At 42.0% G+C, this 72,089-nt stretch overlaps 1 protein-coding gene across 1 annotated transcript; it reads right to left on the reverse strand.

The window, feature by feature from the left end:
- Nucleotides 1-34,591: 34,591 nt before the first annotated feature.
- LOC138875701 (uncharacterized) lies at nt 34,592-35,113 on the reverse strand. The gene has a single exon (XM_070154564.1). It carries the CDS (start codon nt 35,111-35,113, stop codon nt 34,592-34,594), a length of 522 nt encoding a protein of 173 aa, XP_070010665.1.
- Nucleotides 35,114-72,089: the final 36,976 nt, after the last annotated feature.

Genomic DNA, 72,089 nt, shown 5'->3' on the forward strand with positions numbered 1-72,089 from the left:
AGTAATTATTTACATTTAAAGATAGCTTAGAATGCGCAAAAGGGAATCTAAGGTGCTAGCAAGTTAAAGGAAGGTTCTGAGTAGAATAAATAAATATGTGTAGGTCGCAAGCGAAAGTATAGTAGAGTGAAAAGATTTTGGGTAGATGTGAGTAAGGGTGAGAAAAGGTGAGTTAGAAGCTGATAAGAATAGGTAAGACCTCGGTATTAAGCCCATCAAACAAGAGAGCTGATGGTTTATATATGTTATAGAAGGCTCAATATAGTTTGAATTAACATGGAGGAGTCTAAGACTAGGAGCATTTAGAAGAGATGGAATGCTCCTCTGGTCGTAATGTAAGTATGTAATAGTGGTAAATTATAAAAGGATGATATATAGGCCTTCATTTGAGTAATGATTTAAAGAGAAGAGATTTCATGGATGGCACAGGACTAGGATACCCCCATAAGACGAATCACATTGGGATGCTATGAAATACGGTTATTGAAGTATAGTATTGTCCCTAGGTGGATTAGGAAAACAACTTCAAATGTTCCCCGATGAGACGTGAGACTTGTGGCAATGTATTACGTAAGAGGTTTCAAGTTATCAGTGGTGGATTATAGATTAACATTGAGGTAAATCAATAATAGATGGATAAAGATTCCAAAGTATGAGAGGAGATTATGATGTCATTCTTTAGATGAACAGTAATAAGGATTATACATATAGGATAAGTGGTGAGAGAGTAACTTGAAGTTGGGTGGCAGACCTCGGTAATAGTAAACCGAAGTAAGAGTTATTGTATAATATGACCTACCTAGTTGTATTAAAGCCATAAGCATAGATAACTGAGGCTATGAAACAAGATATAGCAAAAGTCGTAAGTTTAACAAAGTACCGAGTGAAGAACTTCAGTATACCCATAGATGCCCAGACGGACAACATATCAAGCTTTGTATATGTTTACAACGTGCTACCTAGAGATTGGATAAAAGCTGGAGAAAAAAAGAGTCGCATAGGCGCACATACAAGGAAAAAGTCGTACAGGCTGCATGAAAAAAAGGAGTAACAGTTACGAGATTGGAAGGGGTCCGACCACAAGTCGTGGTATGAAAAGGAGGACTAAAGGGGGAATACCACAGACTTTGGATTTATTCAAAGAATAGTTGCCTGCATGGCTAGAAGAGGATTAAAGTGTTCATAAGAGCTATGGGTTATGAAAATGATAAGTGGATCAGTCAACATTCAAGGACGAATGTTCCAAAGGGGGGAATGATGTTACACCCTATGTTTTCGTATATTAGAGTATCCGTAAGTCAATTGATGTAAGCTCAGAAATGAGATCAACTTTGAAAGTACGTAAAGTAAGTTAATCCTTTTATAATTGAGTTTACAAATCTTTATGATCATGAATAACGAGTACCAAAAGGGTTGGAAATCTTAGGCGCTAAATGAATTAAAGAAAATAAGTTCCGTCGAATGTTGACAAGTTTGGAATGTTATAACCTATACTTTTGGGGTGAGAGAAGGGTGATTAACATTATGATGAGGTTATGTTATGAGTTATTTTAGTCGTATGATAGTCGTGTGTTATGTTTTTAAGTCAAGCAAGTTGTGGAACAAAAGTTGGAAAAGGTCATCACAAGTTGCATTCAAAAATGAGTTGAAACTTACGTTAAATGTAGCTGAGCTTTTCTCCCAACATACTTTTAATCAAGGGATTATCTACATATAAAATTTAATATCTATGAGTCTAGTTTTCAACTCATTAAACCTTTTATCAATACGATCTCGGAGTATAGAGATATTCGCATTTTCGCGAAACCGCGCAGCTAGTAGGTGACAAGTAGGTGCATCACCTACTTGCCAAAAAGAGAGGCCTCAACTAAGTCGGTTAAGAGGGGACTTTTAAGGGATTATAAACTCAGTTATTTCACCTATATTTCAGACCAATAAAACCTAATTTAACCCCTGCAACTCTTCTCCAAAAATCCCACACAAACCCTAGGATATTCCGGGTGTTACGACGCGATTCTAGTGCTGAAAAGTCCGGACAGCTTGCTAGTTTCTCTTTCTCCTTCTTGTAGCCGTGTTGAGGAATTTATTTTTGATGATAAAGGACCATGTTGAGTGGGTTATACTTAGTACAAGGTAATTTTATGCTTCTCCTTCCATTAACTATGCGTTTGCGAGTTGAAACTCGATTGTAAAGAATAGACCTAGCTAGTTTCAAAAGAATGGTATGTTGTTTGTTCTTGTGTAATGGTTGGCTGGTTGTAAACTTATTTTTAAGTTGAATTAATGGATGGTTTATTGTATAATAGGTATAATGATGTACTTTTGGTTGTATTTCCCAATTTGAAAGAAAAGACAAGTCGAAGCGTGTTTAAGTAAACTGAAAAATTATTTTTGAGTTGATGAACTTGTGGGAATATTTTTGGGCTGTTTAGTGTTGGTATTGGGTTGTCTCTTTTACTACTATTTTTATGGAGTTGAGCGGAGGAAGTTTGTGGAGAAACACCACATAATGGAAAGGTTGTTTGTTGGTCGTTCGTCGTAACATTTTCGGGTTGGTTGACACTATTATGGTTGTCGTGTTGTGTATGAAGTGATAGGGGTATGTTGGGCTGTTTGTGATTGTTTTGACTAGTGTGAAGTCATATATATAGGGGAGGTTCTGTCCGTTTCATTGTAAAATAGGTTGTGGTCGATACATAATAGTTACGACGCTTAAACGATAACGAGAGTGTCATTTCTCTTATTGGAGACTAAGGAGCTGTGAAATTGCATAGCTTGAGGTTGGCAAGAATATACAAGGTATGCTAAGTCACTTAATTCTTTCTTTTGGCATGATCTAAAGTGACATGAACATAAACGGTATGCTAATTCATAACGGATCTACTCCTAGAAACTAAGGTTGTCCATGTTGTTCTTTCCTTATAAAGTTATTCTAAACAAGTGTGTATGATCCTTAAATCCCACTAAGGTTCATGTTGATGGTAGGGATGTCCATAATGTTAATCGAAGGTACAATGACCTTACATCACTCCGGAAGGGTTAGAACGTGATTCCATGAGTCGAGCATGCATTATATATATGTATCTATTTTACTCTACCGAGCCGCGCTATAGTCAGCCGGGTATGGCACCTATTGTGCAACCACTGATCAGTTGGGTTTACTGAGCTCCACATGGCCAGGTACGATTCTACCGAGCCTTATGATGGATGGGTACGTTTTTACCGAGTCCTCTTTGAGGCCGGGTACGATATGATGATGATGATTCCCACAGAGGCGAATGTTTTTAAAAAGTTCATGTATATATATGTATTATACATTTCATGTCAGTAGCCCCCAGAGGCACTCAGATGTTACAGGTTGTATCTCCTCTATCTCTATTTACATTACTGTTCTTGTTTATGCTTTCCTGCCTTACATACTCGGTACTTTATTCGTACTGACATCCCTTTTGCTTGGGGATGCTGCGTGTCATGCCCGCAGGTCCCGATTGATAGTTTGGCAGTCCTCCTAGTATGCTGCCAGCTCAGCGAAGGTGTTGGTGCACTCCACTTGCTCCGGAGTTGCCTAGTTGGTCAGTATGCTTTGGATATGTATTGATTGGTATGGCGGGGCCCTGTCCTGATCTTTATGATTTTATGTACTCTTAGAGGCTTGTAGACAAATGTCATGTGTAGGGACACTTGTATGGCCTTGTCGGCCTATGTTTTGAGTTTACAAATGGTCATGCCGGCCTTATAGGCCCGTATGTCACATATATAAGTTTGTATATCATTTTGGGTATTCATATGTTGAGTATTCCCTTATGTTTTATTCTTGTTATCTCATGACCGATTTTCTGGCTCATTTACTCATGATAGTATGATAAGAAAGATATGTTACGTTGGTACTCGGTTGAGTAAAGCACCGGGTGCCCGTCACGGCCCTCTGATTCGGGTCGTTACATTGGAAGACTGACCGGCGGATGCAATTATAGCGTTCTTGATTAACCGAATCGGCAGTGATACTTTCACCTCGGAGAATAGGAATCGACAATGCATTGAATGATATCAAATACACAAGTCCATGGGACATCCCGGTTGTCGCAAAAACTCGCGCCACAGGTTGCATCATTGGCATGACGTCACCGCAAGAAGCTCGTAGAGTCAGGTATCAGAATCATTTCCCATCTCTTCGTTCTAGGAAACGCGGAGACTATCTATGTGCGGCGAAATCAGAGGGCTTAATTTCTTGCTATAAAGACACTTCGGAAGAATATCTTGAAACTTGAGGACGTGGATTTGCGACTGAGTCCCCTCCCTCGGGGCTCATCTAGGCCCGACTCGAAGAAGACGAAGATCGAGGCTAGAACAAAAAGGGGAATTCCCAAGGCACGCAGCTAAATCTGACAAAGCCGTCCTACCCAGAGCCTGTGTCGAGGCGTCACGTCTAGCCGTCTCATCTCCATGCTTTTACAATTAATGTATGTTGTACTATAACCAGATTCCCCTTCTATATTAATGGAACCCATACTACATTGTAAGGGGCTGCTGTTGCTCCAACTATTCTACAAAAGATCAATAATATCTCTCTCTCTCTCTCTTTTTAATTATATTCTAATTGTTATCCCTTCCCCGGTTACCCCCGATAGCTCAAGCTCGAGCTGAATATCGATCCTGAGGCCCTTTATCGATCAGTCTGAAGCCCGGGAAACAAGCCCTTCGGTTTGATTACTACCCCGTTTTAGCTTGTATCTCATCGTTAAACTTCATACTCCTAGAATCACCTACTCTAACAACTAGCATAAAAATAGATCACGTATTTTTATATCCCATTTACAAATTTAATTGTTGTTACCATTTTAACGGTAAACAAAACTTCCTATAATACCCGGCCAAACCCAAAAAAAGCGAATCTCTGTTGGAGTTGTGGGTCTAGGCCAATTCTTCACTGACGCAATCTTTAGAGGATCAACCATAATTCCTTCTCTGGATACAACATGACCCAAGAACGTGACTGATTGAAGCCAAAATTCACATTTTGAAACTTTGCATACAATTGGTGCTAACGAAGGTTCTGCAGAACAATCCTGAGATGATCAGCGTGGTCCTGTTGACTTCGCGAATATATAAGAATATTTTCAATGAACACTATCACAAAGGAGTCAAGAAAGGGCTTGAAGACTCAATTCATAAGATCCATGAAAGTTGTCGGGGCATTTGTTAGCCCAAAAGATATTATTAGAAACTCAAAGTGCCCATATCAGGTCCTAAAAGTTGTTTTAGAATATCCTGCTCCCATATCTTCAATTGGTGATACCCGGACCGTAAGTCAAATTTAGGGAAGTACCTAGCACCTTGCAATTGATCAAACAAATCGTCTGTCCTTGGTAGTGGGTACTTATTTTTTATTGTGACCTTGTTGAGCTTCCGATAGTCAATACACATCCTTAGCAATCCATCTTTCTTTTTTACAAAGAGAATCGGTGTGCCCCAAGGTGACACACTCGGTCGGATAAAACCTTTCTCTAACAAATCCTTCAATTGTTCCTTTAGCTCCTTCAATTTTGCCGGTGCCATTCTGTAGGGCGGAATAGAATAGGCAGCATGCCAGACATCACATCAATCCCAAAATCAAACTCCCAGTCTAGCGGAATCCCAGGGAGCTCATCTAGAAAGACATCTAGAAATTCATTCACAACTGGCATAAACTCAAGTGTAGGTGCCTTAGCATCGGTGTCCGTGACCCTGACCAAATGATAGATACACCCCTTGTTAATCATCTTCGCAGCCTGAAGGTAAGAAATAAACCTACCTTTTGGCACCACATTATCCCTTTCCATTCATCCACCGGCTCATTTGACAATTCAAGCCTCATAGTTCTAGTTCGGCAATCGAGCATGGAAAAACATGAATAAAGCCAATCCATCCCCAATATTCATCAAAATCAACCATCCCTAATTCAATAAGATTCGCCACGGTATCCCTACCATGTACTGTGACAACACAATATCTATAAACCCGCGTGGCCATGATAGACTCTCCAACCAGTGTAGATATAAAGAACGGCTCATGAAGCTATTCTGGTTCTATTCCAAATTCCATAGCAACATAAAGGGTAACATAGGACAAGGAGGAACCGGGATCAATAGAAGCATACAAATCTTGAAATTGGACAGTCAATATACCTGTGACAACATCTGGAGAAGCCTCTACACTTTGGCGAACACCCATAGCATACAAATGGTTGGGTCCTCCCGAGCTTTGTGCACCACCCCTAGCTGCACCACGCCCTGCGGGTGCTAAAGTGCCTTGAGCTGGAGAGAGTGCTAAAGATGTAGCAGCTGCTGGATTGGATGGCTATGCTATGCCCTTACCCGTACCCTAGCAGGATACACGACACTCCCTCTAAATATGGTCTCTTATCCCACACCCATAGCATATGGGTAAGTCAATGTAGCAAGTCCCTAAGTGCATCTTCCCACACCTGGGGCTTGGGGGCCTCCACTACTGCTGGGATCTCCCTCCTGACCGACCCTACTGGTGGGGTCCCCTATTGCCCTGCCTGGGCCTGAAATGACTCCATTGCTGCTGCTAACTGGGCCCTGATGGTGGTGCACTAGCTGAAGACTAAGCAGCAGACTGGGATGGCCCTGATGATCCTCCCTTGAAAGCTGATCTTCCCCCACAAAATGGCTCCCCGAAGTTTCCCGTAGACCAGGACTTGTGTCTACCCTCTGGCTCCATCTTGTTCTTCAATTTACGGTTCTTTGTGGCTAGAGAAAATTCCACCATCTTCCCATAATTCATATTAGAATTCAACGCAGCTGTAGAAGCCTCACTAGTCAAAGAACTAAGGCCCTGAACAAACAGGCGCACCCTGGCCTCCATAGTGGGCAATATGTGAATATCATATTTGGATATACATGAAAACGCCATGTAGTACACTCACACACTCTTACACCCTTGCGTTAGATTCTCAAACTCAGCTGCACGGGCTGCCTTTGTCTCAGCAGGAAAGAAATGATCCATAAAGGCGTCAGCAAACTCACTCCACCTCAGCGGAGGGCTCTCCTCCTCACAAGAGTCTTTCCATAACTCAAACCATGAATAGGCCACCCCTTTCAAATGGTAGGAAGCCAACTCCACTCCCTTTGTCTTAGTTGCACGTATAACCTTAAGGGTCATGTGCATCTCATCAATAAAATCATGGGGTCCTCCTCGGGATTTGCATTCGTGAACAGTGGAGGAACTAGCTGAAGAAATATATTTACCCTAGAACTTGTAGAATCCCCTTGCTGGCTAGAAGAGCTCGATGCAACATTTGATCTTTGGGCCTGAGAAGACACTAACTATGTCAGCATCTTGATAGCTACCCTAAGATCCCCATCAGAAATACTGTATACAGTGAAAGTGAAGGGTCCGATTTCTCGCCATTAAGGTAATTTTAGGGAGTCATATCGAGATCTTGAAGCTGTGGGGTTGCGGCCGAGTTCTCTCCCTCGAGGCTCATTTACACTCGACCCAATGACGATCCCGATGGCGGGGAATTCCTGAGGCAAGCAGATAGCATCGGCAGAGTCTAATATCATGTCTAGCCATCCCATCTCAATATTTTTACTATTAATGCATTCTGTACTGTGTTGTATTTCCCCTCCTATATAAAGGGGATCCTCATCACTTTCTAAAGGGATGTTGGTGCTCCAACTATTCTACACAAGATCAATAAAAACTCTCTCTCTCTCTCTCTTTTCTCTCTAACTTACTTGCTCGAGGCTACCTTTTTCATTTATTGCTTTCATACTTGTTCTTCATTTATTGCATGATATGGCCATAAAGAGCCTCCTTAATTATATCCTAACTGTTAGCCCTTTCCCGATTATCCCCGATAGCTCGAGCCCGGACAATAAGCCCCTAGGTTTGATTGTAACTTTGTTTTAGTTCGTATTTCGTCGTTAAGCTTCACATATTGAGCATCAACTGGCTTAACAACTAGCACAAAATAGATCACTTATTTTTAGAGTCCCATTAACAAATTTAATTGTTATTACCATTTTCACGGTAAACAGTTTGGCGCTCACCGTAGGGCTAAAAATAATAGTGATTATTTTCTTGTTGGTTTCATTTCACAACGCAAGTTATCTTTCACACTTTTTCTTGTCAAAGATCTTCGATTTCCGGTCAAAATGTCTGGCTCAGTAAACAGAGTCGAGAACGAGAACCTCGAAAACCACGGAGAAAATGGTGTGGCTGTTGCAGTTGTTGGCGCGCCACCGCAGAACCCCGATAATGCACCTGGACCAATTCCAGCGGATGCGGATTCACAAGACGCACAACAGGTCAACGAAACCACACACACCAACAGGAGCATACGACATGGCGACCAGCAAGAACCCCAAAAAACCCCAGCTCGGGAAGAATAGGAAGTTAGTCTTCATGTTATTTTTGAAATGTTGCAGGAACAACAGTTGGCTATCGCTCAGTTGCAAAGCCTCCCAAAAACTCCCAGCGCAGTAGCATCGGAAACTACTCCCTAGGCCGAATAGATACCGGAGATATCTAGCAACTACGGATCAGTAGCCGATCCTGCCATTGTGAAAATGCTGGAGGACCTCACCAAAACCATCTATTCAGACGAGAAAATGATAGCAGCCAATGATGAGAAGGTCGAAACCTATAACTTCAGATTCGACCAAATCTCGGGCGCACCCCCGGTCCTGAAGGGTGTAGATTTGAAGAAGTTCGTACAACGGCCGTTCCCAGAGGAAGCGGCCCCGAAACCCATTCCAAAGAAGTTCAAAATGACAGAACTCCCAAAATACAACATGGCCTCAGATCCCAATGAACATGTCACTACCTATACATGTGCGGTGAAGGGAAATGACATAAAGGACAACGAGATCAAGTCTTTCTTACTGAAGAAGTTCGGAGAAACGCTCTCGAAGGGGGACATGATGTGGTATCACAACCTAGCTCCCAACTCCATAGATTCATTTGCCATGCTAGCAGATTCCTTCATAAAGGCTCACGCCGGTGCCATCAAGGTAGAAACAAGGAAGTCCGACGTATTCAAGATTAACTAGAGGGAGAACGAAATGTTGCGAGAATTCGTGTCTTGTTTCCAAACGGAACAAATGGAACTACCCCCGGTCTCTGACGACTAGGTAGTGTAGGCCTTCACTCAACGCCTGAATGAACGAAGCTCGGTGCCCTCAAGGTAGCTGAAAGAGAATTTGATCGAATATCCCACTGTAACCTGGTCGGACGTCCACAATCGGTACTAGTCAAAGATCAGGGTCGAGGATGACCAGTTGGGAGCCCCTTCGGGCTCAGTATATCCGAGCAGACTCCTAGAGAAGTAGTCAAAATCGAATAAAGAAAGGTATCAGCCATACCTCGATGATAAGAGAAATGCCCCGAGATGCAATTCGCCTTGCAACAATCGATTGGTGAATAGAGGATAGAACCCTCGGGGACCCATCAATAGAGGTGGCTTCGACGGGGACACGGGGCAAACGGGGGCACCTCGCCTATCAGAATACAACTTCAATGTAGATTTATCAGACATCGTGTTTGCCATCAGCAAAATCAGATACACTCGGATCTTTCCAAAGGAACTACAACTTTATATGTGAGTTTCACAACTCGCACGGGCACAGAACCGAGGATTGTAGGAAACTCTGGGAGGAAGTGGACCGGCTACTCGATAATGGTCACCTTCAGGAATTCCTCAGTAACCGAGCTAAAAACCAGTCCTGAGAAAGACAATCAACCAAAAAGAACAAAGCAGACGAACCCCAATACGTCATCCACACGAATTTTTAATGCACGCACTCGACCGTATTCACATGAAGGACCACATCGCATCCGCCAAACGAACGCCGGAACCCAAGAGCGCCATCACCACTAAGGTATAATCATATCTCCCTTTTTCTATCTTTTACTTCACGGTAAATCTTGCGCAGGCCAGTGAAAAAAGTAGCCGAGACACCAATCCGGCTCGAGGGCCCTAAGGTTTCAAAGCATTTGTTGCCCTCTTTTCCTTCGACCCAATTTTTATCTTGAAATGGGTTTTTGCCAGCAAGGTTTTTAACGAGGAAACGTCCATGCGCTACTAAAAAAGGACTCAACAAGCTTACGGGATGTCCCTTGCAATCAACCCTGTACCAGGAAACGACAAACGAGGTTCCAATAGGAAATGATGTACCGGGCCAAATGGTCGAACGAACTGTGTCCACATAAGCCAGGCTTACGGCAACACAACGACATGTACTTATGCCAAGCAATCAAAGAACACCTTTTGCCAAAAGCATCCCGTACTCAAAAGAAAATTTAGCAAGTTCACAGCAAGGATCCCACCATCGAGTACATCCCGAAATACTCGGAGACTAGCGCCGATAATTTGATACCCGCATGGCCTCAGGGTCGGAACTCTATGCTCATAAGTCCTCAATAAGGGAATTGTGATCTCACGAGTAACGGCCTTCGAGCCTAAGCAAACCCGATGACTTAGAGACTGCCGCCAATTGCTACTCACTAAAAAACCTGAGGCCGTAAGACTCCAAGCGGGCAAACTCGGTCTAGCAAGATCTATTTTACACAGCAATAAAAACTGTAAGAGCTCAACAATCATGACAAAACTGTAAGACCTCAACAGGCATGAAAAAACTATAAGACCTCAACAGGCATGAAAACTTTGTAAGACCTTACTACATGCATAATACTCGATCCCGATGTTTAGGCTACATGTCACATTTGTAAGACTCCTGAAAGGGCATACCCTCAATGTAGACGCCTAAACTACCCTACTGGGAATCAAAAATGGCTCCGTCCAAAGACTAATGACTACGGTCAATACGGCTGCACCAGCCAAATTAACGTGACTCGGGGATGCCCGACCGATGCTATAAAATCACAGGCCATTACTTTGAATCTACTTCGAAAAGAACCGGTTAAAATAGGCTAACCTCGAACAGGCAAATGAGCTCGACCATGTCAGCTCCAAATCACAAGGCTTTGAGCTACTCAACCTACGAGCTAAACCTTCTGAGGTGCTCGAACATCACCGCAAACAACTTGAAATCGAGGTTCTTCCCGAACCGACGACGGGTCAGGCAAAATTATTTCAAAAATTCCTTAACGAGATGAAAACAAAGCCTACATGTGCCTAAGGGCAAAAGCGTAAGAGCTATTGTCTCCAGCCAAACGAGCTTCAGGGCCACACACTAAAAGGTCGCAACGACCAAAAGCATAAGAGCCATTGTCGCCAGCTCAAAATTTGAATGCTTGAGGATCAAATGAGCTCGAGTCGTAACCCGATTCGGAGACCTGATCCAAAATAGTTAACTAATGCATGCCTAAGGGCAAAACCATATGAGCCATCGCCGCTAGCTTCATGAGCCTCAGGGCCACATAAATAAAAGGTTGCTATGATCCAAGGCGTAAGAGCTACTGTCGCCAGCCCATGCAGATATAAAACTTGAGGGTCGATTGAGCTCGAGTCGAAGCCCGACTCGGAGACTGAACCCAAAATAGTAAAAAAGTTTATGCCCAAGGGCAGAAGATAAAAGACGATGTCGCTAGCCTAATGAAGTTTAGGGCCATATTACAGGTTCGAAGATTCCTACTAATTCATAAGTCGAATCGACCCGATTAAGATCTTGGCAAACAGAAATACAAAAGGCACAAATTGCAGGGTTTCCCCTTTTTTTTACATACAGGCAGTGAAATACAAGATCCATCTACAACATATTATGAAAGCTATGTACACAAGAATGAGGCAAGAAATAAATGTTCCCCCTCGGTGACTATGGCCCGGCAGCCCCCTCCTCGCCGTCTTCAGCATCGGATAGAAGGAACTTGGCATCATACACCTCCCCTTTGGCTTGCTTGATCTCCCACGAGAGATCAAAGCCCCTAGCATGAATCTCCTCGAGGACTTCCCTCCGGGATCTTCACCCCGCATACTCTTTGCTATTGCTTGCATGATCAAGGGCTCTCTTCAGTTCATCTTTAGCAACGGCAGCACTCTTCGAATAGGCCGCCACTTTCTGTCCCGCCCTGGTATTGCTCATCACAACCTCAGCTCGGACATTCACCACCTTGGCCTTTTCCTTCGAAAGCTCAGACGAAAGCCTTGTGATCATATTCACCCGAGTAGAATCATTCGCACAAACGGTCTGGATTTGCGCCTCAAGAGCAGAAACCATGGCTAGAGTCCTCTCTTTTGGCCGCAAAATGGGCACTTACATGCACATGTAGCTTGTTTAATTCGCATTTCTCTCGGCCAACCTCACCCTAGAGCTATCCCAGCTCCTCCACCTTGTCCTCCAACTGAAATATCAAAACATCAAGATGCCGAGGTAAAAAGGGAATGCAAGCCAGCATCAAATACAGGGTACCTATTTCTCCAGGCGAATCTCACAGCTCCGGCTCCGGTCCACCTCGCGCAGTAGGGAAACCAGCTCACTTTCTTTTTCCGCACAAAGAAGCTTAAGGGATTTCTCCTTATCCAAAGCTTCCCGCAACGGTGCCTCACTATGAAGCAGCTCACATTTAAGGCTGTCAAAGTCCAATGAAATAAATTTAAATAAAAAAAAGATAGAGAAAGTCACGAGGTCAGAATAATCTTACAGCAATCAAAATTTACCATGAGGCCAAGCCACTAAGCCTCGCCGAAGGCCGAAGCAACATTTGATGGCGTACCGCCTTCAGAAGGTGGCTGATCGACCGAATTGCTTCTCCTTAACCATTGAGAAGGAGTCAGCTTACTACAAGACCTTTCGCACCCCAGAGCATCTTTTCATTTGTCATCACTCCTCGATCCCAAGGCCAGCAATCTCTCCTCCTCCCCCGGAGGACACAACCTTATTTCAAAAGAACCCCCGGCACCTGCGATAGTTGAGTTAAATAAGCCAGCAAGGAAAGTGGCATTTTCTAGGAAGCAAAGCACTGGACACATACCACGATACTTCACCTCCTATCTCCCTTTGTATAGATCTTGCCACCGGCGCCTATCATAAATCGATCAAGCTGCTAGCTGATGAGACCACTCGGCCAAATTGGGGACCTTGTTCGGCGACCAATGAGTTGCTACAAATATGGAACGGAAAGATATCATTATGGATCCTACCTCCGGTCAAAACGATGATGGTTCAGATGAGACACTTACTTGTGAAGTTCCATTTCTCAGGAAATGGCAAAAATTCTCCAGGAACAACATTGATCGTTCGAATCCGAATAAACCAATTCATCCATTCCTGGTCTTCGTCCTCCTCGCTGCCAATGATAGGAGCTCGGGTGGATCGACGCTGAAGAGCAATCAAGCCTCGGTAATGCAGTGGCCGATATAACCTCACTAGATGGCTGAGGGTAAACTCTATCCCGGCCTTATTGGCGAAATATCTCATCGCCTGCACTATTTTCCAAAGGAAAGGATGAGCATGCGCTAGTGTAACCTGATATCTATGATACAAATCAAGCACGACCCGATCGGGGGAACCCAGTGCAAAACATGCGTATATACGCTCAAATATCCCTCAACGTATGTCATGACACTCTCCTTAGGAGAAGGTACATGTAATACCGCACCTTCTCCCCATCCGTAGTCTTTTTTGATCATTTCAAGGTTTTTCTTTCCCACTGATAAGACGATCCTCGAAACATGCACCCGGTGACCGGGAACATTAGGAGGCCTCCCCGACATGACGGCTCTCCTAGAGGCAGGGCACCCCGAGGCTCGCTCACCGGGAATCGGCGGTGAGTCGTTATTACCAACTAAATGCGGAGCACAAGAGGAACTCCTCTCTCCCTGATGATGGGACGTCGATGTAGCAGTCATGGCTATAATAGAATAGAAGGAGAAAGATGTGGATCTTAGAAAAAATTTTGAATTGAAGCAACGAACGAACTAACACGAAAGCCAGACTCTGTGGAAGGGATAATATGTCCAAACAGTAGAATCGCCATTGGAAAGGGAAGTGAACAAATATATAGGGGCAAGGCAGCAATTGCCCGCCTACCCAAAAGGCCAATTAATTCTGGCCGCGTTAACATCACCCTCTCCTAGGGAAACGTGCTAGCAGAATCACCCCGGGGCCTCCCTGCACTAGATCAAACAAATGCTGCTACCCCGCGAAAGTCAAAAACTACGAGGCCTCGGGGGTTCCCCGATATCGCCAGCACTAGTCCGATAGGAGCTGCTGATTTAACCCTGGGGCATGGACTTCAGGGTCTTGGTTGCTCCATAAACAGATTTCTAAAGGTCAATGTCAAATGTCGAAAGTCAATACGTGAAAGTGAAGGAACAAAAAAGGAAAGACTGAAAAAACTGAAAGGAGGAAAGCCCCTCTTTTTTACATTGCCAAAAACGTACCCACAAAAGACATCTTTACAAAATCCATCCCACGAGGGCTGCATACAAAGGGAAAAGGAGGGGATACAAAGTAACTTGAGGACTACTCCTCACCACTACTATCTTTGCCCTTATCATGGGCAATTAAAAGCGCCAGTTCTCTCTCCAATTTGCGGTCGACACCTTTGGCTCCGATTTCCTCCAAGGTCTCTCTCCTCGCCTCCACCTTAGCAAGGTTAATAGCTCGAGGCAGCGTTTTGTTTAACCTCAGACTTAGCCGCGGCGAAAGCAGCAACCTCCTTGCGAGCATCCTTGAGATGATCCTGGGATGACACCAACTCCCCACTTGCTACTTCATTCCGTTTCCAAAGCCCGGAGATCTCTGTGTTCAGTTGGCTAATCAGCAAACCATTCTGCTCGACCTACAAAAGGAAAATGAGCTAATTTATGTTGGAATATGGAAGCAAAGGTCGGGTACAAGTACGGCGAAATACATACGCAACAAGGCCAGCCTTTTCCCGTAGCGCTCTCTCCAGGGTAGCTCGAAACTCTCCTAATTCCTTCTCTCCTCGGGCAGAATGAGCCTCTGAATCCCACAGTATCGAGGTAAGCTTCCTATACTCTTTATGATGGTAAGAAAGCTCTTTGCGGAGTAGAAAGAGGGAATGATCATACATATCCTTGCACTGCGACATAGCGAAACTGTTAGGAAAATGAAGAACGAGGCCTGAATACAAAAAATAGATAGCACCTACTGCAAGGACCCCTCCACTGCTTTGACGGCACCAGGAATGTCGAGACCGACGTTATCACTAACACTATCGAAGATATTGGCGAGTGAGCCTCCCCCCTTGAGAGGAATTCCTGCTTTGGTGGTGTTCGCATCTTGAGCATCTTCCAGCTCCCTCGATGAGACCTAGAAGCATGAGATGAAACCGCCCATGTTGTCGATTTCTCTAAAAGGCAACCCATGCTCCTGAAAAGCTCCATGATCGATGGCAGCGGTCCCCCCCAACAGAAACTACGTCGAACCCGGTTGTGCGATATAAGGCCGCATTAACACCCTTTTCAAGTCTCTCCGGTTCACAAGATCGACTGGAGTCAGCCGTTGTAGACTCAACACCCTCCGATCGAGGCACCTGTGAGGATCTCGGATAGGTACATATCCTTCATGCTAGCTGACATTCATTGTCATCCTCTTCCTCAGTGTCGGGATTCACCCCTGAAGTTGAAGCAATGGTCCCAGTAGCGGCTCGATGACCGAGTGACCTAGGTTTCTTTACCATAGGAGGGCGACAGTTGCCTTGCCTTTACTCTTTTTGCCCTTGCCGGGCTTCAAAGCCTCCACTTCGGCACCAGGGGGCGGCCTCATCTGTATATTCTCGCCAAGACCTGCACAAGCGTAGTAACCGTAAGATGTCATCACTAAGGGCGCAAGTAGAAACCCAAATACGAGGCGTAGGCGGTAAAGAAACTCTACCATGATTCTTGGACACCCATTGCTCCTTGTCCAGGTCGGTCCAAGACCGAATGAGATATGGGAATGCCTTGTCCAATCGCTCGATCCATCCCGACAAATTTGGAACCGCCTCAGGATACCAAGCAGCGGCTGCAGGAAGCACAGAGAGGTCATTATTTCAAAGGGAAAGTAGTAAAAAGTGGTTAAGGGAAAATTTCTTATGTTGCGTGTTCCATTTCTCCAGAAAGGGCATCCTCCGGACTGGGATGATATCCGGGGTCTTTACCTAGACAAATCTGCTCATCCACCCTTGATCCTTTCCCTTGTCAATGCTCGAGAAAAATGATTTCTTGGACCAGTGATGGAGCCTGATCAAACCTCGATAAAAACGAGGGCTATACATCCTGATCAAATGGTTGAGGGTAAAAGTCTCACCACCAACCCCTTCGGTGAAATAGCAGAGCATCAATACTATCCTCTAGAAAGAAGGATAGATCTGACCAAGCATCACTTGGTACTTGTCACAGAAGTCAAGGATAACTGGATCTATCTTTGGGTGAGAGGATTTGGAAGAATTATCAGTACCCAAGGTGAACGGGTAGGTATACACGTAAAGGAAGCTGACCTTATGGTCTGTTATATTCTCATTGGGACCAGGAATCTCCACCCCCACTGCCTTGCTCCATCGGTAGTCTTTCCTCACCGTTTGTATATTGTTCACGATGCTGATATATCGGGACACGTGCTCACATCGGACCGGTGTTGATGAAGTGGTATTGATGTTAAAATCCTTTAACATATCAATATTAGGCGGTGTACACTATTCTAAAGAAGGAATCGCTCTGGTTTTTTCCTTAGACGATCGAGATGATGATGCAACCTCGTTCTATCAAGGAACCGTTCTGGAAGTCCTAGCCATATCAATGGTAAAAATTTCTCAAAACCAAGAAGAAAGGGTATAAAAGACAATGGGTTCTAACTCATGAATTTGAATATGGGGTGAAAATAAGGAGTGTCAAACAGTCGATGTATTTATAGGAACCGCCTAGGCAGAGGAAAGGGCGAGCCAATAAGAAGTTCATGGTTTCCTCGATAATCGCAGTTGATGGCAACTCTTGCACGATTTTTGGAACATGGCATTTAATGATCTTATCGGTTGACGTCACGATAATGATGACCTCGGAATGACAGTTCAAAATCATTTCCTATCACTTCATTCCAGCAAGATGGAGACTATCTCTATATGGTGAAATCGAAGGGTCTGATTTCTCGCCATTAGGTTTTTTTGGGGAGTCTTATTAAGATCTCGAGGTTGTGGGGTTGCGGACGAGTTCTCTCCCTCGAGGCTCAGTTACGCTTGACCCAACGATGAGCCCGAGGGTGGGGAATTCCCGAGGCAAGCAAATAGCACCGGCAGCGTCTAATATCATGTCTAGCCGTCCCATCTCCGTATTTTTACAATTAATGCATTTTGTACTGTGTTGTATTTCCCCTCTTATATAAAGGGGATCCTCACCACTTTGTAAAGGGTTGCTGTTTCTCCAAATATTCTACACAAGATCAGTAACAACTCTCTCTTTCTCTCTTTTCTCTCTAACTTACTCGCTCGAGGCTACATTTTTCATTTATTGCTTTCATACGTGTTCTTCGCTTATTGCATGATATTGGCCATAAAGAGCCTCCTTAATTGTATCCTAACTGTTATCCCTTTCTCTATTATCCCCGATAGCTCGAGCCTGATCCCATCGACCTCAAGGCCTCTCATTAGTCAGTCTGAGGCCCGGACAGTAAGTCCCTCGGTTTGATTATAACTTTGTTTTAGTTTGTATTTTGTCATTTAGATTCACATATCTAGCATCAACTGCCTTAACAACTAGCATAAAAATAGATCATGTATTTTTAGAGTCCCATTAACAAATTTAATTGTTATTACCATTTTCATGGTAAACAAATACCAGAACCGAGAGCTGGGGTTGGAGGTGGAACATGAATATTGGTGGGAGCGATCGTTGCACCCTTAGTAGATGTAGGAGCTAGTGCAATATGTTCTAGTATAGAAGAATCAGGTAATGTAATAGTTGGGGGATTATCCTGACCCGCACCATCAAGTAGAGAATCAACAGCCAGTCCTAGGGTGGCATTGGCTTCTTGGCCAATTCTTGCTTTCTTCTTAGGTGCCATTTACTGAAAGTTAGAACAAAGCACGACTTAGAGGAGAACAACCTCACATTCAACTCTATCGCATGATATAGATCAATATTGTCTCCTATGGAACCACCTACATCCATTTAAAGATGTAGCGCCCCAGACAAAAGGGACGCTAGTACTGTCGAATAGCACTAGTATGTATAACGCCATCTCATTAGAAAGAACAATAATAAAAGATGAAGTAATCATGGATTCAACGGAAACCTTAAACAACACTACAACATCAAATTAAGGATCATATAAGCTTTCAAGTAATATCCATCGCTTTAAACTGGGACATCATTAGTATCAATACCTAATCATTCTCAATACCACCATACTTTTATACGGAGTCCGATCACGACCCGAACGGCTAGGTCGTTCCATTGGAGACATTCACCATAATCACAATTCCAGTTTCTATTTCCAGTTTCAATTTCCAATTTCAATTTCCAGCACAGTACCACCATGTGTGCCCCATGGCGTTTGATCATGGCCCGATCGGCTAGGTCATCTCAGCCAAGACATTACCATTTTCCATCGATCCTCTCAGCCTCTTAACTTCCTCACCTAAGCCCGCTTGTGGCGCATAAGCGCTAACTACATTGAGGGTGCACTCACCAATGAGAGGGTTTGGACGAGATTGTGTGTAGTATTCCACCTACTGAAAGGTTATTTATTGGAGGCGATTTTAATGGCCATATTAGGTCGGCTGCTAGTAGTTATGGCGAGGTGCATGGTGGCTTTGGCCTTGGGGATAGGAACGGAGGAGGTACTTTGCTGTTAAACTTCTCTAAGGTTTTCAAGCTGGTGATTGCGAACTCGACTTTTCCGAAGAGGGAGGAGCATCTGGTTACTTTCCAAAGTTCGGCGGTGAAGACCCAGATTGATTACCTTCTCCTCCGAAGGTATGATAGAGGGTTGTGCAAGGATTGTAAGGTTATCCCGGGAGAGACCTTCGCGACTCAACATAGGCTCTTAGTAATGGACATCAGCATTATGATGAAGAGGAAGAAGAGGTATGCTCGTGGCCGATCGAGGATTAGATGGGGAGCTTTAACCAAGGATAAATCCGGGAGTTGGAGGGTATATTATCCTCTATGGGATATTGGAGGAGTAGTAGAGACGTGAGCACTGTGTGGTCAATGACGGCAAACTATGTGAGGGAGGCGGTGAGAGAGGTGCTAGGTATATCGAAGGGTTTTTCTGGTAGGCACCAAGGCGACTGGTGGTGGAATGACGTAGTCCAAGGTAAAGTGAAGGCAAAGAAGGTAGCGTACGGGAATAGAGAGAGGTACAAGGTGGAAAGGAATGAGGCAAAGTTGCCGGCCACGGAGGCTAAGAATGTAGCATTTGGTCGTCTATACGAGGAATTGGGGTAGAAAAGTGGGGACAGGAAGTTTTTTAGCTGCCTAAAGTGAGAGAGAGGAAGTCTCAGGATCTGTACCAAGTAAGGTGCATCAAAGACGAGGATGGTAGAGTATTGATAGGAGAGTCCCAGATTAAGCAGAGATGACAAAAGTACTGCTACGGTCTTCTAAACAAGTAGGGGGACCGAGATATAGCGCTAGGGGACTTTGGGCATTCGGAGAGTCTCCGAGATTTTAGTTGTTATAGGTGCATTAAGGTGGAGGAGGTCGTGGGGGCTTTGCGTAAGATGAGTAGGGGTAGAGTGACCGGGCCAGATGAAATTCAGGTTGAGTTTTAGAAGTGTGTGGGTAGAGCAGTATTGGAGTGGCTGACTGGATTGTTCAATGTGACTTTTAGGACGAAGAGGATGCCGGAGGAGTGGAGGTCGTGTACAGTGGTACCATTGTAAAAGAACAAAGGTGATATCCAGTGTTGTAACAATTATAGTGGTATCAAGTTACATAGCCATACCATGAAAGTTAGGGAGAGGGTGGTGGAAGTGAGGGTAAGGAAGACGATATCTATATCCAACAATCAGTTTGGGTTCATGCCTGGTTGCTCCACTACGGAAGCTATCCACCTTTTTATGAGGTTGGTGGAATAGTACACGGATAAGAAGAAGGATCTACCCATGGTGTTTATTGATTTGGAGAAAGTGTATGAAAAGGTCCCTAAGGAGGTGCTCTGGAGATGTCTTGAGTGAAAGGGCGTGCCGGTAGCCTACATAAGAGCGATCAAGGGCATGTATGATGGAGCTAAGACTAAGGTTAGGACTGTAGGAGGTGACTTAGAGCATTTCCCGGTTTTTATAGGATTACACCAAGGCTTTCGCTTAGCCTGCTCTTATTTGCCTTGGTGATGGATGCATTGACATACCATATTCAAGGGGATGTGCCATGGTGTATGTTATTTAATGATAACTTAGTTCTAATTGATGAGACAAGGGTCGGTGTTAACGATAGATTGGAGGTTTGGAGACAGACCCTCGAGTCTAAGGGTTTCAAATTGAGCAGGTCTAAGACAGAGTACCTAGAGTGCAAGTTTAGTGCTGAGTCGAGGGAAGTAGGCAGAGACGTGAGGCTTGGATCTTAGGTCATCCCCAAGAGAGATAGCTTCAAGTACCTTGGGTCGATGATTTAGGGGGACAGAGAGATTTACGAGGACATCACTCACCGTATAGAGGCGAGCTGGATGAAATGGAGGCTTGTATCTGGAGTCATATGTGACAAGAAAGTGCCACCGATACTAAAAGGTAAGTTTTATAGAGTTGTGGTTAGGCCGACCATGTTGTATGGGGCAGAGTATTGGCCGATTAAGAACTCCCATATCCATAGGATGAAGGTAGCAGAGATGAGGATGTTGAGGTGGATGTAAGAGCATACTAGGATATACAAGATTAGGAATGAAGATATTTGGAAGAAGGTGGGAGTGGCCCATGTGGATGACAAGATGCGGGAAGCGACGCTCAGATGGTTCGGGCACGTGCGGAGGAGAAGCCTTTATGCTCTGGTGAGGAGGTGTGGGCGGTTGGCCATGGTGGGTACGAGAAGAGGTAGAAGGAGGCCTAAGAAGTATTGGAGAGAGGTGATCAGGCAAGACATGGTACGACTACAGATTTCCGAGCACATGGCCCTTGATCGGAAGGTCCGGAGGTCAAGCATTAGGGTTGTAGGTTAGGGGGTAGTAGATCCTTCCTTACTTCATACCAGGGGGTGAGGCGGGGTTGGATTAGGGTTGATCTTAGATGGCTTGAAGTTTATGTTTAATCCACATTGTCCTTGATGTTTATCTTGGCCCTGGGCCTTATATACTGGTTACTGTTATTGCATGTCATTTATCTTTTGGTTGTTATGCTTCTGTTACTATTAAGGTTTCTACTGGAGTTATTAATGAATTGTTCTTTCTTGTTTTTATTTTTGTCTTTTTGAGCTGAGGGTCTATTAGAAATAGCCTCTCTGCCTTATCGGGGTAGGGGTAAGGTCTGCATACACATTACCCTCTCCAGACCCCACTTTGTGGGATTTTACTGGGTAGTAGTTGTTGTTGTTATATATCAATTCTTCGGCACTAGTGGCCACAATTGCTATATCATACCTTGGCTCTTGGCCGTATTTCATAATGCATGTTCTTTCCCGCATTTCTCATTATTTTTATTTTCAACAAATAAGCCTTTCAATTCAAGATATTGAGTACACACGAGAGCAATTACTGATCATAGGTAAGTAGAGGCCTTCACATACTTTGGCATAACAACCTTTATTCAAACTCGATTGGAAGTCTAGGAATTTTGGCACATATTTCATATCTTTAACACATCTTCAAATGAAAAGATAGCATAATGGGAACACTGAAATACATATTGCACACATATTCTTGCAACACAAGCGCATTTGGAATAGCAATTCTACATCAATCAATTTTGGAACTTACACCAATTGCGTGGACATCAAGGGAGTTCAATTTCTATGAAGAGGGGATTTTAGCCATACATACCTGAAATTCTCCCCATAATAATACTATGTGTCCACCACACTAAACAACTTCAATCTACAACAATGCAACACATTTGTAACTATATTAGTAAGATTTCTATACTTTAAGTCATTTAGACTTTTTATCAAACATCTAATGTGCATATCTTTCTACAACATCCTTCAATGGAATTTCTTCACCTAAAAACCACCTTTCATACCAATGATTCACCTTACAATCATCTCTAGGCCATCCACAACTTCCATTAGCACATGCATACCCAATAATTCACACCCAAACCATCAATCTCCTTAATTAACCCATTTGACAATCTCTACAACACCCACACAACCTAGGTTAGGCACTTATGACTTCTAATCACCATCCCATAAGTCCTAACATATATTTCATACATAAATAATCATCATAGAGTAGTTAGAGAAGGTAGACATACCTCTTGTAGTAAGACTCTAGATAATCCCCACTTGTAGTGTTCTTGACCAATTTGGGGATTTGAATGGAAATATATGGATCTTCATGATTAATCCTTGTTAATATAAGTTTTTAGGAGTAATAATCAACTCAAAATATTCCAAAAACATTACCTTGGTTCATGGGAGGGAAGTATGGGACGGATTCCCCTTGATAGAGTAAGCCCTAGCTCAAAGAAATGACTTAGACACTCTCCTACCTAGCCTTGCGGGTATTTATATGTCTCCTATTTGCAATCGCGCACTTGGGCAAGTAGCCACGCATTTGGCCGCGCACACAAGGCAGAAACTCCCAAGTATGTGCGCTCGCAGACTTGGGCGCGCATATTAGATAGGTCCAGTAAAATTGTCATAACTTTCTGTATACAAATCCAAATGAGGAACGATTTGATGCGTTGGAATCTAGACTCAAAGAGATTTAATTTGATAGGTAGATCACCTCTTAAATCTTTATATTTTTTCAGAACCATTCGTTTGAAGTCCAATCGTGTGCGAAATTTTCCTGAAACTTTAGCCCATTGCATAGTTCCCAACATGGCTTAGTCCTAGGGATCTCCTTAGGCCCTCAACAGTATCCAATACAACTCCTAAATGTATTTTCATGATCATCTAAGTTTTTATAGTCCTTAAACCCTCGTGGAAGGCTAGACGACACTTAAGCGACTTGTGAGTGTGCTTGTGGTCTCGAACTAATATGGAATTTTTTTTATTGAGGGGACTCACATCCTCCCCCACTTAAGATCATTCGCCCTAGAATGAGGGTCAAAGATCCTTATTAACATCAGGGGTGACTCAACTACCATGACACACACCAATAGTCCCAATTTAAACTAACTCCATAAAATTTGCAAAATTTCGCCAGAGTTTTCATGCCTGTAGGTGTAGGTACATAGGCTGACGATCCCCCATCTTAGAATCCTTGCTCAACGAGAGTTGGTGTTCTCCATTTGATCTAGAGTTGCTATTGAGTTTTGGTACGATACTTTTGTATAAATATGGGTATGATGGGGCCTAGTCTCGTCCTTGATTCAGTTGTACACTCTGTTAGAGGTCTATAGACAATCATTTCTAGTTGGATAGTATATGGCTTTGTCTTCATGCCCTACTATATTCTATATATATATATATATATATATATATATATATATATATATATATATATATATATATATATATATATATATATATATATATATATATGTGTGTGTGTGTGTGTGTGTGTGTGTGTATATATCTTTTGGGCATTTTTCCCACGTATGTTGTTCATATGAATCAATAGTTTATTTCCAGAGATTATCTTAGGGGTGTTTGATAGGTAGAACTCGGGTACTCGTCACGGCCCATCGGTTTGGTTCATGACAAAAGTGGTATCAGAGCAATTCCATCCTAGGGTTCTACAAACCGTTTCTAGTAGAGTCTTGTTTAAGAGTGTGTTGTGCACCATACTTATAAACCGGGGCCTGCAGGACATATATGATGTTATCCTCCCTTCTTATCGTAGATCTTGTGATAGAAGGACTCATTTTCCTAATGATGTGTTATATTTTAAGTGATGCCCAAGAAGGCTACAGCCGCCTAGAAGGGTAAGTTCGTGGCTGATAAGACTACAAGTCGAGCGTCACGAGTTACTAGGGCTCGAGGAGAGTCGCATCGTAAGACTCAATCTCAGACTTCACAAACCCAATCTTCTCCGGAGGAGATCCTAGGGGCACCATCTCCAGCGCCTGCTCTAGTACCCCCAGCTCCACAGCCAGATGCACCGGGTCAGGAGATGAGAGATGATATTCAGCTATTGACTCGATTAGTGGTTGCACTGGCTAGGAACTAGGAGGTAGGTAATTGTCATGTAGAAAGGGCAATCAGTGCGAGGGTTAGTGATTTCATTCATTTGGACCCTATAATATTCACTGGACCAAATCCAAACAAGGACACTCAGGTATTTATCGATAGGATACAGAGGACTTTGAGGGTAATGAAGGCCACTGCGATTGAGTCAGTTGAGCTAGCTTCCTATATAACATCATCAATCCTCTAAGGGCATCCCATCATACCATTTCGGCCACTGTGGGCAAATCATCAATATATACAATTTGATCAGGTAGTGGTGCGTATATAACGTCGTAACCTTTTTCCATATCCCATATACATATAATATATATATATACGCATATATAACGCCATCTGGTCATGAGTCAATGTACATGTATAAATGCATGAAATAATAAGAAATACATTAATAAGATTTCCTCGGAATGCCATAAAAATCAATATGCTTTTTGATAAACTTTATAAAATACGTATTTTTCTAAGACCCATGAACAGAAGGTATAATAACAATTCACATGGGGAATCAAAAATATACACCACCCTAGTATTTCTATGAATATAGTCATTTATGAAAGTTGCGTATTTTTCTTGTTTGATTTGTCTTATTTTGATCATGAGAAAAAGAAAGAAGTGATAGACTTAACATACCTGGAGTAGGGAAAAATTCGTATGATATTCTTGGAAAAGGTTGCACCGTATTCCTTTGGAATTTCAAAATCTCACGTTGCTACGGTGCTAAGAAATCTCGTTGGAACTGTTTTGTTTCAATATTGGTATACGTTCTTGTTTGAGTGAAATCTTCCGTTCTTGAAATTATTTAAATCTAGGAAGAAATCTTATAACCAATGAAGACCACAATCAAAATCCAAGCCTTTAAAGTCTTGGTAGCTTGTACGTAAGTGTCATTCAATTTGTAACGTGAGTCATTCCAGTTGGCATTGGGGGCTGCCACCTCATGCCCTTCATCTCTGTCCAATATAATTTCTTAATTAATTGGGTAATATCTCATTATCCAATAATTAACCAATCACCCACATAATTAAGAATTATCTCAAATTACTTAAAATACTACTCACTTTTAACATACCTCGTATATCTTACTATCATGGTCATGTAGTACCTTGTATGGTACTAGTCCATAAATATCAGGTCACCGTATTTAATCCCAAATTTCTAAGCTTTGACAAAAATTCATTTTCTTCGATTTTCTTACCCTCTCACCTTCACGAATTTACTCATCACTTGTTTGAAATTGCATAATGCTTATAATCTCCAAATAATCTTGTCCTTGAACTGAGGTCAACTATCTTACAAAAATTCCATGTATAATACTACAGGGTGTAACATCATCATAAGATAATACTGCAAGGCATAATATCGACGTAATATTGCGGGGCGTAATATCATTCCCCCCTTTGAAACATTCATCCTCGAATGTTGACTATTACACTTATCATTATCCTAACCCATAGCTCTTGCGAATTCCTTAATAACCTTCTTGCCATTTAGGAAACTATGCTTTGTATAAATCCAAAGTCCAAGGCATTCCCCCCTTTAGGCCTCTTTCTAACACCCCGACTTGTGGTCGGAATCTGTTGCTATATTCTGTCATGCAGCATGTGCGACGTTTTCCTTGTATGTGCGCCTATGTGACTTTTCTCTTTAACGTTTAGCCAATCTCTAGACTTTACTTTTGAGAACATATACAAAATTGATAAGATGCCCCTCTGGCATATATAGGTGTATTGAAGTTCTTTGCTCGACTATGTCGAATTTACGAATATTGTTTTTTCATTACCGTTCATCTTAAGAATGTTTGCCTAATCTTATATCATACTCTATAACTTTTATCCATCCTTTGTTGATTCACCTCTATGTTGATCTGCAATATACTACAGATAACTTGAAACCTCTTACGTAATATATTGTCACTAAGGCTTACGTCTCATCGGGGGATTTCTAAAGTGATTAGACTGATCCACCTGGGGGTGATACTATACTTCTATAACCGTATTTCATAGTATCCCAATGTGATTCATCCTTTGGGGGTATTTTAGTTCCTTACGATTCATGAAATCCTTTTCCCCCTTTTTTCTTCTTCAAATCGTTACTCAAGAGAAGGACCAAACGTCATCCTTTATTTATCACAATTACACCCTCATTCTGTTGCCAGAGCAGCATTCCATCTATTCTAAATATCATTACTATTAGACTCCTTTGAGTTCATTCAGGCTATACTGATCCTTGCATCACTTAGAGAAATCATCATATCTTCTTATTTTCATGGGCATAATCCCGAGTATTTATCCATTCTCGTCACTTTCTCACTCGCCCTTTCTTATCCTTATTCCTGTCTTCCTAAAACCTCGTTGCTCTATCATACTTTAGCTTGCAACCTTCCTTCAACTTGCTTGTACCACAGATTTCCTTGTGTTATTTTAGAATATCAAGCGAGACATCACATCGTCTCTAACTCCTCTTTACTTTTTAACTAGATCTCTCGATATTTAAAAACCATAGGTTGGAAGATATGCTATTGACGACACTGCTCTCATTCCTGGACACTAAATCCCAGTGTTTCTAGATTTTTATCCGAAGTATGGACAATTCGCAACCTTCCACATTTGAGTATCGTGTACGTTGTTCACCTTAACCTTACTTACCTTAAAACCTTGCATCATATCTTGTATCCCTTTCATGACCTTCCTTCCACATAGGTATAATTCACATCCATAACTTGAAGCTTTATCATAATACTTGCACATGGGGTGCATATACAATCTGGTGGGAGCTTCATACTGACTTCTTATGACGCTGGTACTCTTCAGTTGGCTTCATTGTAGAGCTGTTATAAAATATGGCTACTGTATTATCTCTCTTATACCTCTGCTATTTAAGAGTGATCCTGAGGTTTATAATTCTCTTGGTCTACTTCTGTTTTACTTAGTCAATGTAACTCTTTTGTTTTCTCTTTTTTCTAATCAGCCTTTTTGTAGGCTTTAGCTATCTTCTGATCTGCGGCTCCTGGTATTAGTTATTACTTTAGCCTTTCATAGGCACTGAGGGATATTATGATAAAATCCTTTAACAATTCAATCCTTCATGTATGACTTGGGCTCAATTCTTTCTTTTAACGTATACCAGAATCTTCTACGGCTGCATATGTTGCAGGTATAAAACTTCAAACTCTTAAGCACGTTCATAACATCACCAACTCGGGATCATTGATCAAATAATTTTTTTCGTTCCTTCTTAGATTTCTTTAAACGTAAGCTATTACTTTTCCTGGTCTTTCTGCCCCTTGTTAGTAAGCGTCCTTACTTAGCTTATCTTAGTTTCCACATACATTAGAATTCCATACAACTCATATGATCTTGAATATCACTTCTAATTTTACTTCCCGTTGATTTGCCACGGTAGGTGCCATTTTCTTACGGAGTGCATACAATGTTGTTGTTATAAAACCATTTCCTCCTTAGGTTACTGAGCTTAGGTTGAATCATTCTTCCTTACTTCCTCAACTAGTCTTTCATTGTAGTATTTAGGGAGGATCCCCTGACTCTTATTAAAGCTATGAGCTTATTACATTGTATATTCGACGAACCTTTTGATGTAGTTCCTTGCCTATATTTATCCGTAGTTACTTAATCCCACGTCTTTGTGGTTCTAGGGTTGCTTCTGAACTGATATTTTAATTGTCTTCACAGTGGCACTCTCTTTCATTCCCATAATACTCATACGATACCTTTAACTACTCCAACTCTTAATTGAATAGTTTTTCAAGTATTGCAATGACATTACTGCAAGGCTGAATCCACTATATAGGGTTTTACTATGCTTATCTTGCACGATCTGTTGATTCATCTGTAACCTCCTATCTAGTCATAACTAGGCTCTTCCAGAATCAACTGCTAACTAGTCGTTGACCCATTCTCATAGCAATATTCCGCATAATCTTTCTTGGGTTATTTCCTTTGTCTTAACTTACCTCTTGTACTGGCTCCTTATCTATCATTAAGATTTCAGGCAGGAACCCTTACTTCCTCTCCTTGACGTCTTGTTTGCATAATGTTCTGGAATCGTAGCACATATGTAGGCTTTGGATAATTGCAATTTCATCCCTTCTTCATTTTTCATTTATTTTTTCATTCTTCTTTTACCATTCCACAATTACTAGCCACTTAATTCTGGCTTAATGCCATATCATTCCATATTCCCCCCTTTAAGGGAGTACTAAGAGTTGGAGCTACAATGACCTACCTATAGATGTTTTACTTCTTCATCTTTGGCATCCTTTCACATCATCGATGACCCTTACTCGCCTTACGGTAATCTTTCTATACCAAGGATAACAAAATTTCATACTCATGAGGGTGACACTTAGTGTAACTAGCACATACAGTCCCTTGAGCTTAACTTTGCTCACATTGCTTGCTTAAGGGAAGCGTCTTCCTGAATGACCGTTCTCTGAATTTCTCATGGACCTTCTTATGTTGTCCATTCTCTTATTGACAGAATACAATCTGAAATTCTCATGATGTCGACCATTATCAAATCACTCAGTCACTAATTCATGTTTAGTTTATCTTGCTCACTAGTCCATACTGATTTCTATTACTTTTGGGTCTAACTTTTCCTTCTGGTAATCACGAACTTATTTCTCGAAATGGGGATATGACATTATGTCCTATACTCTTTTGTTGTCTCAAGGCCTGGATCCTCTTGTCCTTTCCTTCACTCGACTATATACTTTGTAATAATGTCATTTTTTTTGTTTTATTTTCTTACCATTGTCACCCATGCATCCCATCTTACTCATAATACTTCATTAACTGTCTTCTCATTTCCTGCTAACATTTCTGTCTATCACTTTTTTCTGAAAACTCCAATAAGACATTTTTTTACTTTTAGCTCCCTTTGCTCCATCCACTGGCTCTTCGGATTGCCCAACATTCTCCCTCTACTAGGGATGGGAGCCATACTAAGGTAATATTTATCCCTTCAAGGCTTCCATTGCCTATCTTTGTAGTGCTGATATCTAGTTGTACTATTTGGGAGTGCATCCTTTGGGTGTCTCACGAGGAGATCTATTAGCACATTTACAATATCCTTCAGAAATATTGACTAGCACAAACAATCCATTCACTGTTTTGGGCTACTCTGACCCTAACCGGATCCTGATATTCCATCCTTCTCTTAAACCATATTTGTTAGATCCCATAGGGCATAACTTAGATTAGTGTGGCCAATTGTACATAACTCTATTACTGTTGTAGGTAACTCATAATGCTTATATCTCTCGTCCTAGATGGTAATTAATGATAATCTTCACTAACTGGATATCTCGTACCCTTATTCATCTTGATTCTTTTACTTTTTTAAATTTATATCAATCTTCTGAACTCTCGTTGCCTTTCACCATAGGGGTTGATAGATGTTCTTGCTTTAAGGATCCTCATCAAGAAGCTTACACATCTTAGTACACATAGATTCTGCTAAAGACCTCACATATATCCATCATAAGAATGATGCAAACTCGAGTTCCTCTAACTCAACTCTTCCTCAACCACATTCAATCTCTTACTAGCTGCCTTTTGGACGTAGGCATCTTCTTATTATGAACAATATAGAGTTTAGGAAGGTGAGTTCTTACAACTAAGCTCTACCACATTATCTAGAGTAAGAAGAAAGAGTGATAGTCCTAGATGCCCTGCAGCCTCCTGCTTATAAGTGTGATGCACAACACACCCATAAACAAGACTCTACTAGACACGACTTGTAGACATTCTTAGGACAAAACTGCTCTAATGCCACTTTTGTCACGACCCAAATCGATGGGCCGCGATGGGAACCTGGTACCTTACTCAACAAAGTACCAACATAACGTATCTTTTCATGTCGTATTACCATAGATAACTGAGCCGGAAGACTGTCGTGAGATAAGTAGAATACAACATGTGATACTAACTTATAAAAAAGACATATGGGCATATAAGACCAAATAACCACTCGTATGCTGAACATAGGCCGACAAGGTCGTACAATCTTTTACGTACATGACATCTGTCTACAAGCCTTTAAGAATACATAATTTTCATAAAGGTCAGGACAGGGTCCTGCCATACCAAAAAATACACGTCTAAATCATACTAACTAAACAAGCAACTCCGAAGCAAATTGAGTGCACCAACATCTTCCACTGAGCTGATAACCTACTTTGAGGGCTTTTGACCTGTCTATCGGGACCTGCGGGCATGAAACGCAGTATCCCCAAGCAAAAGGGATGTCAGTACAAATAGTGTACTGAGTATGTAAGTAATGAAAATCAGTAAATAATAGACATGAGAGAAACATGGAGTAAAAGACTCGACATGTACGCTTGCATAGCTCTGTGAATCATTTCATTTTTATAATATCATGCATATGTGTATAAATGTCATACCATGCATAGGTATAGGCGTTCATAACATCATCAAGCCTCTAAGGGAATGCCATCGTATCATTTCGGCCACTGTGGGCAAATCATCAACGTATACGAGCTGATCAGGTGGTGGTGCGTATATAACGCCGTAACCTTTTTCCATATCCAATATACATATAATATACATATATACGCGTACATAACACCATCTGGTCATGGGGCAATTCACATGTATAACTGTATGATGTGCATAAGAAATACGTTAATAAGATTTCCTTGGAATGCCATAAAAATCAATATGCTGTTCAGATAATCTTTATCAAATACTTATTTTTCTGAGACCCATGAATAAAAGGTATAATAATAATTCACCTGAGGAATCAATAATATAGACACCCCTAGTATTTCTATGAATAGAGTCATTTATGAAAGTTGGGTATTTTGCTCGTTTCATTTGTATCATTTGGATCATGCCAAAAAGAAAGAAGTGATAGCCTTAACATACCTAGAGTAGGGAAAAATCCGTATGATATTCTTGGAAAAGGTTGCACCGTATTCCTTTAGAATTGCAAAATCTCACATTGCTACGGTGTTAAGAAATCTCATTGGAATTGTTTTATTTCAAGATTGATATACGTTCTTGTTGGAGTGAAATCATCCGTTCTTGAAATTATTTAAATCTAGGAAGAAATCATATAACTCATGAAGACCACAATCCAAATCCAAGCCTTTAAATTCTTGGTAGCTTGTACGTAAGTGTCATTTGCATGACACATAAATGCCACCTTTCAATTTGTAACGTGAGTCATTCCAATTGTCATGGGGGCTTCCACCTCATGCCCTTCATCTCTATCCAATATAATTTCTTAATTAATTGGGTAATATCTCATTATCCAATAATTAACCAATCACTTACATAATTAAGTATTATCTTAAATTACTTAAAATACTACTCACTTTTAACATATCTTGTACATCTTACTATCATGGTCATATAGTACCTTGTATGGCACTAGTCTATAAATATCGGGTCACCGTATTTTATCGCAAATTAACAAGCTTTGACGAAAATTTATTTTCTTCGATTTGCTTACCCTCTCACCTTCACGAATTTACTACTAACTTGTTTCAAATAGCATAATTCTCATAATCTCCAAATAATCTTATCCTTGATCTGAGGTCAACTATCTTACGACAATTCCACGTATAATATTATAGGGTATAACATCATCGTAATATAATACTGCAAGGCATAATATCGACGTAATATTGCGGGGCGTAACTGTCACGACCCAAAAACCGAGGGGCGCGACCGGCGCTTGACCGGGTAGCCCCCAGCCAAGCGGACTTGGGTGCCTTTCCTATTCCACGTGATACCCTGCGTTTCCATTACCCATTAACCAAGTGAAATAGCCATTTATAAATTTAAACACATTCTTACGAGATTTACATAACATACATAGTTAATTAACGTGGTTTACAAGTTATACTGCCCAAAATACATAAGTACATAACCCACGTTTCCTGTCTACGGATCCTCTAAATACAACTGAAGAATAATACGGAAATGCCGGCTACAAGGCTCCGGCTATACCTTACACAAATACCAAAATAAGACTCCGGGAAGGAAAGCGGCATGAGCCACGCAGGGCCCCGAAGAGGAAAGGGGCTCACCAATTCAGCTGACGAGAGGTGAAGGAGTGCTACTGTCGGTGGGCTGGAGTACCTGTTATGGAACCACCTACAATCATAACACGAATGTAGCGCCCCCGGCAAAAGGGATGTCAGTAAATTTGAATTGTACTGGTATGTATAAACAACTTTACCCTAAGTAAAATCAAGAAATATACAGATAACAAACACTAATAGAATCAACAATCAAATGCACATGAAAGGAACAACCAAAGCCAAACAACTCTACAATCTCTCCTTTTCCCCTTTCAACATTATTTCATAACATCAATGGTTTAACAACTTTCACATATTTTTATTTCAATAGTGATTTCGATCACTTTTCCACCCTTATTACCTCGGCCACCCTTATTACCTCGTCCACTCTTATCACCACAACCCACACCTTATTACTTCGTGTTGCGGCACGCAACCCGATCCCACTGGACAATCATCACACAACAACAACAACAACAACAACAATTCACAAGGAGTGTTCATAAACATCAATACCAATTCCAACATATACAATAACCCGTACACAATTCAAGTCACAACAGTAATTGCCCATAGCAAGTCACATATGATATTGCCACAGTTGTTTCAATTGTATCAATTACGATTTCTTTCCATCGTTTGCTCCACAGATCTTACCATGTAACACATTCATACCCATACGCACTTGTGTTATTGCCATTTTACTCACACCGCTATAACAGAAAACTTAACCAACAACGTTCAAGGCACATTAATCACAAGAATTTCACAAATAGTCCACATAAGTAACACATACCAATTACTCGTACACCAACAAGGTGACTTTACAAAGGTTAAAGTTAGCCATACATACCTGGAGTCAAATTCCCTTTTTAACTTCTACTTTCAATTCACCAACAGCCTGGTACCATCAATCTAGTTCACAAGTTAGCACATATAACTTAGAATTATAGTTCACAAACTCAGCCCGAACTTACTTAGGTTTCCAACCCCTCTTTTGCAAATCTTTAGTTCTACCCAATTCCTCTTACTAGATTCTAGGTTTTAAAGGACATGCATGTGTATCTCAACTTCCATTTTCAAGAATTAATGCATGAGAATCCCCCTTTTTGTTTAAATCTGAAAACAATGAAAATGGGTTGGGGATTTTACCTTCAAGAACGGAGATGAAGACAATTACTTGAAATTTCCCGGCCTGGATGACTTTAAAAAAATCAAATTGATGGAGATAAGACTTTCTCTCTCAAGAATTCTCTCTTCCCTCTCTCTAGTTTTGTTTAGAAAATAGGTTAAAATGAGGGGTTGTGGTGTTTTATTGAAGAAGGGGTCGGGTTTAAAATTTAGAAAATTGGAGCCCCGAGTCAGGTCTACGATTGCATTTGCGATCGCAGAGTGGAAATGCGGTCAGCAGAATGGACCGCAAAAGTGCTCTCAACATCTGAACGCACTGCCTGGGTATGCGTCAGAAATGCGGTCCGCATACTCGTTCTGCGGTCGCATAATGCACCGCAAAACTGCCCCTCACAAAAATCCCAAGGGAAATATGCGACGACTATGTAGTCCGTATATCGGTTATGCGATCGCATATCGGATCGCATATTTAACCTCCAATTCGACCAACACATTGACTCACTTTGCGGCGGTTATGCGGTCTGCATACCTGATATGCGACCGCATTCTCGACCGCAAAATCGCATTTTCTGGAAAGCAGTATTTCTTAACTTTTTATAGCGTAGATTAGTACAAAAGGTTCGAGCTACCAGGTTTTGAGTACAAGTTTTCACAAGGCCTTACATCCTCCCCCACTTAAAATCATTCTTCCTCGAATGAGGATTTTGGAAATCGGTTGGTTTTGAAAACATGATATGCAAACTCCCAATTTTTGAAAAAACTTTTCCAGAGTTCACTTTGTAACTAGACTTATCTACCTGCCAGAGAGCCCCCAAAACATTATTTCCAAGCACCATTACGCTATCCCTATTATCCCTACAACTGTTATACAATTCATTACCTCAACACCTGCACATAATTTGGCCACTTCAATGAGTTCCATACAGTTCAACCACTTCAATACACTATACGCATTTCAATTAATCATTACCAATCTACACTACCTTTAATCATTCACTTATCACATGAGTTCTTACAAAACTTTCATTTACTAAAAAGGGGCTTGCGCATGACTCAATTAATCACAACACATACAATTCTTGCACAACTTGAGGAGTTACAATAGTAAAGCATTTAGAAAAAATATATGGGGTGTCTTTGTACCAGATTGAACACAACATCAATTTACTTAGAGACAAGAGTTCGCACGATCACTACTAGACTTGTTCAAACAGATGGGGATATTTTTCTTTCATCTCACTTTCCACTTCCCACGTGGCTTCCTCGACTTGTTGACTTTGCCATAGCACTTTAACTGACGAAACTTCCTTGTTTCTCAATTTGTGGAATTTCCTATCAAGAATAGCGACCGCAATTTCTTCATATGATAACTCTTCATTAACCTCGATAGCCTCGATTGGCACGATGGTGGATGGGTCTCCAACCACTTTCTTTAACATAGACACATGGAACGCCGGGTGCACTAATGACATTTCAGGGGGAAATTCTAGTCTATAGGCCACCTGTCTTATCCTTTGGGTGACCCGATACGGCCCGACATATCTAGGACTCAACTTCCCTTTCTTCCCTAATCGCATGACTCCCTTCATAGGAGATACCCTTAAGAACACCCAATCATCTACTTGGAATTCCAATTTTCTTCGACGAATGTCCGCGTAAGAATTCTGGCGACTCTGAGTAGCTTTCAGCCTTTCCTGGATGATTTTAACTTTTACCATAGCCTAGTGCACGATATCTGGCCCTAACAATTCTGCTTCACCCACTTCGAACCATCCAATCGGAGACCTACATCTCCTCTCGTACAATGCCTCAAATGGGGCCATCTGAATGCTAACATGAAAGCTGTTATTGTAAGCAAATTCTATAAGTGGCAAGTGATAATCCCAATTACCTTTGAAGTCCAAGACACAATCCTGTAACATATCTTCAAGCTTCTGAATAGTCCGCTCTGCTTGACCATCAGTCTGCAGATGGAAAGTCGTGCTGAGATTCACCTAAGTACCCAAACCTTGCTGAAATCTCTTCCAAAAATTAGCTGTGAACTAGGGCCCTCGATCTGAGATAATAGAAAGTGGAGTGCCATGAAGCCTTACTATTATCTTGATATACAGTTGAGTGTATTATTCCGCGGTATCCGTGGACTTGACTGGCAAGAAGTGAGCTGATTTGATGAGTCGATCCACTATTACCCAAATTGAGTCGAACTTGTGCTGAGTGCGAGGTAATCCTACCACGAAATCTATGTTGATCATCTCCCATTTCCACATTGGTATTTCCATAAGCTGAGTTAACCCACCGGGCCGTTGGTGCTCGGCTTTTACTGACAATTCAGACATTTAGATACAAAGTCCGCCACATCCCTCTTCATACCGTTCAACCAATAAATTTCCTTGAGATCACGGTACATTTTCGTAGAACCTGGGTGCACAGAATACCTGGAATTATGAGCCTCCGTCATTACCCTCCCCTGAAGATTATCCACATCTAGAACACATGGCCTACCTTGACATCGTAATACGCCATCCTCACCACCAAGTGAAAATGTCGAAGTCTTGTTATTCAAAACGGCCTCATTCATCTGTGCTAATGCTGGATCAATGAACTACTTTTTCTTGACTTCCGCTACCAGTGATAATTCTGCTCCATTACGCACCATAACTTTCCCCTTGTCTGAGGTAGAAATACGAACCCCCAGACTGGCCAATTGATAAACCTCCCGAGCCAAAGGCCTCTGATCCGCTCCCAAATGAGCCAAATTACCCATGGACTTCCGACTGAGAGCGTCGGCCACCACATTCGCCTTCCCTGGATGGTATAAAATATCCATATCATAATTCTTGATCAATTCTAACCACCGCCGCTGCCTTAAAATCAACTCCTTCTACTTGAACAAATATTGGAGACTCTTGTGGTCCGAGAACACATCCACATGGACCCCATAAAGATAATGCTGCCATATTTTCAAGGCAAATACAACTGCCGCAAGCTCCAAATCATGCGTCGGATAATTCTTCTCGTAATTCTTGAGTTTCCTTGAAGCATACGCTATAACCTTCCCATGTTGCATCAACACACACCCCAAACCGACCCTGTAGGCATCGCAATAAACCACAAATCCTTATGTGCCTTCTAGCAAGGTCAATATCGACGCCGAGGTCAATCTCGACTTCAATTCCTGAAAACCTTTTTCACAAGCGTCGGACCATTGGAACTTAACTGCTTTCTGTGTCAACCTAGTCAAAGGGGAGGCGAGGGTAGAGAATCCCTCCACAAACCTCCGATAATACCCCGCTAAACCCAAGAAGCTACGGATCTCCGTCGGGGTCGTGGGTCTAGGCCAATCTTTTACTACTGCAATCTTCTGGGGATCCACCTGAATCCCTTCATTGGAAACAACATGGACTATAAAGGTAACGGACTCCAACCAAAATTCACATTTTGAAAATTTAGCATACAACTGGTACTGATAAAGGGTCTGCAGAACTGCCCTAAGGTGATCGGCATGATCCTCCTGGCTCCGCGAATAAACAAGGATGTCATCAATGAAAACAATCACAAAGGAGTTTAGAAATGGCTTGAAGACCTGATTCATAAGATCCATGAAAGTTGTCGGGGTGTTGGTTAGCCCAAGAGACATGACCAAGAATTCAGAGTGACCATAGCGAGTTCTGAAAGTGGTCTTAGGAATATCATGTTCTCTGATCTTCATATGGTGATATCCAGACCGTAGATCAATTTTGGAAAAGAACCTCGCACCTTGCAAATTTGTCAAACAAATCATCTATCCAAGGCAAAAGATATTTATTCTTGATGGTGACCTTGTTAAGATGCCGATAATCAATACACATCCGGAGCGACCCATCCTTCTTTCCGACAAAAAGAACCGGGGCACCCCACGATGACACACTTAGCCATATGAACCCTTTTTCTAATAAATCCTTTAGCTGTTCCTTTAACTCCCTCAACTCCGCTGGCGCCATTCTGTATGGTGGAATAGATATCGGGCGCGTATCTGGCAATACATCAATCCCGAAATCAATCTCCCTATCTAGCGGGATCCCTGGAAGCTTGTCCGGAATCACTTCAAGAAACTCATTCACGACTGGCACGGACTTGCGGACAAACACTTCTGAAGTGGTGTCTTCCACTAGGACCAAATGGTATATATACCCCTTCCTAATCATCTTCGAAGCCATAAGGTAGGAAATAAACCTACCTTTCGGCACCACACCATTTCCCTTCCACTCAATAACCGGCTCATTAGGGAACTCAAGCCTCATAACTCTCGTTCGGCAGTCAAGTTTAGCAAAGCACGAATAAAGCCAGTCCATCCCCACAATCACATCAAAATCCACCATTTCAAGCTCAATAAGATCGGTCGTGGTAGCACGACCACATACCATGACAACGCAATTCCTATAAACTCGCGTGGTTGTAATTGAATCACCAACCGGAGTCGACACAGAGAACGGCTCATGAAGCTGTTCGGGTTCTACCCCAAAACATGAAGCAATGAATGGGGTGACATAAGACAAAGAGGACCCCGAATCAATAAGAGCATAACAATCAATGGCCTAAACAGCCAAGATACCTGTAGCAACATCTGGGGAGGCCTCTGCACTCTGGCGACCACTCAAGGTGTAAAACCGGCTGGATACACCTCTACCACGAGCTCCACCCCTAACTACACCGTGCCCTGCTGGGGTTGGAGGACGCACGGATGATGTGGCAGCTGAAGAACCGGATGACTGAGCAAATCCCCCACCCATGCCCTGACTGGGCGCACGGCAGTCCCGCTGGATATGACCTCTCACCCTGCATCTATAACACACCGGAATATCCAAATAACAAGTCTTGGAATGGAACATACCATACTTGGGGCATGAATCCCTCCCTTGCTGCTGTGATCTCCCTCCTGGACAACCGGAATGATGGGGTCTCCTACTATCTGAACCTGATCTCAAATAACTGCCCTGCTGATAACTGTGCACAGATGGCGGTGCGCTTGCTGAGGACTAGGCATATGACTGGGATGGACCTGATGGCCCTCTCCCCGGAACTGCTCTCCCTGAGTGACCTGTTGATCGGGCCCTGCTTCTACTTTCTCTTTCTGCCCGTATTTTCAACTTCCTAGACTCTGTGGCCTGAGCGAACCCCACAATCTTCCCATAATTCATATCTGAGTGTAAGGCCGTTGTAGCAGCCTCATTCACCACCAAAAGACTAAGACCCCGAAGGAATCGCCGAACTCGAGCATCCATGGTCGACACTAACTGAGGAGCGTACTTGGAAAACCTCCCAAACTCCATGTGGTACTCCCAAACACTCATAATGCCCTACTTGAGGACCTCAAACTCTGTGGCACGGGCCGCCATTGTCTCGTCAGGCAAGAAGTGATCCATGAATGCATCTACAAACTCATCCCATCTAGCCGGAGGTCTTCCCTCCCCACGGGAATCCTCCCACATCTCGAACCACGAATATGCTGCTCCCCTCAGCCTGTATGAAGCCAACTCAACCCCTTTCGTCTCTGTAACCTTCATCACTCGAAGGGTCTTATACATTTCATCAAGGAATTCCTGCGGATTGGCCTCTAGGTCTGTGCCCGTGAACTCTAGAGGGGCCAACCGCAGAAACTGGTTAACTCTAGAGCTGGCGGAATCTCCCTGTCCGCTAGGGGGCGCAGGGGCATCATGAGATTTCTGTGCCTGAGCGGCCACTAACTGGGTCAACATATGGATGGCTCCTCTAAGGTCCCCATCAGAAACCCCGGGACCGAAAGCTGGAATTGCATCAAGATCAGGAATATCAGCGGGAGGGATAGTAGCACCCTCTGTCGCAGCTGGAACAGGAATACTTGGATCTGGAATAGATGGGCCAGGCATATTCGAGACCGGGGAGTCACTCTTACCCACGACATTAGGTAGATGATTCACATCCACACTAGGGGTGGCATTGGCCCCGAGGCCAAGTCTAGCTTTCTTCTTAGGTGCCATTACTGAAAATTTAAAATAGAGCACGAGTTAGATGTAAATACTTCCACTTTTCACTTCACCGCACGATATAGAGTAACAAAGAAGAAGGTAATTTCCTAAATGCCCATGTAGCCTCCAACTTATAGATGTCGTCGACAACACACCAATAAGGAGGACTCTACTAGACACGGCTCCGAGACATCCTAGGACACTTTAAAACCTTAGGCTTTGATACCAAGTTTGTCACGCCCCAAAAACCGAGGGGCGCGAACGGCGCTCGACCGGGTAGCCCCCCGCCATGCGGACCTGGGTGCCTTTCCTATTCCACGTGATACTCTGCGCTTCCATCTCTCATTAACCAAGTGAAAAAGCCATTTATAAATTTAAACACATTCTTACAAGATTTACATAACATACATAGTTACTTAGCGTGGTTTACAAGTTATACTGCCCAAAATACATAAGTACTTAACCCACGTTTCCTGTCTACGAAGCCTCTAAATACAACTGAATAATAATACGGAAATGCCGGCTACAAGGCTCCGGCTATACCTTACACAAATACAAAAATAAGACTCCGGGAAGAAAAGCATCATGAGCCACGCCGGGTCGCGAGAGGAAAGGGGCTCACCAATTCAGCTGAAGGGAGGTGAAGGAGTGCTACTGTCAGTGGGCTGGAGTACCTGTTATGGAACCACCTACAATCATAACACGAATGTAGCGCCCCCGGCAAAAGGGACATCAGTACATTTGAATTGTACTGGTATGTATAAACAACTTTACCCTAAGTAAAATCAAGAAATACACAGATAACAAATAGTAATAGAATCAATAATCAAATGCACATGAAAGGAACAACCAAAGCCAAACAACTCCACAATCTCTCCTTTTCCCCTTTCAACATTATTTCATCACATCAATGGTTTCACAACTTTCACATATTTTATTTCAATAGTGATTTCGATCACTTTTCCACCCTTATTACCTCGGCCACCCTTATTACCTCAGCCACCCTTATCACCACAACCCACACCTTATTACTTCGTGTTGCGGCGCGCAACCCAATCCCACCGGACAATCATATTTCACACAACAACAACAACAACAACAACAACAACAATTCACAAGGAGTGTTCATAAACATCAATACCAATTCCAACATATACAATAACCTGTACACAATTCAAGTCAAAACAGTAATTGCCCAGAACAAGTCACGTATGATATTGCCACAGTTGTTTCAATTGTATCAATTACGATTTCTTTCCATCGTTTGTTCCACAGCTCTTACCACGTAACACATTCATACCCACACGCACTTGTGTTATTGCCATTTTACTCATACCACTATAATGGAAAACTTAACCAACAATGTTCAAGGCACATTAATCACAAGAATTTCCAAATAGTCCACATAAGTAACACATACCAATTACTCGTACACCAACAAGGTGACTTTACAAAGGTTAAAGTTAGACATACATACCTGGAGTCGAATTCCCTTTTTAACTTCTACTTTCAATTTACCAACAGCCTAGTACCGTCAATCTAGTTCACAAGTTAGCACATATAACTTAGAATTGAAGTTCACAAACCCAGCCAGAACTTACTTAGGTTCCAACCCCTCTTTTGCAAATCTTTAGTTCTACCCAATTCCTCTTACTAGATTCTAGGTTTTAAAGGACATACATGTGTATCTCAACTTCCATTTTAAAGAATTAACGCATGAGAATCCCCATTTTTGTTTAAATCTGAAAACAATGAAAAAGGGTTGGGGATTTTACCTTCAAGAACGGAGATGAAAACAATTACTTGAAATTTCCCGGCCTGGATGACTTTGAAAAATCAAATTGATGGAGATAAGACTTTCTCTATCAAGAATTCTCTCTTCCCTCTCTCTAGTTTTGTTCAGAAAATAGGTTAAAATATGGGGTTGGGGTGTTTTATTAAAGAGGGGGTCGGGATTAAAATTTAGAAAATTGGAGCCCCGAGTCAGGTCTGCGATCGCATTTGCGATCACAGAGTGGAAATGCGGTCTGCAGAATGGACCACAAAAGTGCTCTCAACATCTGAACGCACTGCCTAGGTATGCGTCAGAAATGTGGTCTGGATACTCGTTCTGCGGTCGCATAATGCACTGCAGAACTGCCCCTCACAAAAATCTCAAGGGAAATATGCGACGACTATGCGGTCTGCATATCGGTTATGCGATCGCATATCGTATCGCATATTTAACCTCCAATTAGACCAACACACTGACTCACTTTGCAGTGGTTATGCGGTCAGCATACCTGATATGCGACCGCATTCTCGACCGCAGAATCGCATTTTCTGGAAAGCAGTATTTCTTGAATTTTTATAGCATAGATCAGTACAAAAGGTCCGAGCTACCAGGTTTTGAGTACAAGTTTTCACAGGGCCTTACAGTAACACATTACAGCACCATTAACTAAATTAACTCATAAAGGTATTGCTTTTAGGTAGTCCAATGAGTGTGAGTGGAATTATCGGAAGCTCAAAGTTGCTTTGGCTACATCCTAGTGTTGTTGTTTCCCATAGGTTTTGGGCCATACATGTTGTATTGTGATGCTTTATGCTTTGGTCTTGGTGGGGTGTTGATGCAAATAGTAGGGTGATTTCTTATGCGTTACGGTAGTTGAAACCTTATGAGAAGAATTATCCAGTTTATGATTTGGAGCTTGCGGCTATTGTGCATGCGCTTAAGATTTTGAGGAATACTTGTATGGTGTGCCATGTGAGGTTTTATAGTAGTCAACGCAGTCTTCAACACTTGTTCAAGCAGAATTATTTGAATTTGAGGCAGCGAAGGTAGCTTGAGTTCCTTAAAGATTATGATATCACAATCTTGTATCATCGGGGAAATGCTAATATGGTAGCGGATGCCTTGAGTAGAAAGGTAGAGAGTATGGGTAATTTTGCATTCACTCCAGTTGAGTAGAGGCCTTTGTCTATAGATGTTCAGGCCTTGGCCAATACATTTATGAGATTGGATATTTCTGAGTCTAGTAGAGTTCTTATTTATGTTGTTGCACAGTCGTCCTTATTTGAGAGCATTAATGCTTGCATGTATGATGATCCCCATTTGTTGGTGCTTAGTAACACGGTGCAACAATGTGTTGCTAAGAAGGTGGTTATAGTATATGATGGTGTTATGTGACTCTATGGTGCGCTTTGTGTTCCTAATATTGATGGCATGAGGGAGTTGATACTTCAGAAGGCTCACAGTTTGCAGTATTCCAATCATCCAGGTGCTACGATGATGTATCGTGACTTGAAACAACAATTTTGGTGGTAGAGGATGAAGAAGGACCTTTTTGGTCATGTTTCATGGTGTGTTGAATTGCTAGAAAGTTAAGTATGAACATCAGAAACTAGGTGGATTGGCTTAGAAGATGATTATACCCTGGGTGGAAGTGAGAGTGTATCAGTATGGACTTTGTGGTAGGGTTACCATGTACCTTGAGGAAGTTTGATGCTATTTAGGTCATTATGGATAGGTTGACCAAGTTCACGCACTTCATAATAGTGTGGTCTGCTTATACTTCTGAGAGGTTAACTCAGATTCATATCCTGGAGGTAGTTCGTTTGTATAGTGTGCCTATTTCTATCATTTAAGACCGTGGCACTCAGTTCACATTTCACTTTTGGAGAGTTGATCAGCATGATTTGGATACGTAGGTTAAGCTTAAGATAGCTTTTCACCTATACACGGGTGGTTAGTCTGAGTGGACTATTCAGATTCTTGAGGAAATGTTGTGAACTTGTGTGATTGACTTTGGAGGTCATTTGGATCAGTTCGTGCCTTTGGTGGAGTATGCTTACAACAACAGTTATCAGTCTAACATTCAGATGGCTACGTATGAGGCTTTGTATGGTAGATGGTTTCGTTCTCCTTTTGGTTAGTTTGGGCCTGGTAAGGGTAAGCTGTTGGGTATAGATTTGGCATGTGATAATTTGAAGAAGGTTGACGTTGATTCAAGAACAATTTCGGATAGCTTAAAATTGGCAGAAGAGTAATGAGAATAAGAAGGTTCTTGACGTGGAATTTATGGAGGGTGAGAAGGTACTTCTAAAAATTTCACCGATGAAGGGTGTGATGAGGTTTGGGAAGAATGGAAAGTTGAGTCCGAGCTAATTGGATTATTTGAGGGGTTGGAGAGAGTTGGTTAGGTTGCTTATAGGCTTTCTTTGGCTTCCAGCTTATAGGGGGTAAATTTGGTATTTCATGTTTCAATGCTTCAGGATATAATGAAGATAATTCACATGTTTTGGACTTAGCACAATGTATCTAGATGATAGTTTGGCTATGAAGAAGAGTCAATAGCTATTTTAAATAGGCAGGTTAGGAAGTTGAGGTCAAAGGAAATCGTTTCGATAAAGGTGCTTTGAAAAGGGCAATTGAGCGACGAGGCTACTTGGACATAGAGTTAGATATGCGGAGTACATATCCACACCTTTTAAGCAGTCCAAGCACATTTGTAAACCCATTCGAGGACAAACATTCATTTAAGCGGTGGAGAATATAATGACCAGACCCGTCATTTTTAGTTCTAGAATCCCATTATCCTATTGAAGCTTTCTATAGTTTGGTTTGATGATTTATAACTTTTGAGGATGGGTTGTATGGTTTCTGAGAGGTTCGGTAGTAATTTGGAATACTCAGTTCCTAAGTTAAGGCTTAAGGTTGGAAGAGTTCAGCAAAGTCAGTATCATGGGTAAATGACCACAAATTGGTATTTTGAAGATTACAATAGGTTTGTATGATAATTTTGGACTTGCACATATGTTTAGTTCGGGTCTCATGTGGCCTGGGGTTGATTTGGTGCTATTAGTCGATAGTTGAGATTTTGAACTTGAGAGTGAGATTTTTGGTTTGATGTGCAATTCTTGGTTTTGATGTTACTTTTAGTAATTTGGGCATTTGAAAAATTTCATATAGTACAGACTTATTAGGATATTAGACAGGGTTTTGAGAGGCTTGGGTGAGTTTCGGGGTGGTTTTATTTATTTTGAGCTAAGATAGATTACTGGCTTTTCGCTATCAATAGTGTCATTCGTGATAGCGTGGAATGTATCGCGATCATATGGAAGGTTTGTGGGAGGAGATGTTTTGTTCTTCGCGATCACGTGGGGAGGCTTGTGGTCTCTTAGTGTAGGCTGGTGAAGCATCGTGAACACGTGAGGACGTTCGTGATCGCTTATGAGGATTCTGGGCTCGGGTGTGTTGCTCATTGTGATCGCATATAGAGGGTCACGATTGCTTAGATGTATGTCATTTGATCATCGTGATCGCGTAAGCGCTGATCGCGAATGCGATTTATATTTTGGCTCCAGGGGTATTTAATTTCCAGATTTCAAGATTGAGCTTATTTTCATCATTTTTTAGACCTAGACTTTGGGAGGAGGTGATTTGTGAGGAGAGTTTTACACCAATCTTGAGGGTAAGTAATTCTTACTTGGTTTTGATTATGTATCTTGATTCCCCGTGGATTTTCACACCTATAATATGGAATTTTAGAGTGAAATTTAAGGATCATGTCCACAACTAAAGAGAGTATATTTTGAGGTTTTGAATACCGATTTAGACTCGGATTTGAAACTACTAACATATTTGGATTGGTGGGGTTATGGGTCAATGGAATTTGACCTTAGACTCGGGTTTTGGCAATATGGGCATGAGTTGACTCTTGTTGATTTTTTCAAATTTGATTAAAGATTGAAGTTCTATTGTTTGAAATTGATTTCTATGACTTTATTTGATATGGTAAGTATTATTTGATTAGATTTGGGTCATTTGAAGGAGAATTTCAAAGGAAAAGCGGTATTTGAGGTTGAAGCGGTTCCGAAAGGATGTAAGTCTCTTGTCTAACCCTGTTAAGTGGAAATTCTCTACAAATTAGACTTATGTGCTACATTATACTTGATTTAGGGATAATATATATGTGAAGTAATGAGCGTATATATGTACACTAATGCTATACTATGTTTGAGGTAGTTTTAGGCTTTTTTATGCGTGTTTGGCTGTTTGATCTTCTTAACTTATACTTTATTAGATTGTATGGCTACGTGACCCTATTTATTCATGCTATAAATCATGTTTTAGCTTACGACATATTTGTATACGTCTAAAATTGGAGAGTCCAATTTTATGATCATTACGGCATTCCATAGGTCGTCTCCAAAAGGCTCGAGGCGTAGCTCACGGTTTGACCCCGAGGGTTCCCAACATTTGACCTTAGGGCAATACAAATCGGTGGCTATGATGAACGAGTGGGAGATTCCCAAGGCAGGGGGTTAGAGTTGACCAAGTCTATAAGAATAGTGTAAGTCCATACCGTGACATTAAATAGTTGTACCAACTGCAAATCTTTGTAATAAATGCATATGTACTATGTTGGGATTCCCCCTCCTATATAAAGGGGACCCTTGTTATTTTTTGAATGAATGATATTCAATACAAGATAAGGAACATTCTCTGCTCTCTAACTTAAACACTCTCAATTGTCTTTCCTTTGATTTATTGCTCACATTTATTGTATTTCATTGATCGTTCTCCATTTATTACTCATCATTGATCATAAAGAGTCCTCATCAAATCTCTTAGAACTGTTGTTACTTCATAGTCTGTTCACAGCCTAACGCTTAGCTCGACGAGGCCCGTTATAAGCCAGCTCGAGGCCTCGATTCTCGACCACTCGATTTGCATAAACATACTATTTTCAAGCTCTTATTTTATCTTCTAGTCTCACACTTAGCATCTACCGCCTAACAACTAGCATTAAAATAAATCGTGTATTTTTAGAACCACAAAATCAAATCTAATTGTAATTACCAATTTTGAGGTAAACAGTTTGGCGCCCATCGTGGGGCTAAAAATAATAGTGATTGTTTTTGTGTTGGTTCACTAAATAACGCAAGTATTCTTTACACTTTTTCTTGCCCAAGAATCTTTGATTTCAGGTCAAAATGTCTAACTCAGTAAATGCACATAAAAACAACATTCTTGGAGACCATGGAGAGAATGGTGTAGTTATTACAGGCGCTGGTGTACCACTGTGAAACCTTGAGTACGCACCAGAACCAATCCTCGTAAGTGTGGGCTCACGCAACATCCAACGCATCGGTATAAGCTCCCCCATTAACATTAGTATACACCAAGAAAACCAACAGAGAGCTTAGAAAGCTCCAGCCCTAAAGCAAAGAGAGACAGACAGGAGGAACGGAATGAAAAAACCTCAGCACATCATTCGTATGATCATTGTAGGGACCGACGTTCCTCAAGGATCCGTGGTCAAGTGGACAAAAGTTTCCACTACAACAGAAGGGCAAATTCGGGGTCGCATGCCTGAGGGCATCCTAGCATTCAGTGAAGAAGACTTTGAGACCTTGTCTCATCCGCATAACGAATCGCCGGTAATTTCATTTCTCTTGAATAACATTCAAGTTAAACGCGTACTCGTGGATCCAGGTAGCTCGGCCAATGTAATCAGGTCGAAGGTGGTAGAACAGCTCGGACTGCTTAACCAAATCATACCTACCTCCCGAGTCGTCAACGGCTTCAACATGGCCGACAAAGAAATTGTCACGCCCCAAAAAAACCTTGGAACATGACCGGCGCTCAACTGAGTAAACCCAACTGAGCAAGCCTGTTAGATTTCATTCTACCCAAGCTAGTTCATGAATAAAGAGGTAATGTTATCCCATTTATCAAAACACTAAGAAATCTTCCATTATCAATTTTTATTTCATTTTCGTTAATTATTTCATTCATAGTTTACAAAATATTACAAGTTTACAAGTTTAATGAAAAACATGTTTATCAAGTACCACCTTTTCTAGTTTGGACTCCCAACACCAACCACCACCCACAAACAGTCTACGGAGCCTCTAAATACAATAGAAGAGTAATAGGTAAATGTCGTCAACAAGGCTCCGGCTATACCTCAAAACTTGATGAGAAAATGAACAAAAGATACATGACATGACCCCGGGATGGGGTGGGACTTACCAAGACTGCTGGGAAGAGAGTACCGCTACCACTGGCCGATGGCTCCCACTGTGGAACCACCTGTATCATTAAACGATACAGCACCCCCGGCAAAAGGGACGTTAGCGCCGTCGAAAGCACTAGTATGTAAGGCTAAAATTCCTCTTTCAGATTATAATAACCACACAAGCAAAGAAACCACAAAACAGTAAGTCAAAATCAACAATATACTAGCATCCAATTTAAAACAAGTAAGTCTTCTAGTTTACAAAAATAATATATATAATTTTTGGTTGGGAGATTATTAGCACCGATATGAGTTATACCACCGTATTTGTTAGCACGAAGTCCGATCACGACCTGATCGGCTAGGTCGTCCCTTTGGAGACATGTACCACAATCACAATTTCCAGTTTTTTGAATTTCCAATTTTTGATTCCCAGCACAATGCCACCATATTTGCGGCATGGCGTCCGATCATGGCCCGATCGGCTTGGCTGCCTTCCCACATATTCCGTGTGGTTTGGCGTTACCAATTTACAAATGTTACTAAGTTCATCCCAATTTAAAATGTTACCACGTTATCAATTTACACTGGCACGTGTAGTTTTAGGTGTGAGCCTTATGACCCACCCTTCCTCGGTTTTGCTAATGATACTTCCAAAAATATTTTTGATTTGATTTGATATTGTACACAATTGAAGTATAAATACAAGTATACAAATATAGCATAAACACAAGCATGCTTACATCAATACCTTTCACATTTTATAGTTTTTATTAATGCCCTCAATCTCTCTTGATAATAGTATTTCTTTGGCCCTTTGGGCCTTTCACAAGATTCATCTTTTTCATGGAACGAAGGCCGCATTTGGTTTTCCACATTTTCCATCTCCTTTATTTCCAAGGATCACCAACTAATATCAATGTACCGAATATTCCGGGAATCATATATTTTCGAGTCAATAGTAAAAAAACCATCAAATACAAAGGATTCTTCCCAGAGGGGGACATGCCAACCAACAATTGAAATACACATTGAAGTTATAAGCAAGCAATCACCTCAATTATCATTGAATTACCCCTTTTTCCATCATGACAAATGCACAATTTCAACATCGGAATGTGTAAGGACTATCATTACATTGAATGTATTTATAAGACAAAGCATTATCTAAAACAACCACTTATGGACATAGTTCAGGTACAAGGCCTTTAGGCCATTCTATTTTTGAAGTTAGTTTATAAGAGTTGAGTCGAGGCTTATTTCAAAATTTGTTTCACATTTTCCCATTCGATTCATTTCCAATAATCTTTACAGTTTATTAACAAATAGGCACATTCAATCAAGGCATTTAGTATACATAAGAGCAACTAGGAGCATTAAAGAGATCAAATTTTTCTCGCCCGATTAGTATACTAGCCTTCGTTTAAAATATGACTCAAGGCTATACCATTTTGGTAGACAAACCATACTTAAACTTACAAAACAATATGGAATTCACTTCCAAGAGAGAAAGTTTAGCCTACTCGATTGAGCTTTCCTTAAGTCCTACTATACTCCGAGATTCTTAGCAACGTCAATCTCTTAGAACATGACAAATCGAACCAAAAATTAGAGAGGTGATCATAGTCCTAGCTCATTTGAGCATATTTTTCAAACACTAAGTGGGTGTTATGCTTTTAAAACTATTTGTGAAAGATCCTACCATCCTTCATCCCATCCTTAGCTCAAAACCTCACTCAATACTTAAGAACTCATGCATGCAAGATATCCACTCCCATCTTCATGGATTACCCTTCTAATGGTCTATCCTAGTTATATCTAGTAATTAAGAGCTTGGGTTATAGAACCTTACCTTTTAGAAAGAAGCCTTAGGTGCCTTTCTTGACAAATATTCAAGGTTTGAGCTAGATCTTAGGAAAAATGTTGATGAAGAACCCCTTCTCTGTCTAGGATCCTCTCTCTCTCTCTCTCTAAATGCATCAGAAAGTAGGCCTAAAATGAAGGGTAGTGTATAATATATCGACATGGGGTCGGGTAAGAAAATTAGAAATTTGGAGTCCCGGAACAGATCTGCAATTGTATAATTTACATTCTGCCCGCAAAAGGGACCGCGAAATGGCTCCCAAAACATAAACAAACTGCCCGAGTATGCGACAAGAATGTGGTCCGCATACCTGTTCTGCGGTCACATAATGCACCGCAGAACTGCCACTCGCAAAATTCCAAGGAGATAATGCGATGACTATGCAGCCTACATATTGATTATGCGATCGCACAATTGGCCGCATAGTTGACCTCAAACTTAATCATCAAACTGACTCACTCTGCGGCGACTACGCGGTCCGCATAGCTAATATGTGACCGCATAATGGACCGCAGAAACGCGCACTTATGAAAAACATTATTCCTTAACTTTTTAATGCACAGATCAATCTAAAGGGTCCGAACATATTCCTAACTTGGCACTACGAGATCTAGGGTTTTGAGCAAAAATTTTCACGGGGCCTTACATCCTCCCCCACTTAAGATCATTTGTCCTCGAATGAGGATCATGGCTCGCCCCAAACACCCCAACAGGACTTATTTCCTTCCTCACATACCTCAAGCTCCCAAATTTCACATGCCCCTCAATTATTCATAGTGATATACTTATCAAGTGATTCTCCTGCTCTTCCCTAATCAATACATTCAACTACTTATAGTATCCTATCGAGAACTAAGAACTAACTTGTTCATATTAAACCCTCGAACCAGAATAAGCACTAGACATCATCAATGGCAACAACAAAACTGAATCTAGAAGCCAAAAGGTAGAAGCCATCTTTTGAGAAAAGCCTAATTCATTATCGTCCTCTTTCTCTTCCACACCAAATTTATAACCCGTTACCACTAGCTTAGTTGGTGTACCAACACCACAATCCTTGCCATAGCCTCAACACTACTCTTCCTTCTACCAACAACATCAACAACAACAATTGACTCTCCACCTTGGCGGTGTCCCTTTATATTGGATTCGACTCTTCTTTCACCCCCCAGAAATTTCAAATTTGACCAACTCCCTAAATTTTTGAAAATTTCGCCAGAGCTTCCTTTGTAACTGGGCCCATCCACCTATTAGAGAACCTCAGAAACACAATTTAACAATACATCCTTAACTAAGTAACTAGTACAATATACCAATAACACAGATTTTCCACTCATATAACATTTCATTATCAAGGATAATACCTGCACATGAGCTACACATATTTAAGGCATAACACACAGAAAGCACCTCTTCAATCACGACCATATGATATACAACTAAGCGAATAAATATTTTCCCTTCCACGACTCTCAACCTGGTTTAATCCCGAATTACGATTAGCTACTCCCTATAAGCAGACTATCCATTAATTCCACCTTTAACAATTCTCACCTGAATGATATACCAAAGATTCCTGATTACCTTCTTAGACATAGATACATGGAACATCGGAACCATGAAGGGCAACAATACGATAGGGGGGACATCATACTCTTAACTTGACCCATCTTTTTCAAGGTTCCATAACTTCTGAAGTGCACTACACCTACTTTATCCTTAGGGACAATTCGCATAGCATCTTCCTAGAGGGAACATTGAGAACAGCCTGCTTACTTTCTTTAACTCTAAATCTTTATGCCGGACACCCGAGTTGAACACTTGGCAACTTTTAACCATTATTCTGTGAGGGGCTAGAATAAATACGAACATAGAGTTCATACCCAATACGATTAACCATGGAATGATGCTACCTTTTGACATGTATTGGACTGGAAGTATTTCAAGAATCCATCAATGTAGATTTGTTGAGCGGGGTATTTCATGAGAGTTTTTTTTATATATTAGGAAACATAAAACTTACTATGGATTATGATGACACGATTAATCATTGCAATGAATCATTGGTTTGAAACAATGAGGCATGGAGTTTAGATAGCATATCGGCAATAGAAATCATTCACGGAGGACTATTCAGGTACGTGCCACCAGTCGACTCCTAGAGTGTAGGGAAGATCAATTTATCAAGAATGGGAATACTCTAGCACCTTAAATGAGATAGAGGTTTCAAAGTATGAAGTTGAATTACCCTCCTAATATTAATTGACACAAGGAATCTGTGCCACAAGCCCATGAGAATGATATATAAGTTAAACACTCGTGAGAGTACTATAATTCGAACCGCTCAACCCTTCCCGATATTTGATCCTATACAAGAATGCTGAAGATACGACAACTTGCCTTTCAAATTAATATGATATGTTCTAAATCCGAAACATCTAATACGAACCTTTCACGATTGAATCCACATTCCTAGGACTTGTTAATAATATGGAGGGGGGATCATGTGCTGGCTGGAGAGGGAATAAACTCTTTTTTGATGAGATTGACACGAATTGTTATCATAATTCTCCGGCTGTGATATTTGACCACTTCACGGGCAACTTCAATAGTAAGAATAAAGTGAGCTACTTAGTGAGGAATGATTTAAGTGAGCACGAAAGTCATACTACAATGGGAAAAGAAAAGATCTTCTTGTGGAGGATTTGTGAAAACCTCAAATTTCACAGAAACTTATATAGACAAACGATCTACTTCCACTTATATGCACACATATGATAGGAGCTGAGATAGGCTCTCATGTTACTAGTTAGTGAAAATACTTTATGATAATATTGGAAAAGGAGCAAAGTGATTATTTGAACCATCGAAGCCATCTACACCAGGGAGAAATGAGCGACTCAAGAAGGGTCACAACATAGGCAAATTTTACGACCGTTTATGCATAAGCACAAGTGAGTAGATATTATCCATTTGAATAAAACGACCTGTAAGAAATTTATCAGATATAGTTCCATAGTGAGGGTCTAGGAAAGCAAGTCGAAATAGTTACCCTCGAATTCTAACTCAGTTCAGGACATCATCATAGAACTCAATTCCGCAAGAGATTGCAAGTAAGATAATTGTAATAATGAGGCTTCACGAATAATACATCTCTCTCAAAGAGTAGATACACAAGATAGACCATAAGGTCGTCCTGACTCTATCCCAAATTCCACAGCAATATAAGGATTGACATGTGACCAAGCGGAGCCAGAGTCAATAAGGGATACTCATCTTGATATTGAAAAGTCAACATACCTGTAACCATACCTGAGAAAGCTTCCGACCCTTGATGTCCCCTCATAGCATAGAACCTGTTGGGCCCTCCCGAGCTCTGAATACCACCCCCAACTGCTCCACGTCCTGAAGGCTCTATAGATGAAGTAGATGTAGAATTGGCTGGTTGCACCACACCCCTGCCCATGATCTGGCGAGATGCATGACAATCTCTTTGAAGGTGACCTGACATACCACACCTATAGCATACATTGGTACCATAGCGACATACTCTCGGATGATATTTCCCATACTTCACACAACGGGGATGAGGTCCACTAAACTGACTCGCCCCACCGACCTGATACTCACCATTTTGCATACATTATAAACTTCCCCCTTATCCTTCCTCCAAGCTTACAATGCGGGAGTACCAATTCTAGTATTGGTTTGATGTGCGGGCCCTTGGAATTGCCATGATCTACCACCCCAAACACGTTGCTGGGCACACTCACAACACTTCGTTAAATGTTCCTTCCCACATACCTGGCAGACCGTGATAGGTGTACCGAACCTAGGGAATTTATTCTTCTTGTGCCCCCTCTTTCCACAATCGTAACATATCTCGAGGGTCATCCAACATCTCCCCAAGTGACGCTTCTTGCAAACTGAATAATTCAGCTCGTTAGCACCAACAACCCACTTTCGTTTCTTAGATGCTCTAATCACACGCTCTGGTGGTGCGATGACATTGGCAGGTACAAGGACACTTCCCTTAGCAATAAGTTCTTCCAATCCTTCCACAGCTTGAAGTATCCTCCCTACGAACTCATGCGTAATCTCCCCCAAATTCAATGGCGGGGTTATTCCTTCCTCGCTACTTCGGACTCGTGGATTACTCATCTGGAAAATGGGACATAACAAGGAAATTAGATCTCTATCCCCAACTCTATAGCACGATCCGGAATATCAAAGAAGGGTGGAATTTCCTAAATGTCCAAATAGCCTCCAACTTATAGATGTGGTTGACAACACACTGATAAGAAAGACTCTACTAGACACGGCTTCGAGACATCCTAGGACACTTTAAAACCTTAGGCTCTAATACCGAGTTTGTCACGCCCCAAAAAAACCGTGAACGCAACCGGCGCTCAACCGAGTAAACCCGACTGAGCAAGGCTGTTAGATTTCATTCTACCTAAGCTAGTTCATGAATAAAGAGAGAATGTTATCCCATTTATCAAAACACTAAGCAATCTTCCATTATCAACTTTCATTTCATTTCCGTTAATGACTTCATTCATAGTTTACAAAATATTACAAGTTTACAAGTTTAATGAAAAACATGCTTATCAAATACCAACTTTTCTAGTCTGGATTCCCAACATCAACCACCACCCACAAACTGTCTACGGAGCCTCTAATTACAATAGAAGAGTAATAAGGAAATACCGGCAATAAGGCTCCAGCTATACCTCAAAACCTGATGAGAAAATGAACAAAAGACACATGACATGACCCCGGGATGGAGTGGGGCTCTCCAAGATTGCTGGGAAGAGAGTACCACTATCACTTGCCGATGTCGCCCGTTGTGGAACCACCTATATCATTAAATGATACAGCACCCCCAGTAAAAGGGACGTTAGCGCCGTCGAATAGCACTAATATGTAAGGCTAAAACTCCTCTTTCAAAATAGAATAACCATACAAGCAAAGAAACCACAGAACAGTAAGCCAAAATCAATAATATACTAGCATCCAATTTAAAACATATAAGTCTTCTAGTTTACGAAAATAATATATATAATTTTTTGTTGGGAGATCATTAGCACCGATATGAGTTATACCACCGTCTTTGTTAGCACGGAGTCCAATCACGACCCGATCGTCTAGGTCGTCCCTTTGGAGACATGTACCACAATCACAATTTCCAGTTTTTGATTCCCAACACAATACCACCATGTGTGCGGCATGGCATCCGATCACGGCCCGATCGGCTAGGCTGCCTTCCCACATATGCCGTGTGGGTTACCGTTACTAATTTACAAATGTTACCAAGTTCATCCCATTTAAGGGGAATAACCAAAATCCATCCCTACAATGGCACGTGTAGTTTCAGGTGTGAGCCTTATGACCCACCCTTCCACGATTTTGCTAATGATACTCTCAAAAACATTTTTGATTTGATTTGATATTGCACACAATTCTAGTATAAATACAAGTATACAAATATAGCATAAACACAATCATGCTTACCTCAATACCTTTCACATTTTATAGTTTTTATTAATGCCCTCAATCTCTCTTGATAACAATATTTCTTTGGCCCTTTGGGCCTTTCACAAGATTCATCTTTTTCATGGCACGAAGGCCGCATTTGGTTTTCCATATTTTCCATCTCCTTTATTTCCAAGGATCACCAACCAATATCAATGTACTGAATATTCTAGGAATCATATATTTTCGAGTCAATAGTAATAAAATCATCAAACACAAAGGATTCTTCCCAAAGGGGGAATGCCAACCAAAAATTGAAATACACATTGAAGTTATAAGCAAGCAATCACCTCAATTATCCTTGAGTTACACCTTTTTCCATCAAGACAAATGCACAATTTCAACATCGGAATGTGTAAGGACTAGCATTACATTGCTTTAGATAATGCTTTATAAGGCAAAGCATTATCTAAAACAGCCACTTATGGGCATAGTTCAGATACAAGGCCTTTAGGCCATTCTATTTTTTAAGTTAGTTCATAAGAGTTGAGTCGAGGCTTATTTCATAATTTGTTTCATATTTTCTCATTCGATTCATTTCCAAACATCTTTACAGTTTATCAACAAATAGGCACATTTAATCAAGGCATTTAGTACACATAAGAGCAGTTGGGAGCATTAAACAGATCGAATTCTTCTCACCCGATTAGTATACTAGCCTTCGTTTAAAATGGGACTCAAGGCTATACCATTTTGGTAGGCAAACCATACTTAAACTTACAAAACAATATGGAATTCACTTCCGAGACTCTTAGCGACATCAATCTCTTAGGAACGTGACAAATCGAACCACAAATTAGAGAGGTGATCATCGTCCTAGCTCATTTGAGCATATTTTCAAACACTAAGTGGGCGTTATGCTTTTAAAACAATTTGTGAAAGATCCTACCATCCTTCATCCCATCCTTAGCTCAAAACCTCACCCAATACTTTAAGAACTCATGCATGCAAGATATCCACTCCCATCCTCATGGATTACCCTTCTAATGGTCTATCCTAGTTATATCTAGTAATTAAGAGCTTGGGTTATAGAACCTTACCTTTTAGGAAGAAGACCTAGGTGCCTTTCTAGACAAATCTTCAAGGTTTGAGCAAGATCTTAGGAGAAATGTTGATGAAAAACACCTTCTCCGTCTAGGATCCTCTTTCTCTCTCTCTCTCTAAATACATCAGAAAATAGGCCTAAAATGAAGTGTAGTGTATAATATATCGACATGGGGTCGGGTAATAAAATTAGAAATTTGGAGCCCCAGAACAGATCTGCGATCGCGTATGAGATCGCATAATCGACATGCGGCCCACAAAAGAGATCGCAAAATGGCTCCAAAAACATAAACAAACTGCCCGGGTATGCGACAAGAATGCGGTCTGCATACCTGTTCTGCGGTCTCATAATGCATCACAGAACTGCCACTCGCAAAATTCCAAGGAGATTATATGATGACCATGCGGCCCGCATATTGATTATGCGATTGCATAATTGGCCGCATAGTTGACCTCAAAATTAACCATCAAACTGCCTCACTCTGCGGCGACTATGCAGTCTGCATAGCTATTATGCGACCGCATAATGGACCGCAGAAATGCGCTCTTTAGAAAAACATTATTCCTTAACTTCTTAATGTACTGATCAATCCAAAGGCTCCAAACATATTCCTAACTTGGCACTACGAGATCTCGGGTTTTGAGCAAAAAATTTCACGGGGCCTTACAGCAACGAAGGGTAGATCACCCTCCCGGTCAACATGTCCGATATAGTTTGGAATACCAAATTTCACGTTGTCGAAGGTGACATGAGGTACAATGCATTGCTTCGAATGACATGGATACACAATATAAGGGCAGTACCATCAACTCTTCATCAGATGATGAAATTTCCAACAAAAGACAGTATAAAAATGGTATATGGGGAACAGCATGCAGCAAAAGAGATGTTCGCGATTCACGGGGAGGTATCAACTTCTATACCCACGAGGATGATGAAAAAGGCTTTTTCACTCCTCAAACCTTCATTTCAACTGAATAACCAGATGCAACAAAGTCAACAATTGAAGAACTTGAGCAAGCCGTCTTGATCATGCATCTCCCAGATCGAAAGATATACTTGGGAATGGGATTAACCCCCAAACTCGAGAAAAAATTCATTCAATTTCTTATTAATAACATCGATTGGTTTGCTTGGTCCCATTTAGATATGATAGGGATCCTGCCACAAATAACCGCCCATCGACTAAGTGTCGACCCTAGGTTCAAGCTGGTGAAGCAAAAAAGGAGACCTCAGTCCGAGGTAAAACACGCATTCATCAAGGACGAAGTAACAAAACTCCTCAAAATAGGGTCTAATAGGAAGGTAAAATATCCCAAATGGTTGGCTAATGTGGTTGTAGTTCCCAAAAAGGGAAATAAGTTAAGAATGTGCGTAGATTATAAAGACTTGAATAAAGCGTGCCCTAAAGATTCATTCTCGTTGCCCAATATCGATCGCCTGATAGATGCCACGGCCGGCCACGAGATCCTCACCTTTCTCGATGCCTACTCGGGGTATAATCAAATCCAGATGAACCCCAAGGAAAGAGAGAAGACTTCGTTCATCACGAAGTACGGTACATACTGCTACAATGTGATGCCCTTAGGGCTAAAACATGCAGGAGACACATACCAACGCCTAGTTAATAAGATTTTTGAGCATCAAATAGGCAAATCCATGGAAGTTTACATTGTCGATATGTTAGTTAAATCCCTGCATGCAGAGGACCATTTGACTTATTTGCAGGAGACATTTGACATCCTCAAAAGCTACAACATGAAAATCAATCCCAAGAAGTGTGCCTTCAGAGTGGGTTCGGGCAAATTCTTAGGCTTCATGGTGTCAAATAGGGGAGTTGAGATCAACCCCAACAAAATCAAAGCCATCGAAGAAATCACGATGGTAAACAATGTGAAATCCATACAACGGCTGACAGGGCAGATAGGGGCCTTGGGCCGGTTCATATCAAGGTCATCTGACAGGAGTCATCACTTCTTCTCCTTGCTCAAAAAGAAAAACAGCTTTGCATGGACTCCGGAATGCCAGCGCGCCTTAGAGGAGTTGAAGGGATATCTGACAAGCCCACCTTTACTCCACACTCCAAAGGAAGATGAAATGTTGTATTTGTGCCTAGCCGTATCTGAGGTAGTGGTAAGTGGTGTGTTGGTTCGAGAAGAACAAGGTACGCAATTCCCCATTTATTATGTAAGTCGGACCCTGGGAGATGCAGAAACTAGGTATCCGCACCTAGAAAAATTAGCTCTTGCATTAATAAGCGCATCTCGAAAATTAAAGCCTTATTTTCAATGCCATCGCATTTATGTTTTAACAACATATACTCTTCGGAGCATATTGCATAAGCTCGAGTTATCGGGTCGACTAGCCAAATGGGCCATCGAACTCAGAGGGTATATCGAATATCAGCCTCGGACGGCTATCAAGTCCCAAATTCTGGTGGATTTTGTGGACGACATTACGCCCACCCTCGTGCCCGAGGTAGAGAAAGAACTTCTACTAAACACGGGAACCTCTTCGGGGGTATGTACCTTGTTCACTGATGGTGCCTCGAACATGAAAGGATCTGGGTTAGGCATAGTTCTGAAGCCACCTACGGGCGGCATGATTAGGCGATCCATAAAAACTGCAAGGCTGACTAATAATGAAGTCAAATATGAGGCTATGATTGCAGGTCTGGATTGGCTGAAGGCCTAGGAGCGGAAGTCATCGAAGAAAAATGTGATTCCCTTCTGGTGGTAAATCAAGTAAATGGGAGCTTCGAGGTTCGAAAAGACAGGATGCGAAGGTACTTAGACAAAATTCAAGTCACATTTCACCGCTTCAAAGAATGGACTCTGGTCCACATACCTCGGGAGCAGAATAGCAAGTCTGATGCCCTCGCAAACCTGGGATCATCAGTCGAGGAAGATGACTTACTCCCTGGAGGCTGTTGTTCAACTATCCAAATTAGTGATTGAAGAAGGCCATGCCGAGATCAACTCCACTAGCCTGACATGGGATTGGAGAAACAAATATATCGACTATTTGGGAAGTGGAAAGCTACCCGTGGACCCAAAAGATTAGAGGGCCCTACGAAACAAAGCAGCCTGGTTCTCGCTCGACGAAAATGGAACTCTATGAATAAGAACCTTTGATGGGCCCCTAGCGGTATGCCTGGGACCCGAGAATACAGATTATGTACTTCGAGAAATCCATGAGGGCACCTGCAAAAATCACTCCGGTGTCGATTCCTTAGTCCAAAATGTGATCAGAGTGGGCTACTATTGAGACAGCATGGAGAAGGACACCAAAGAATTCGTCTAAAAATGTGACAAATGCCAGAGATTCGCCCCAATGATTCGCCAACCTGGTGAACAACTACATTCAGTTTTGTCACCATGGCCGTTCATGAAATGGGGGATGGACATCGTTGGACCTCTACCAACGGCGCCAGGTAAAGCTAGATTTATTTTATTTATGACTGACTACTTCTCAAAATGGGTGGAAGTGCAGGCCTTTGAGAAGATAAGAGAAAAAGAAGTCATTAACTTCATTTGGGACCATATCATGTGTCGATTCTGGATTCCTTCTGAGAAAACATGTGATAACAGGAAGCAGTTCATCGGGAACAAAGTAACTGAGTTCCTCGAGTACCATAAAATCAAAAGGATCATGTCAACTCCCAACACCCATGTGCAAACGGTCAGGCCGAGTCCACAAACAAGACCATTATTCAAAACTTGAAAAATAAGTTACAAAATGCAAAGGGAAAATAGAGAGAAATGTTGCCTAAAGTTCTATGGGCATATCGAACAACTACAAAATCAAGCACGGGAGAGACGTCTTTCTTTCTGGTATATGGATCTGAGGCTTTAATACAGGTCGAGGTCGGAGAGCCAAGCGCCAGATTTCGACATGCCACCAAGAGCTCAAACAACGAGGCCATGACGGTAGCCCTTGAACTACTAGATGAAAAGCAAGAAGCTTCACTAGTCTGAATGGCCGCCCAAAAACAAAGGATCGAAAGGTACTATAACAGGAGAGCAAACCTCTGACATTTCGGAGTCAGGGAGTTAGTGCTAAAGAAATTCACCCTAAACACTTGAAACCCTAATGAAGGGAAGGTAGGCCCAAGCTGGGAAGGACCGTACTGCGTTCTCGGAGTTATCGGGAAAGGGTCGTACAAGCTCGGTACCATGGAAGGTGAATAGCTTCCAGGCAATTGGAACATATCAATGCTCAAACGCTATTACTACTAGAGTGTCCGATTGAAGATGCCAAAACATCCTCCGACTCAAAGACCTTGGGTTATAAATCATGCATTGCACTCTTTTCTTTCAGTCGGATTTTATCGCAAAAAGAGTTTTACTGGCAAGGTTTTTAATGAGGCAACATCTATATGCCACCTGAGGAGAACTTGACAAGTATTCAAGGCTTCTCTTAGACCAACCTCAAAAACTGGGGGGCACCCCCCCCCCCTTCCCCCGGGAGATCATCTCCCCAGAGAAATCAAGACAAGCCAAAGAGGGTCTCAATAAAAAAATGATGTATCGGGCCAAACGGTCGAAAGAACCATGTCTACATAAAACAATCGAACCCTCAACGACGAAAACTATGTAACGCTTGTGCCGAATAATCAAGGAATATATTTTGATTCCTACCATCAGAACACTTTGCACTTCGAGGAAGTTTGCTATTTTCACACGAAATGGCTCTAGGGCCACAAATTTCCCAAACACCCGGGAACTGACAACAAAAACTCAAAGCCATAAGACCTCCGGGCTGGGAACTTCAAACTCATAAGCTTCGAGCTCATAATCCCCCAATGAGGCAACACCAAAGAGTGGCTCCCGAGCCAAAAGCTCTAGATGTCTCGGGGACTATCGCCGACTGTCACCTCATCGAGCTATGAAAAACTTAACGCCGTAAGACCCCAAGTGGGAAACCTCGAGCCCAAAAGACCTCCGAGTAAGAAACTTTGAACTCATAATCCCTCAACAAGGCAACACCAAAGTCTACAAAGAACGGCTTCAGAGTCAAAAAAGCACTCGACGTCTCGGGGACTGTCACCGACTGTCACCCATCGAGCTGTCAAAAACTCAAGGCCATAAGGCCCTGTGCGGGAAACCTCGAGCTCATAAGACCTCCAAAAGGAAATACCAAAACTATAAGACCTCAAGCAAGGCATGAATCACACTTGTACCAAGAATCTGTAAGACCTCAAGCAAGGCATGAATTATACTTGTACCAAGTAACCTATCTATAATACCTCAAGTAAGTTATGAATTATACTTGTACCAAGTAACCTATCTATAATACCTCAAGCAAGGCATGAGTTATACTTTTACCAAGTAACCTATCTGTAAGACCTCGAGCATGGCATGTACAAATTTATAAGAACTTACAAAAGGCATAATCCCGATATTAAAGTCAATGTTATATATTCGAACTTGTAAGACCCCTAAAAAGGCATACCCTCGATATAAACGCCAAGGCTACCTCACTCGGGGACTAAACTACTACGGCCAAACATAATGACTACAGTCATAAGGCTTCGGCCAAACTAACATGACTCGGGGACACCCGTCCGTCGCCATAAAACCACAGGCCTTCAATTACTTCAAAAATACTTCGAAAAAACCGGTTAATCAGGCTACCCTTGGCATAAGAAAAAGACCTTCGATCATATAACTCCAAGCAATAGACTTCGAAACAATTCAGCCATCGAGCGAAACCTTTTGAGGTGCTCATTTATCGCTACATAACGACTCACAATCGAGTCTTTTATCGAGCCGTCGAAGAGTCGGGCGAACACAAAAACTTCAAAAAGTCTTTAACGAGGGAAAATAAAGCCTACATTAGAGGTCGTACCGACCCAACGTGTAAGAGCCAATGTCGCCAGCCTACATTAGAGGTCTTACCAACCCAACGCGTAAGAGCCACTGTCGCCAGCTTAAACTAAAGGTCATACCCAATGCATAAGAGCCACTGTCGCCAGCTTAAACTAAAGGTCGTACCGACCAAACACATGAGATCCACTATCACAAGCTTAAACTAAAGGTCATACCGACCCAATGCATGAGAGCCACTATCTCTAGCTTGAACTAATGTTCCTACCGACCCAACGCATAAGAGGCAATGTCGCCAGCTTAAACTAAAGGTCATTCCGACCCTACCCGTAAGAGCCTACGGGCTAGCCCAACGAGCCGCAGGGCCGATTTGTAAATCTAAGGGTTTTTCCTCGAAGCCCAGTTCACCTAGCTAATCATCAACAAACGTCTAAATTCAAAACAAAAAAATACTTACACAAAGGGAAATGCATCCTTTTATAAGTATATGTGTGATAATATGAGGTTTCGTTCACAAAGTTCTCTAAGAACACTGTACAAAGAATCAAAAAGAAAAAGCCTAGTTTACTTTCTCCTCGAGGACTGCGGCTCCATTCGCCTCCTCCTCATTATCTTCCGCATATACGAGGAACTTGACGTCATATTCATCTGCCTTGGCCTGCGCTATCTCTTCCGAGAGATCAAAGCCCCTAGCATGGATCTCCTCGAGGATTTCCCTCCGGGATTTACACCGGGCATACTCATTTCTTCTGTTCTCCCGATTGGAAGCCCCTCTCAATTCAGCTCGAGCATCTAAGGCATCTTTTAATTAGATGGTAACTTTCTTATCTTCCTTAGATCAAATCTCTTCAGCTTTAGCCCGAACGTCCACAACCTCGGTCTTCATCTTTGTATGCGGCAAAATCGGAGGGCCTAATTTCTTGCTATAAAGTCACTTCAGAAGAATATCTCGAGACCCCGAGGATGCGGAGTTGCAACCGAGTTCCCTCCCTCGGGGCTCGTCGAGGCCCGACTCAAAGAAGACGAAGATCAAGGCTAGAGCAAAATGGGGAATTCCCAAGGCACACGGCTAAGTCTGACAGAGCCGGCCTACCCAAAGCCTATATCGAGGTGCCGCATCTAGCCGTCCCATCTCCATACTTTTACAATTAATGTACATTGTACTATAATGGGATTCCCCTCCTATATAAAGGGAATCCTCACCATTTTGTAAGGGGCGGCTATTGCTCCAACCATTCTACACAAGATCAATAATAACTCTCTCTCTCTCTCTCTTTTCTCTCTAACTTACTCGATCGAGGCTACTCTTTCCATTTATTGCTTTCACACTTGTTCTTCTTTTATTGCTTGATATTAGCCATAATGAGCCGCCCTTATTTATATCCTAACTGTTAGTCCCTTTTTGATTACCCTAATAGCTCATGCCCGAGCCCATGCATCAACCTCGAGGACCCTCAGTAGTTGGTCTGAGGCCCGAATAACAAGCCCCTCGGTCTGATTATTGCCCCGTTTTAGTTCATATTTCGTCGTTAAGCTTCACATATCTAGCATCCACTGTTCCAACAACTAGCATAAAAATAGATCACATATTTTTAGAGTCCTATTTACAAATTTAATTGTTATTACCATTTTTACGGTAAATGGTTTGGCGCCCACCATGGGGCTAAGAATAGTAGTGATTATTTTCTTGTTGGTTTCGTTGCGCAATGTAGGTTATCTTTCACACTTTTTCTAGTCCAAGATCTTTTGATTTCAGGTCAAAATGTTTGGCTCAGTAAACAGAGTCTAGAACGACAACCTCGAAAACCATGAGGAAAATGGTGTGGCTGTTCCAGTCGTCGGCGCACCACCGCAGGATCCCGATAACGCGCTCGGACCAATTTCAGCGGATGCGGATTCGCAGGACACACCGCAAGTCGATGAGACCTCACACTCTGAACGGAGCATACAGCATGACGACCAACAGGAAGCCCAAAAAACCCCAGTCTGGGAAGAACAGGAAGTTAGTCTTCATGTTATTTTTGAAATGTTGTAGGCACAACAGTTGGCTATCGCTCAGGGGCGAAGCCACCCAGAGACTCCTAGCATAGTAGCGCCGAAAACTACTCCCCCGGCCAAATAGGTACCGGAGAGGTCGAGCAACAATGGATCAGTAGCCGATCTTGCCATCGTGAAAATTCTAGAGGACCTCATCAAAAGGATCGAGTCAAGCGAGAAAATATCAGCCAACGATAAGAAGGTCGAAACTTATAACTTCAGAGTCGACAAAATCCCGCGCGCGCCCCCGGTCCTGAAGGGTGTAAATTTGAAGAAGTTCATACAACGGTCGTTCCCAAAGGAAGCGGCTCCGAAACCCATTCCAAAGAAGTTCAGAATGCCAGAACTCCCAAAATACAATGGGACCTCAGATCCCAACGAACATGTCACTGCCTATACGTGCGCGGTGAAAGGCAATGACATAAAAGACAATCAGATCAAGTTCGTCTTACTGAAGAAGTTCGGAGAAACGCTCTCGAAGGGGGCCATGATGTGGTATCATAGCCTAGCTCCAAACCCCATAAACTCACTTACCATACTGGCGGATTCCTTCATAAAGGCACACGCCGGTGCCATCGAAGCAACGACAAGAAAATCCGACGCATCCGAGATTAAGCAAAGGGAGAATGAAATGCTACGAGAATTTGCATCTCGTTCCCAAATGGAACGAACGAAACTACCCCCGGTCTCCGATGACTAGGTAGTGTAGGCCTTCACTCAAGGCCTAAATGAACAAAGCCCGGTGATTTCAAGACAATTGAAACAGAACTTGATCGAGTATCCAGCTAAGACCTGGTCGGACACCCACAACCGGTACCTGTCGCAAATCAGGATTGAGGATGACCAGCTGGGATCCCTCTCACGCTCAGTATACCCAAGCAGGCTCCTGGCAAAGAAACCTGATGCCAAACAAGATACATAGTTTGGTATGTGAGCTACATAATACGCGCGGCCACAGGACCGAAGATTACCACCAGCTCCGAAAGAAAATAGCCAAGCTACTCAATAAAAATCACCATCGAGAACTGTCGACGATCGGGCTCGAGTTTAGTTCCGAATGAGAAAGGTGGCCAGGAAGAACGAAGCAAATGGGTCGCGATATACTACCATTATAGTGGGGGAGCAACAACACTCTCTAGGAACTTGTAAAGACGAGGATAGAAATGTCCGTCACCAGAGAAAAATGGACCCGGGGATACGTATCCGAAGATACCCTCATATTCGGCATGGAAGGCTCTGAAACCTCGCCCCAGCCTCGTAACAACGCTCTGGTAACCTTCTTCCTCATTCGATCCATTTCAAATAAAACATGTACTCATGAATTCAAGCGGCTCGATCAACATTATCAGGCCTAGGGTGATAGAGCAGCTCGGACCACCGGACCAAATCACGTCTGCCTCTCGAATCTTTGGTGGATTCCACACGGCGATCGAAACGACGAGAAGAAAGACCATTCTCTCAGTCAGCATGGCTGGCGCAGACCGGAATGCCAAGTTCCGTATGATCAAAGGAGACGCAAGGTATGAATGCCTTATTCGAACGTCCATGGACGCACCGCGTGAAGGTAGTGTCATCCCCTCTTCGCCAAATGATGAAATCCCCAGCAAGGGACGGAATTAAAACCGTCAATAGCGAGCAACACGCGGCAAGGGAAGTGTTCGCGTCACGTAACGTAGCGCCGGCACCAATATCTCCACTCTCGAAAGAGTCAAAGGGTAATCTAACCATATCCTCGGCCAAGCCCGATTAAACACAGCGGAGGGCTATACATAGTCCTTGCTCCAAAACAATAGGGACACATCGGGCCTCGGAACATCGCCTGCGCACCCCACGATAAGGTAAGAACACCTCCCTCCTTCGTTATTTTACACTAACCCGTATGCAGACACCCGTCCAGGGCATTCGGAAGTGTTAACCCAACACAAAGATCCCAGGGCCTTAACGGCACCCGTTGCACTCTTTCCCCTCGGCCGATCTTTTGTCCCAAAGAGGGTTTCGCCGGCAAGGTTCTTAGCGGGTCGACGCGCCGCCTAAGGAGGATCCGACAAGCTTGCAAGGCTTCTTTTGCAATCAACCCCAAACACTGGAGGGCACCCCCCTTTTAGAAGTCGTCCGTTCGAAAGAGTCGGGGAACGACAGACTAAGTTCAAATAGGAAACAATGTACCGAGCCAAACGGTCAAAAGAACCGTATCTGCGCAGGCCAAGCTCATGGCAACAAAACCACATGTACTTATGCCAAGCAATCAAAGAATATCTTTTGCCAAAAGCATCTCGCAATCCGAAGAAAATTCAGCATGTTCGCTGAAAGGATCCCTCCATCGAGTGCATCCCGAAATACTCAGAGACTTAACGTCAACAATTTGATACCCACATGACCTCAGGGTCAGAACTCCATGATCATAAGGCCTCAACGAGGCAATTCTGAGCTCGTGAGTAACGGCCTTCGAGCCTATGCAAGCTCAACGACTTGGAGACTATCGCCAATCGCCATTCACTAAAAAACCCGAGGCCGTAAAACCCTGAGCGGGCAAACTTGGTCTAGCCTGGTCTATTTTAGATAACCACAAAAAACTGTAAGACCTTAACAAGCATGAAAAAAAACTGAAAGACCTCAACAGGCATGAAAAACTTGTAAGACCTCTGAGGTTTAAGGACCTAAGCATGTAAATGAAATCAAAAATCCACAAAAGGACAAGAAAAGATCAAAATACGATCGTGGATGTGGAAATGCGGACCGCATAATGCTCAAAGTAATCGCAAACCCCAACAATTTGTTGGCCAAAGTCCAATGCAAGAAATGATGTCCAGTATGCGATCGCATAATATGTTTGCAGGCCGCATAATGGACTGCAAACTCGTTGCGAAAGCTGCTGAAGTTGGAAAATGCGATGAGAAATGCCATCGCATATCTACAATGCGGACCACAGAACTTGAATGTGATGAAGGCCTAGAAACTAGGGTTTGAAGATATGATGGCCATGACAAGAATGCGGACCGCATGTCTATTATGCGACAGATATGTGGTCGCATAATTGACATGAAAGGGTATTTTTGTCCGATTTTGGTCTCGAGTTTTGACACACTATAAATAGATTTATTGGGGTTTTGTGGGGGCATCTTTTCTGGCTTTTGAGCTACAATCCAAGTCTTTAATATTCCTCTCTTTTGGAAGCTTTTGAAGGAAGAATCTTGCACTTTGTAAGCTTTATGGAATTAAATATTCTCATCCTTTTGTATTTTAGCATGTGTAGCTAACTTTAAATACTACAGTTGTGGACCCTAAATGGGTGTTATGTTAATGGGTGTTTAACATTGAATATATGTATAATGGTTGGTTGATATATATTTATTTCTCATTCTTCATTTATTGTTAGTGGTTTCAAACATTAACAAGTGCCATTAAATTCTTTCTTTACTTGGAAAAGTGAGATAGAATTTGGTAGAAGTAAATATCAAAGACTCAAGGATTTAAACCTTGTTTAATAGAATCGCTTAGGAATAAGTGGGTTTTATTTGACATATATTGATTGTTCTTAATTGCAACTCTTTTATATTTGGAAAAATCATAAAGAGGAAATACTACCCAACTATTGGAAAATATTGGGTAGTCATTTAGAAATCATTTGCATATCTAAAGAACCTTCCATTAGAAATATATCATATTAACACCGATAGCATTACACTTCATTGAAGGGGACAGAACCTTGGTTTCCTTAATCAAACTATTCACATTCTCAACATTACAATTAGTTATTTCTTCAAATCGCAATTATATCTTACTCTTGTTACAATTAACCGTATAGAATTATGACTTAAGTCAAGTGACAAACTACTCGAGTAACCTTTTCACGCCTATTCCCTGTGGGATTCGACCCCAAGCTTGTTGGGTTATTATATTTGACACTGACCACTTTACACTATTTAATTAAAGTTTAATTTGAGCGTATCAAATTTTGGCGCCATTGCCGGGGAATACAGTTTTGAAATTACTAATTAGTGTGTGCTTTACTTTATGTCTTATTCTATTCCATCACACTTTGCTTGTTTTGCTTGGTGTTGATAGGAAAACATGGCCGAATATGAAGAAGAAATGGAGGAACAAATGGAGGAAAATCCTTTTTCGGACATAGATGAGTACATCGAGGATACAAATGCTATTGTACCTTCGATTGTTGATGCTGCAACTTTCAAGGTGAAACATGGTTTAATCTTTATGCTCAATGCGGAGGGGTTTTTCAAGATTTCCACTAATAATGATCCGACACAATATCTTAGAAACTTCTTGGGTGTGTGTGCGATGCATAAGCAAAACAACGTCTCTGATGATGCCCTAAGGCTGAGGGTGTTCAAATACTCACTAGCTGGGGACGCAAGGAAATGGCTTCAAAATATGCCACCAAACTCCATTCATTCTTGGCCTGAACTTGTCTGAGAATTCTTAGCTAAATGGTTCCCGCAAAGCATGAAATCTGAGCTCCTAGATAAAATTTTCTTTTTCAAGCAAGTACCAAGAGAACATCTACATGAGGCATGGGATCGATTCAAGTTATATTTGGTGAGGTCTCCCAACCATGGTTTTCCGGATTCTATCTTGTTGGAAATATTCTACATGGGTTTGGATCCTATGAACCAATCTATAGCCAAGAATGCAGCTGATGGATCTTTCATGGACAAATCATTCGCAAGAGTCACACAAATACTTGACAAAATGGCAAAACATAATCAAGCATGGCACTCAAAAGATACCATAGGTGGAATTGCATATGGTTCTCCTTCCTTGACCACCATGATCAAGGAAAATCAAGAGAGAGATCAAGTGATTGCAGGGCTTGCCACAAATGTCATTGTGTTGACAAAGATGTTCACCGAAAGCCAAACGAAGAAGGTAGATGTGATGGAGGATGTGCAACCCATATCAAATGAAGACTTTGAGGAGGCAAACTATGTCAACAACTCTCAAGGAGGTTATAAATGGGAGCTTCGAGGTTCGAAAAGACAGGATGCAAAGGTACTTAGACAAAATTCAAGTCACATTGCACCGCTTCAAAGAATGGACTCTGGTCCACATACCTCAGGAGCAGAATAGCAAGTTCGATGCCCTCGCAAACCTTGGATCATCAGTCGAGGAAGATGACTTACTCTCTGGAGGCTGTTGTTCAACTATCCAAATTAGTGATTGAAGAAGGCCATGCCGAGATCAACTCCACTAGCCTGACGTGGGATTGGAGAAACAAATATATCGACTATTTGGGAAGTGGAAAGCTACTCGTGGACCCAAAAGATTCGAAGGCCCTATGAACCAAAGCAGCCTGGTTCTCGCTCGACGAAAATGGAACTCTATAAATAAGAACCTTTGATGGGCCCCTAGCGGTATGCCTGATACCCGAGTATACAGATTATGTACTTCGAGAAATCCACGAGGGCACCTGCAAAAATCACTTCGGTGTCGATTCCTTAGTCCAAAATGTGATCAGAGTGGGCTACTATTGAGACAGCATGGAGAAGGATACCAAAGAATTCGTCTAAAAATGTGACAAATGCCAGAGATTCGCCCCAATGATTCGCCAACCTGGTGAACAACTACATTCAGTTTTGTCACCATGGCAGTTCATGAAATAGGGGATGGACATCGTTGGACCTCTACCAATGGCGCAAGGTAAAGCTAGATTTATTTTATTTATGACTGACTACTTCTCAAAATGGGTGGAAGCGCAAGCCTTTGAGAAGATAAGAGAAAAAGAAGTCATTAACTTCATTTGGGACCATATCATGTGTCGATTCGGGATTCCTTCTAAGAAAACATGTGATAACAGGAAGCATTTCATCGGGAACAAAGTAACTGAGTTCCTCGAGTACCATAAAATCAAAAGGATCATGTCAACTCCCAACACCCATGTGCAAACGGTCAGGCCGAGTCCACAAACAAGACCATTATTCGAAACTTGAAAAAGAAGTTAAAAAATGCAAAGGGAAAATGGAGAGAAATGTTGCCTAAAGTTCTATGGGCATATCGAACAACTCCAAAATCAAGCACGGGAGAGATGTCTTTCTTTCGGGTATATGGCTCTGAGGCTTTAATATAGGTCGAGGTCGGGGAGCCAAGCGCCAGATTTCGACATGCCACCGAGAGCTCAAATAACGAGGCCATGACGGTAGCCCTTGAACTACTAAATGAAAAGCAAGAAGATTCACTGGTCCGAATGGCCGCCCAAAAACAAAGGATCGAAAGGTACTATAACAGGAGAGCAAACCTCCGACATTTCGGAGTCAGGGACTTAGTGCTAAAGAAATTCACCTTAAACAATCGAAACCCTAATGAAGGGAAGCTAGGCCCAAGCTGGGAAGGATCGTACTGCATTCTCGGAGTTATCGGGAAAGGGTCGTACAAGCTCGGTACCATGGAAGGTGAATAACTTTCAAGCAATTGGAACATATCAATGCTCAAACGCTATTACTACTAGAGTGTTCGATTGAAGATGCCAAAACATCCTCCGACTTAAAGACCTTGGGTTATAAATCATGCATTGCACTCTTTTCCTTCAGTCGGATTTTATCCCAAAAAGAGTTTTACTGGCAAGGTTTTTAATGAGGCAACATCTATATGCCACCTGAGGAGAACTTGACAAGTATTCAAGGCTTCTCTTAGACCAACCCCGAATACTGGGGTCACCCCCCCCCCCACGGGAGATCATCTCCCCAGAGAAATCAAGACAAGCCAAGAGGGTCTCAATAGAAAAATGATGTATCGGGCGAAACGGTCGAAAGAACCATGTCCACATAAAACAATCGAACCCTCAACGACGAAAACTATGTAACGCTTGTGCTGAATAATCAAGGAATATATTTTGATTCCTACCATCAGAACACTTTGCACTTCGAGGAACTTTGCTATTTTCACACGAAATGGCTCTAGGGCCAGAAATTTCCCAAACACCCGGGAACTGACAACAAAAACTCAAAGCCATAAGACCTCCGGGCCGGGAACTTCAAACTCATAAGCTTCGAGCTCATAATCCCCCAATGAGGCAACACCAAAGAATGGCTCCCGAGCCAAGAGCTCTAGATGTCTCTAGGACTATCGCCGACTATCACCTCATCGAGCTATGAAAAACTTGAGGCCGTAAGACCCCAAGTGGGAAACCTCTAGCCAAAAGACCTCCGAGTCACAAACTTTGAACTCATAATCCCTCAATAAGGAAACACCAAAGTCTACAAAGAACGGCTCCAGAGTCGAAAAAGCACTCGATGTCTCGGGGATTGTCACCACTGTCACCCATCGAGCTGCCAAAAACTCAAGGCCATAAGGCCCTGTGCGGGAAACCTCGAGCTCATAAGACCTCCAAAAGGAAACACCAAAACTATAAGACCTCAAGCAAGGCATGAATCACATTTTTACCAAGAATCTGTAAGACCTCAAGCGAGGCATGAATTATACTTGTACCAAGTAACCTATCTATAATACCTCAAGTAAGGTATGAATTATACTTGTACCAAGTAACCTATCTATAAGACCTCAAGCAAGGTATGAGTTATACTTTTACCAAGTAACCTATCTGTAAGACCTCGAGCATGGCATGTACAAATTTATAAGAACTTACAAAAGGCATAATCCCGATATTAAAGTCAATGTTATATATTCGAACTTGTAAGACCCCTAAAAAGGCATACCCTCGATATAAACGCCAAGGCTACCTCACTCGGGGACTAAACGACTACGGCTAAACATAATGACTACGGTCATAAGGCTTCGGCCAAACTAACATGACTCAGGGATGCCCGGTCGTTGCCATAAAACCACAAGCCTTCAATTACTTCGAAAATACTTCGAAAAAAACCGGTTAATCAGGCTACCCTTGGCATAAGAAAAAGAGCTTCGATCATATCACTCCAAGCAATAGACTTCGAAACAATTTAGCCATCGAGCGAAACCTCCCGAGGTGCTCATTTATCGCTACATAACGACTCACAATCGAGGCTTTTATCGAGCCGTCGAAGAGTCGGGCGAACACATAAACTTCAAAAAGTCTTTAACGAGGGAAAATAAAGCCTACATTAGATGTCGTACCGACCCAACGCGTAAGAGCCAATGTCTCCAGCCTACATTAGAGGTCTTACCAACCCAACGCGTAAGAGCCACTGTCGCCAGCTTAAACTAAAGGTCGTACCCAACACATAAGAGTCATTGTCGCCAGCTTAAACTAAAGGTCGTACCGACCAAACACATGAGATCCACTATCACAAGCTTAAACTAAAGGTCATACCGACCCAATGCATGAGAGCCACTGTTTCCAGCTTGAACTAATGTTCCTACCAACCCAACGCATAAGAGGCAATGTCTCCAGCTTAAACTAAAGGTCGTTCCGACCCTATGCGTAAGAGCCTACGGGCTAGCC

This window comes from Nicotiana sylvestris, chromosome 8 (genome assembly GCF_000393655.2).
Source record: "Nicotiana sylvestris chromosome 8, ASM39365v2, whole genome shotgun sequence".
NCBI classification, from domain to species: Eukaryota; Viridiplantae; Streptophyta; class Magnoliopsida; order Solanales; family Solanaceae; genus Nicotiana; species Nicotiana sylvestris.

Bases quoted from the DNA above. Each gene is read 5' to 3' on its own strand.
- LOC138875701 (XM_070154564.1), bottom strand. From the start codon at position 35,113: ATGGTAAAAGTTAAAATCATCCAGGAAAGGCTGAAAGCTACTCAGAGT.